Raw genomic sequence first — 72089 nt, 5'->3', positions numbered from 1 at the left:
AGTGGCTTAGTGAGCATGGGACCCACGTCTGGGCATACCCTTCCTACACAGGGTGAACAGCATCTTCAGCCAGGATAGCTTGACTCCAGTGGCTTAGTGAGCATAGGACCCACGTCTGGGCATACCCTTCCTACACAGGGTGAACAGCAAAACACACAAGATGATAGACAGAATGTTGCACAATGGCAAAACATTCACCCCCAGTCACAGATCTGGGTTTAATCCATTGTTATTTTGCTCACCAAGCCACCCCAGTTCAGAAATGGCCATATGCAAATCAGTCTGACCCTGTGCCTCATGGGAACAGTCCAGCCTGAACTGCCAAGCCATGTCTTCCCTGGACCAGAATCAAGCATCCTAGGACCGGTTTCTGGCTATCAGCCGTCTTCAGCCAGGATAGCTTGACTCTAGTGGCTTAGTGAGCACGGGACCCACGTCTGGGCATACCCTTTCCACATAGGGTGAACAGCAAAACACACAACATCATGGGCGGAATGTTGCACAATGGCAAACCATTCACCCCCAGTCACAGATCTGGGTTTAATCCATCGTTATTTTGCTCACCAAGCCACCCCAGTTCAAACATGGCCATATGCAAATCAGTCTTGACCCTGTGCCTCATGTGAACAGTCCAGCCCGAACTGCCAAGCCATGTCTTCCCTGGACCGGAATCAAGCATCCTAATCTACGCTGGTGGCGTAGATTAGGCATGGTAGTTAGTCCTGGTAGATAGACATGATAGATTAGATATATTATCTATGATAAGTGAGAAATGGTAGATATGGTAGTAGGTCTGGTTGGCATGATGAGTAGATATAATAGTTTAGGTATGTTAGGCCATATATCATAGGTATATATAGGAAAACAATGGTTCCAGTGGTTAATAGAGCAATGATTTAAGAAATATATGCGCACATTCGCGATAAACATGAGAAGGACCTAATAATATTAGAGGGAAAAATAAACCTCCTACACAGGTTAGTCATTCAATGTTTTTATAAGTACACAGTAAATAGTATAAACACTTTCTTTAAATTCAAAAAGCGCAACATTTTGTTTCCCCATGTGAAAAAATGGAACCAAAAATTCTCAAAATGCTTTCCCTAAATAGCAAGAAGCCACCATTCAATTATACAATATCAACAGCCTCGGTAGACAGTGACACTAGCTGTATAATGGTCTGTTCAGTGAGTTTGCCGAGGGTGTTTTGACCCTCCTGCGAATGTGGGGTCTCCTCAGGAGTAACAATGTAGGTAGGTAGGTACGACAGATAGTTATGGTAGGTTATATATGATAGCTATAGAATTTTTGTGTGTATGCATGTACGTATGCTAGGGTAGCAATGGTAGGTATGGGTTGTACATATTGTAAGTTAGATTTGGTAGATTAAGTAATGTAGGTAGATAGGTACATGAGGTAGGTGTGTTAGATATGATATGCAAATAAAATAGGAAGGCATGGTAGTTAAGGTAAGTTGGTACAGCAGATAGATATGTAAGCAGTTATGATAGTTTATATAATTTCACTTAATTATGATAGGTAGGTTAGGTGTGGAAGGTGTGATAATTTATGTATATTGGTTAGGTCTGGTAAGTAATTGCAATTAGGTATGATAAGATAGTTATACATGTATAGGTACAGTAGGCATGTACAGTAGGCATGTGTGGTGGTTAGTGTAAGAAGTTATGGTAAATTATATAGACATAGTAAGTAGGTTTGGTATATAGGTATGGTAGATTAGGTATAGTTTGTATAGCAGATAGTTATATTCTAGGCAGGTAGGTATGGTGTGCTGTTACAGTAGGTTAAAAATGATTGATAGCTTTGGTAAGTGGGTATGGTGGGTATGGTAGGTAGGTATGGTAGGTAGATAGTGTAGGAAGATTTGCAGATATGATAGATTGTGTATGTAGGTTAGGTATATAAGCATGTTAGATACACTAGATTAGGGATCATTACTTGGTAGGTTTGATGTGGTTCATTGGTTATGTGTCACAAATTGTCAAATACACTATGCTCTCAGCAGGTGCAAAAGTGCAGTTCAGCAAACTACATCTGCTTAATTCATTACAAGGACTGAAAGACTTGTGAGGCATTCAGAACCTTGGCAGAGGTTGGCAAAGTTATTTGAGTCTTTTCGAAGATGTATTACACAAAGCACCTCATTGCAAGGAAACAATGGGCCTCATTCGCAAGCTTTTGGCATAAGGCAATGCCGCAAGCCTTCTTGCTGCACTGCCCTACTTCAAAGGAAAAGGGCAGGAATGCACCATACCTATTAGATACAGCGCATACCTGTCCTCTTCCCCAGTGCTGGTGCACAATTGACTGCCATGCCCCAATACATCCACCCTTGAACCGTGGTGCAAGGTTGTCTGTATTGTGGTAATTATTACATTTGTGCAGGAAGATACACCTTCCTGCATGAAAACAATCAGTGAAGGCAATTTCCTCCTTCTATGTGTGAAGCTGAATCCAACACACAAAGAAAGAGGAAAAAACAAGGAGAAATAAAGTTATTTTTCCTCGTTGCACCTCCCCTATGCCTCCACTAGGGAGGCATAGGCTTTTGATGCTTTCCCAGGTTTACAGAACATTGTTAATCTTGGAATGTGTCAAATGCCATGGTTCTTATGTGGGGGGCACCCACCGTAATGCCCATGGCACACCTCCCCATCGCATTGTGAGGCAACGCAGCAACTTACGCTGTATTACCTCACACCATATCTACAAGGCATGAAAGGCCACGCAAGGTGGCTTTAAGTGGCCTTGTAGATATGGCGCTGCACTGTGTGCTGCCGGAACATCAATAAAAGGGACATTACGGCAGCAAGCAGGGGCATGTAAATGAGGTATTATAGTTCTGGTGAAACTACAGAACTCTCATGAATATCCAAATGGCACTAGGCATTATGAAGCTTTTGAGACAGATTCACTAAGGTAAGTTACACTTTTGAGTAAGTTTACACTTTGCAGTAAGTTTACTACTTTCATTATTCACAAGTTCCACGCATAAACTCACTTCAAAAGTGCAAGGTACATGTCTCCATCCTCAGTATAATGCAGTTGTATTATTCTTGTGTGGGTTTGTGATGCCACTCCCTAAACCCCTTATTGATCATCCCAAAAACCCTCTTGCTGCTCCCTAGTCCTGTCCCCTTTAGTAGTAAGTCTGCCCATCCCTAAAACCCTCTTGCTGCTCCCTAGTCCTGTCCCCTTTAGTAGTAAGTCTGCCCCTTTTATTTTTCGCTTCCTGTTGTTCTTATTACATTTACTACTGAAATCTATATTGACATGTGCTGAGACTCTGCCGTCAGGTGGGTCTAATACTACAAAGCGAACTACAAAGTACAGTTTAAGAAACAGGCCACCTCTGTATACCTTTCCTTATGGTCTAGACTGTCCTTACAAGGCAATTGAGGTACGTTGTTGTTGACGCCACAACCTTCTTACCAGAGCTTAAAAAAACTTTGGAGATTTTTTGTTTTAATTTTGGAAGCATTTTCGAAGTTGAATACAAAATTTCCAAATACAGAAAATTATTCCAAAGAATATAATCATACATTAATAGTAAAAGTACTGTTTCCGTGATAATCTATATGAAAGGCAGTCCGTATATTTTACAAAGTTAATATTATATTGAAGCTAGTGATATGTTCTAAGGAATTGATTCCTTTGGAATCAACACAAATTGTATAATTCTGGTTGAGGTGATGGATTCTTTATAGTACAGTTTAGGAAAAACTTGGAGATGAGACTAGCATTGACAAGTTGAAATACCGTTTAATACTGTGACAATTAATGTATTAGAATTGTTAATTAGGTAGCGTGTTTTTTAAAAGAAAGTCGTTTTTATTTCTGCTGCTTCCACTGGTTTTTAAAAAGAAAATCACGTTTTAAAGGTGGCTGCTTTTACCTGAGAACAAAGGGAGAGTGGGGAAAACTGCCATGGAGCATGAGAGCACTTTCAATAGGATACTCCTACCACAGAGACACCAGTCAGGTCGGCGCTCCAGTGGTTGAATTGCCATCACCCTTAAATGAAAACTGGGGCATGGGCGCACAGGTGAGACTAGCACTGCACTGATGAATGGAAAGACTTGTTAAAACTGTGACAATCAATGTGCTAGAAGTGTTTTAGGTAGTGTGTTTTTTAAAAGGAAGTTTTTTTTAATCTGCTGCTTTGCACTGGTTTTTAAACAGAAGATCACATTTTGAAGTTGGCTGTTGTGCACTAAGGGGAAAATACTTTTTGAAACTGTGACAATCAATGCGTTAGAATTATTTTTTAGGTATTATGTTTATTAAAAGGAAGACATGTTTAAATCTCCTGCTTTGAACTGGATTTTAAAAAGAAAATCACTTTTAAACGTTGGCTGCTTTGCATTGACAACGAAGGAATGGTGAGGAAAACTGCCATATAGTACGGGAGCATAGTTTATGATAGGGGCGGCAGTCAGGTCAGCTCTCTAGCAGTTGAATTGCCCTTAGCCTTAAATTACATCAGGGGTGCAGGTGTGCCAAAGGGGTGCTAAAGGCAAGACCGTCTGTGTCTGTCCGTGCCCGAACAGGGCCACGGGCCAAGAACCCTGCCTTATGTTCCACAAGTAAGATAAACACAACACCCAACAGCTACACAGACTCAGACCACCACCCCTCTTACACCGCTGCCCTCTTCTAAAGCAACAAAGCGGGGAATTGTTTTGCTTGAAGTGCAACTTTCCCCAGGTTACAGCAAAGGAAGTCAGTCCAGAACTTCCTTTGAAAAACAGTTGCTGGAATATGTTCCTAAATTATTGCAGGTCCATCCCTTTTCCAAAAATAGAGCTGTCCATGTTGATAGATGACGAACTTCCCAACACCATTTTCCTTACGTAGGCTTGGCTTCATGAGAGTGCCATACCTGAAATTAGCCAACACTCCCCACAAGGGTATTACAAGTGGAGGAAAGATACTGTAAATAAAGTGGGTGGCAGAATTGCAATCATCTTAAATGATTCCTACTGATACATGTCCAACTCCCTTCCCATTCCTGAGTGTGGGAATGTCACATTGACAACCGTCCCCTTCTCAGGAGTTTTGATATGCAGACCCCCGGGACTGATTTCCAAGTTCGCTGAGGCTCTCCCAGACATTTTGGCTAGCTTGGCACTCGAATAAACGAATATTACCCTTCTGGGTGACCTCAATATACATTTTGATGAGTTTAATAATCCACTTTCAGCAGGCATAATACATGACATGGAAGCTATTTAACTCATGCAAAGAGTTGAAGGCCCTAAACACATTAAAGGAGACCTCCTTGATTTGTTTTTTAGCAATGACCACAACATTATTGTAAAAAATCCCAATCCTCTGCCCTGGACAGACCATGTTTTAATCCCTTTCACGCTTGATAAGTTTGTTCCCTTAACTGGGAATAAATACACACCAAGAATTGACCATAGATAGTCTATGCTGAATACAGTGGCACAGACTTCATCCCATTGACTTGCCCAAACCTACACGAGGAGGAAACCCTGATTCCGCCAACACGAAATTTGTGTATCACAAAGACTCTTAAAGAATATATCCCAGTAACACAGATCAAAGAAGGTCAAAAAGGAAAAGCCACACCCTGGTGTACCTTCCATCTTGTTTCCTTGAAAAAAGAATGTAAACATTTTGAAAGGAAACAGAGAAAAAACAATGAGGATCACCTTAAAACGGCCCATTGAACTGCAATTAGGAACTCTCACATAGAAACTATAGAAACTAAAAAGGACTAAGCGCCCTACTACCAAACCAAAATTAGCCAGACAACGAATGCCCCTATGGAACTTTTTAAAATAGCGCAATCCCTGACCACCGCAAAAACAGGAAACACTCTCCCTACCCCCAAATAGCACACTACAATGAATTCAGCAGCGTTCTTTCAGACCAACATAGCCGATATTTATCTCTCTCTACAAAGGATCCGAATTTTAAATGCCCTCACATCAAAGAAGTGTATACCCAACACATCCCACATCGGCCTGCCTCTTTTCCGCTCCATCACTGAGGAAGAACTTCACGTTGTTCTCAGCAAGTTCAAATCAGAGTCCCTGCTTCACCCCGCCCCACACACACACAAACACTGTCATAAGGAGCTCCAGTCACCTTCTCCATTACATTGGAAATCCTTAACTTGTCCCTATCCACTGGAATAGTGTCATCTAATTGGAAACATGAAGTGGTCAAACACTTTCTAAAAAAAACTATCTCAACCATACTTGTCCAAGGAACTATAGGACAATCTCCTTGGTCACAGTCATAGGTAACTTGCTAGAGAAACATGTCAACCAAACACTCTCTACAATCATTGAAAAAACTATTTAGATGGGATTTTATAGACAACATAGTATGAAAACTGCCCTCCTCACAGTAAAAGAGAAATTAAAAATGCTACCTGACAGCCTCTATCATCCTCCTGGACCTAAGTGCAGAGTTCATCAAAGTTGACCATGAGACACTTAACGTACAGAATGGGTGAAGCTGGAATAAAAGATCTCTGCTCTTAATTTGCTCACCTCCGTTTTGTAGCACAGATCAATTCAAATTGGGAGAAATCATACTACTCTGACCTCCTTCCATTGAATTGTGGGGTCATATAGGGTTTGGCCAGGGCTGGCTTTAGCACTGGTGATGCCCTGTGTGACAATCACTTTTGGCGCCCTCGCACCCCATGACTACCTCCTCGGATTCTCTCACTACCATCAGGCAGAGGTGCCCCTCATCTCTCCCATTATAAGTTATTACTAAAAACAATGCCCCCCTCCACAGGTCAGTACCCAGTGCAGCTGTACCAGTCACACTGCCCTAAAGCCGGCCCTAGGTTCATCCCTCAGTCCCACTCTTTTTAACCTGTGCATGCGCCTATTTTCAAATATTGTTCAGGAGTTTGGGCTGTCAATAGTATCATATGCTGACAACCACACACAATTGGTTGTCTCCCTCGCCCCTGGAAAAGGCTCAAAGTCCCATGAGCTATCTCCCTGACTGGACAAAGAATTAAAGTGAATGGCGAACTGCTGCTTGAAACTGAATGGGTAAAACACTGAGCTGATGATTCTGGGTAACACACCTGATCCCCAACCACCTATAGCCTGCCAGAATGTTTGGGAAATCCACTCACCTCACCCTACCCTATCAAAAGCGTAAGGATGTGGATGGACAAGTCTCCTTCCATTGACACACAGGCCAAAAAATGTGTATAGACTTGTTTCAACACCCTCAGATCACTCCATAAAACCTTAGACATCAGGGCCGGACTGGCTACCGGGCAGTTGTGTGTGCTGCCGAACAGGGGGGTCATTAAGTTGATGGGGACCTGAGTGTGCAAAACGAAATTCGTTTTGCTTTTTTTATTTCAAAGCGCACGCAGGTCCCCATCAACAAAATGAGCTCACACCACCGAGAAATCTTCCCCCAGCTCGGCAGCACACACAACTGCCCGGTAGCCAGTCCGGCCCTGTTAGACATTATCCCAAGTGTGCCCAGAATCCTGTGTTCTCTCTCGGACTGCGGAAACTCTCTGAACATAGGCTATCCCAAATATATTATGAACAGGCTCCAGGTTGTCCAAATGTGGCAGTAAGGACCCTATACTATGTCCCAAAATGTGCCTCAGCAAACAGTGCTCTAGCTTTTCTGCACTGGCTCCCCATTGAGGCAAGTGTTTAAAACACTCTGTCTGGCACATGGAGGGGTTAACATCAAGGGACCCACCAGATAAGGGCACTCTTGACCCCCTACTTCCCCACTAGGGCTTTAAGATCCTCTAAGCGTCGATAATTGAAGGTACCTGGAATTCACAAGGTCAGATGTGGTGGTAGGTCCTTTTCATATCTCATTCCCAAACTTTGGAACATAATTCCCATGAAGTTAGGATGCCTAAACAACGTATCACAGTTCAGAAAAAAAGTAAAAGCACAGGCATATCCGCATTAATAATCCCCCATGTTCTTCCCTTGTCCAGAAGCAATGCTATATCTTAGCCAGCACTTGGAAGCCTATGGGGGTAGTCATGCACTTTTGAAATGCACGTAGTACAGCATAACTTATCAGAACCAGTGTGTGATCACAAAAAGTTGCTACTTTTGTCAAAGAAAGAAATGAAGTTATGTTAAAAAACACTTAGTACCAGTTGCATAGATATTACTTATTAATTATGTTTCATCAAACAGGAATGTCATAGATTCACCAGTATTACAAGGATCGTGAGATATTGTGGAGACAAATTATTTGTTATTTGAGGTTTTAATGATTTTTTATAGTGAAAATCTATTAAAGATATTACTCTTGTTATTAGATATCTACTACGACCTTGTAGGCACCCAGCAAAGTAGATGTTAGCACTCAGCAGAGTGATGATTTGTAGTGGTGATATCCAGGATCCAGTGTTTCCGTTTGATATCTTATACTTTTCCCCCCTCTAAGCATGTATTGTTGTGTATAGCTGGCTCTAGTTACAGAGAAAGGCAAAACGTTTCTTTGTTTCGGTTGGATTTCAAATTCATTTTAGTATAACATAATAAGTCATACAATACCCAGTTTGTCTGATATTTAGAGTTTACACTATTAAACCATCTACTAGTCGTCCTGAATTCAAGTCCTAGCATCCTAAAGGAGCAACACAAAGGTACTGTTATTAGTGAATCAAACTTCTTTACTTAAATATTAGGTTTTTTATACATTTGATGTTGTAAATTGTTTATGACTTTTCATTACAATTCACAGCAAATACTAACAAAATTCAGTCATGTAGGCGAAGAACAAGAATGCTTTATTAATACAATTGTATGTGTGTGGTTCTCCAAATAATAGTAAGCAAGCGTAGGCAAAGCCAGTAGCTATGGCCTCATTGTGCTAGACCATACAAAGAACATCACAAGAATGGGTACAGTTTGATACCAGACTTGAATGCACCAGCAACATTTTACATAAGTCATATGTTGACCATTATCGCAGTGGAATAGACGTGCAAATTGCTTTATGTTGGTAGCTAACACATTTTACATCTGTCAAGCAGCATCAGCTGTGGGGTGGATAGAATGAAAGATAATTGAAAGTATGTTTCCCACAACGAAATGAACAAAACAATGAATACCATTCAACCAGCTGTTATGGTATGGTATGGTATGTTGTGTCATGTAATGTTATTTGATGTTGATTTATATAGAGCACTAATCACTCGAGAGGGTATCCAGGTGCTAGGGCAATGTATTTAGGGGTGTCGTCTGAAGGTGCTTATATAAAGAGCAAGGTCTTCAGCTTCTTGCAAAACTCGAGAAGTGAGGAGGAGGCTCTGATGTGTTGAGAGAGGTTGTTCCATGTCTTGAGTGTGAAGTAGGAGAATGAGTGACCTCCAGTTTTGCTTTCGCAGATGCAGGGAATGTGTGCGAGTGATTGTGAAGCAGAATGGTTGGTTTGTGAAAGTATATGCAGCTGTTCAGGTACTCTGGTCTTGTGTTGTGTAGGGCTGTGTATGTGTGTGTGAGAAGATTGAATTGACTTTGCTTGTGAATGGGGAGCCAGTGAAGCTTCCTGAGGTGTGGTGTACTGTGGGAGCATCATAGGCGGTTGATTATGAGTCATGCAACTATATTCCGGAATGTCTATAGTCTGTGTAGGAGTTGTTTGGAGATTCCGGCATAGAGATGATGAGTACTTGCGGAACATTCCAGCTTGTGTTCTGAGGCAACCATTTGAAGATCTTTCGCAGCATGCATAGGATGTTAAAGCAGGAGAGGCACACTGAAGCAGGTCTGAGCTGTTATGCTGAACCTGTCATCTAGGATGATCCCTAGATTTCTTGTGTGGTCTGTGGGTGTGGGTGTTGGTCCTAGCTCTAACGCCCACCTGATGGAATCCCATTGTGAGGTCTTGTTGCCAAAGAACAGTACATATGTCAGAGTTGAGCTTCAAGCACTTGGTTTGTATCCAGTGTGCTACCATGGTCATGCAGTTAGTGAAGTTGATTCTGCTGTTGGTTCTGTCTTGTGTGTCAGGAAGAGGATGAGTTGGGTGTTATCTGCATAGGAGATGATAGTGATGTCTTGTGGTCGGATGATGTTGGTGAGAAGTTTCATATAAATGCTGAAAAGAGTGGCGCTTAAGGTCAATCCCTGTGGGACACTGCATATCAGTTTCTTGGACTCTAATGTGAAGGGTGGCAGAATGACCCATTGGATTCTTCCTGTGAGAAAGAAACAGATCCATTTGAGAGTGGATCCATCCATGCCAATCTCGTGGAGTCTTCTGATAAGGGTGTTGTGGGAGACAGTGTCAATGGCCGTGGAGAGATCGAACAGGATGAGGGCCACTGTTTCTTCTCAGTCCCGGATATTTTGAATGTTGTCAATAGAGGCAATGAGTACTGCTTCCATGCTGTGGTTCCTTCTGAATCCTCTGGCTCAGTGTTACTGAGACAGGGCTTACTGAACTGGATGTAAGAAAGTCAGAGAATAATCAGTAAGAAAACAATACTAGCCAGTTTGAAAATGTAAAATATACTAGGGGGCGTGGCTAAGATGGCGGCAAGATAGGACGTGTTTCCGTATCCCTCCGGCGCCGCCAGCCATAAGAATTGTCATATCGCCCTTTCTGGAGCCCATCCAAGCTTACCGTCGAGTGTGGCGGTGTGAGCTGCTGTCCTGAGACCGATGGCGGGCTTCTTTATTTCCTCCTCGGTGTCTTTCTTGCTTTGTTCGGACTGCCCGGGCCCGGTTTTGCCGCAGCTCGGTGGTCTTGGCAAGGGCCTACCGCCATCGTGGAGCCTCGAAGCTGCAACACTCAAGATCGCATGGTGGAGGGAGCTGGTGCCTGGCCCTCCCTGGTGAGCTGCCCCGCGGAGAGGGAGTCGGGGTGAGGTAGCCATTGGCGAGCAAAAGTAGAGGCGCGCCTCGAGCTAGCTGCCATTTTGTACGCCCGGAGGAGGACTGACTGTGATCTTCCGGGAGACTGGAGGCGGTAAGGTGCAGCACTGGTGGTGTCGTGGGGTCATCTCTGCAGGCCCAACTGTTAGAGGAGACCCTGTGATTTGAGGGGTAATCCTATGCCCCTGCCTACAGAAACGGATGGCTCCCTGGCGCTGTGGAGGTGAGGAGTGGAGGGACGGTAATGGGGCACCCAGGCTCCAGGTGCGGGCCTTGGTCCGTGGGTCAGCAGATGGTGCTGGCGCCACTTGGGGGAGGACGATGCTCCCCGACGAGTGGTGAGGTCTGCCTTCTCCTGCGAGTCCCCCCTGCTGAGTGTGCAAGGCTGTGCTCTACTGCGGTCACTGGCTGGCACCTGGTGGGAGACAAAAGAGGAGAGTGGGACCTGGTGGTGGTCAGGCCCAGTGGGTCAGAGAAGAGGACTTTAATTGCACGCATCGCGGATCTCACACAGCGGCAGTGAGTGTGGGGGCTGGTCTCTGTGGGGTCCATACTGAGAATCCTACCCCTGCTTCAGAGGCCTATTGGATGTGGTCTGCTGCGCTCAGGTGCCAGGGGGACCTGCCCTCGGTCCGCGACTCAGCTGGTGGTGATCTACACACCGGGACTTGCGACCATAATCACTGAGCTGCAAAGTTATCTGATCCCCTCTGAAAAGACCCAAGAGGAGCCCGCTTCTCTGCTAGTGAGCATAATGTGGGCACTGCGGGGGTGATTGGCGACTGAGACGCTCTCCCCACCGCCTTTTTGACAGCCCCTTGAATCTGGCAAGGGCCTGAACTGAGCGCCTACTGTGCCTACCCCGGCTTGTCAATGGCGGGCTGCAGTCCACTTAGGGCCCAAGAGTCTTGCCCTGGCTATCTGCACCCCCCAACCTGTGCTATTGGAGCCGGCTGCTCTGGGCAAGCCAAGAATCTCGAGGCTGGCCCTGATCCGCACTACAATGCAGATTTGCCGTCGTTCCCCCTCCCGGTTGGACTGCTTACCGGCTTGCCCTGGGGGAGTCAGACTTTTGTGGGACTGGAGCGACACCTACTCTTTCATCGTTTTGGGGAGTGTATAGCAGCGGGTTGAGACCATATTGCTGCAGCATGTCGTCGGCCAGGGGTGGGAAAGAAAATCCCCTGAAAGTCTTGCTACAAAAAGCATAGGGTCAATCCACCTCCCAGCACCAACACCAAGACACCACAAGTAGATGACGACGATGCACTAGCAACCAAGTCTTTTATGGTCGAATTGTTCACGGCCATCAAAGAGGATATCCTAGAACTGTGCTCCCAGCTCTCGTCTGATCTAAGGGAGGTTCGGCTTGATGTCGATGCCATAGGAGAAAGGGTGGAGATGCTGGAGGAACACAACCTGGGAATAGAAGGCGAGTTGCACCAGATTCAGCAGGAGATGATTCGCCTCAGGGAGCAGAATATAGATCTTCAGGCCCATGCGGAGGACTTGGAGAACTGCTCCAGACATAATAACATTCAGATTCGGGTGGTCCCTTGGAAGGAAGGAGACGACCTCCGTGCTTAAGTTAGCGAGCTATTCCACCAGATTTTCGGAGATGACAGGGGTCAGGAAATCCAAATGGACCAAGTCCACTGGGTGGGGCTCCCATGCGGTGCTAAAGCTCCCAACTAGATATCCTTGTCTGTGTGCATGATTTCAACTCAAAGGGCGAATCCTCCGCAAGGCAAGACACCTTAACCTGGTACAGTTCCAGGGACACCAGCCCACCCTCTACCAGGACTTGGCGGCCTCCACATTGGTTAAGCGCAGAGAATTCAAACACATCACCAACCATCTCCGAGAACAAGCCATCCCCTACTCCTGGGGACATCCATTTAGCCTCATCTTCAAACACCACGGCAAACTCCTGCAGATACGCTCCCTGGAAGACGCTCGTAATATCTTGGGCCTGGAACAGCCTCCTGCCATGACTGGGGATGACAAACCTCTTCCTCGGCGGCAGCGCCGTTCCTCGGAATGGCAGAGAGTTGGGAGATCGTTGCCCAGGTTTAAACCGGATACGGCTGCTAGAAGGCTTGAGAGAGAGGCGGCCCTTTCATCGGTGTCACAAATGACGGACAGCACTGACGTTCCTTGATCTTCATGTGGCTTGGCATCCATCTGGGTTCACTTGTTGGCGCCGGAGGAAGGGAGCAGTCTTGAGGTGAGCAGTAACACTGCTCCCCGGCATACAGAGTGGTTGCTCTGTACTACATGGCCCAGACTGGGAGTGCGCCTCGTCCCATGAACATTTGACCATGGAGATGAACTTTTGTCATATCTCTACATTTTCAGGTTTTTTTCCCTTGCTTTGTTGTTCTCTACTACTTGGGGTTTGGGTTTTTTGGGGTTTAGGTGTTATTTTTGGGCTCTGCATCAGTTCACGGGCAGGGTTTGCAGGTACCTAGGTTATGTGAGATGACCTTTACTGTTTTTGACTCTACCGGCTTGGGGAGACGTATGACCTTTCTTCCCCTCTCAGTTGCGATGGGGAAGGATCTGAAAATTGTGAGCTTGAATGTACGGGCGTTAAATAATCCTGTTAAGCAGTCTGCAATACTCTCCCTTTTATAAAATGCTGATGGTGATGTTTGTTTACTCCAAGAAACCCATCTTTTAGCTAAAGATACCAGACGGATGAGAGATAGGCGTTTCCCACTGCAGTTATGGTCTTCGGGGTCGTCCAAGAAAAATGGGGTGACAATCATCTTTAGCGCACGCTCGCAATGCAAAGTAGTTTCCACTGTGGCAGACATCAAGGGCAGGTTCTTAGCAGTCCGGGTACAATGGGGTGATACGCAAATGACTATAGGGTCCTTATAAGCCCTTTTTACACCTAGCTCTATCTGAGGTTCTTGCCTCTCCTGATGCGGCGCTTTTGGTTGGGGGAGACTTAAATGTGGTGATGGACCCAGGCCTGGATAGGTTGGAGCAGAGGTCTAATCAGTCAGGGGCACTGTCACAGGGAGGGAAATAATGGTTGGCTGACTGTGGACTGGCGGATGTGTGGTGTCTTCAGCACCCTAACGAGCGCGACTATTCTTACTTTTCAGAGGCACACAAATCATGCGGGTCTGGATCATTTTTTAGCCTCCTCATCTCTCCTCCCTAACTTGCATGATGCGGATATCACCCCAGCTCCATCTCAGATCATGCCCTCATTTCAGTCCTACTCACAACGCAATGCTCGCATTCAAAGCCACCGGATTGGCGTCTCTGCGACTCCCTTCTTCATTCTGGAGAGGTCACCAACCGAATTCGAGATAGTATAGTACACTACCTCTCAGATAACGACCAAGTGGTCACTTCCCTCGCCGCGGTCTGGGAGGCTCTGAAACTAGTGGTGCGGGGTGAGTTTATTGCAGTTGTGGCATCCTTTGTGCGTCTGCGCAAAGAAAAGCACGCAGAATTGGAAAAGGAGGTGGGAGAACTAGAGGCGGTCCACAAGTGAACTGGGGTACCGAGAGTTTGGAGGGAGTTGGAGAAACGGCGACGCATGCTGAAGCATTTGGACCTAGATAGAGCTGAGCATGCTCTCCTGAGTCTGCGGCACAAATTCTATCTCAGTGGGGATACGTGTGGGAGGATGTTTGCACATAGACTCCGAGCGCAAACACAGAGGTCTGCGATCCAATCCATCCGGGACCTGACTGTGGTGGAACATAACACATATGCCCTTATTGTTGACGCCTTCCGTCAGTTTTATCAATGCCTTTACGCGAAGGGAGACACCCACTTGCATGACCCAGGGGAATACTTGAATTCCTGTGATATTACTCCCTTGCTCATATCATCGGCTGACAATTTGAACTCAGCCATTCGCAGAGAGAAGGTCATATTGGCGATAGTGCGGCTAATGGTGGCTAAGTCACCGGGGTCGGATGGCTTTCCAGCGCTTTTCTATAAAACATTCTGCATGGAGCTGGCTCCCCTTTTAACAAGGCTTTTTAATGCCTTCCTCAACACTGGGGAAGTGATGCCTTCAATGTCTGAAGTGGCAATTTCTGTTATCTCTAAGCCTGGGAAGGAACCTAAAGATTGTGGGTCGTACCGGCCAATTTCGCTTCTTAACATGGACGTGAAGTTGTTTGCAAGCGTTTTGGCATCAATACTTAGCCCCCTTATGGATTGTCTTATAGATTCGGATCAGTTCTGTTTTATTCCGACGCGCCAAGGAGGGGACAACACTTAGCGGCTCCTACACCTCATTGATCTTGTACACTGATCGCGAACTCAGGCCTTCTTGCTCTCGATTGACGCGGAAAAGGCCTTTGACTGCATCGATTGGGAGTACATATTCACAGTGCTGCATCCATTCAGGTTCGATGATAACTTCGTCCGGTGGATTCGTTGCTTGTACGCCTCCCCCAGGCAGCGGTGCGGGTAAATGGTTGTAAATTGACCCTTTTCCCCATTGCCCGGGGCACGTGGCAAGGCTGTCCCCGTCCCTCCTTTTTTTGCGCTCTATATGGAGCCCTTCGCCCAATGCATTCGGTCCAACCCTGACATTGTAGGTATTAAATTTGGATCTGACATACATAAAATTAGTATGTATGCCGATGATGTAATTCTCTCACTCACTCAACCTCGGTCAATGCTGCGGTACCTGTCTAGGGAGCTTACTGCCTTTGGGGACGTCGCAGGGTTCAAAGTCAACTTTGCTAAGTCGCAAATTCTTAATATCTCTATCCCCAGGACTGAGGTCCAGGCCCTACAACAAGACTTTGCCTTTCAATGGGTGTGCACAGATATTACGTATCTGGGCAGTTGGCTGACCTTGTCCATGGGTAAGACAACCGCCCTCCATTATGCATTATTGATGGAATAAATGACCAAGGCACTGTCTGCCTGGTCGCGTCTCAATCTAGCATAGTACGGGAGGTTAGCGGCAGTAAAGATGACGGTGCTCCCGCGCATCCCATACATCTTCCAAATGCTCTCTGTGAGTCCACCACCAGGCGTCCTTCAGAAATTGCAAGGACTCCTTAACAAGTTCTTGTGGGATAACAAGAAACCGTGACTCGTGTTGGTGCTTGTAATCTCCTCGAAGGCAGGGGGAGGGCTTGGCTTCCCACTAGTGGGTGCTTACTATCAAGCGGCTTGCCTCCGCTACATCACGGAATGGAACAGGCTCCTATCCAGTAAACACTGGCTGGAACTTTATGGACCAAACAGTTGCCGGACGAAACGTATGGCGTGAACTGTGGTTTCCACACAGACACAGAGCATTAGGGCTATACTCCTCTCCAGTCACCTCCCCGACCCTCAAAGTGTGGGACCGGCTAGCGCGTCAGAAAGGGTGGACCACGTTTCCTTCTCCTATGTCCCCCATCGTGGACGATCCCGACTTTCAACCAGGTTATGCGTCCCCGATCTTTCATCGCTGGAGGGAGGAGGGTTGCAAAAGGATAGGTTCCCTTTTTGATCTTGAAGGCTTGATCCCCTTTCCTCAATTACATAAGGACTATGATCTACCAGCGTCAGATGCCTTTCACAATTCACAGTTTGCACATAGGGTAACACGGTCTGAGAATTTCGCTCTCATGTCCCGCCCCCTGATAACATTTGAAATTTGGCGGGTGTGCAAGGAGGATGACCGTAAATTCATATCTAAACTCTACTCTATGATCACTACACATCCTAGGAGGCACCGCACTAAGGTCCAAATCAGGTGGGAGACTGAGTTGGGGAGGCCCTTAACACACAAAAAATGGGAACACATTTTTTACTGTGTGCATCACACTGCTTCCAATACAGTCGATGTGGAGCCTGCATATAAAGAGGTCACTTGCTGGTATTATACTCCAGAGCGCATTAAGTCTTGGGACAGATCCAAGTCAGACCTCTGCTGGTGGGGGTGTGGCCTTACCGGTACTCTGGTGCACTTGCTGTGGCACTGCCAAAGCTTGTGCGCTACTGGACAGCAATCCTCGATGATGTTGATGCAGCATTTCTGATTTCTTTTTTTGTGTTGTATTTTGTATAAAAGTTGTATCTTAGCTAGGTGCCTTGCGATTTCATTGAGGTTTGCACTCATCGCGAGGTCGTCCCCCAGGATGTTGACCTGAATGCTGTGAAATGCTCTTCAGTATTCGCTCTGCCGGCGCCCTGATGTAGGCAGCTAAGCTGTGTGTTTGTTACCTTGCTGCCACACAATAAAAATGATTGATTCTAAAATATACTAATGTCTGTGAGACTAGGCAGTGGGTGTTATTATAATGAGCCTTAAGTAGAGCAGAACAGCATTCCAGCTGTGAGCCCAGGACATCACTTCACACTCACTAGTGATACGCTAGGAGACAAGCAAGAGAGGTAGCACATAAAACAGCAACAAGCAGCAAGGGTGACATAATGGGACATATGCTCAAGAGAACCGAGAGACAGCAAAATAACAAATGTGAGGGAGGGATATAGAGTGCAAACTGGTTAGAAAGTTAAAAGTTTCAATCACTTATGATATGTTGGCAGGCAAAGGCTATGTGCCAAAAAGAGTTGTGCCATCTGTAACCCAGGACTAAGCCAAAGCCAGTAAGTGAGGAAATGACTACATGGCAGTTAGGGGTCTAGTGTTCCCAACCTTCTAAGTTTCACCCATCTTCCACAGTCTCCAACATGAGTGTTACTTATGACCGATTGTGTGCATCTGCTTAGCATGAATCCTGACACCTATTCCTGGTTTTATTTAAATATTCTGTGCACACATTTCACTTTTTTTTAACTGTAATTAACTTATTCCCAAAAACGTCACAAAGCTTTTTTTTTAAAAGGCTGGAACCGGGAGTGAATTTGACAAAGAATTCTAAGGTGTAAAAATTACCTGTATAATTTCTGAATATTGCATTGCAAACATATGCCTTGATGTGTTCCTAAATGACATGTAACATACATGTTAGTTTGTGAAGAATTTGAAGGTTTTCTATTTTTTGCATTTTCCACATTGTTTCTTAGAAAGAATGTGATATAGCGCACCATAAATAGGGGAAAAATAGAACAAGTACAATACCTGTCCAAAAAATACATTACATATATAATAAATTGGACAAGTGGGACAAGTACAAGGATATACACACGTTTTACTATAGTTTTTTGTATGAAGATATAAAAAATTCCTTGACTAACATGCATGGTTGCCAAAAGAGGGACAGAAAAACAGGCTAAGCCTCAAGGTTTCCAGAAAAAGTATGGGGGGGGTCACAATTCTCCACAGGAAGAACAGCAAAAAAGTTTCAGCATTTTAATGTACTTCAAAGTGGCAATGGTGAGGACTGCCCATTAACAGTTATATATAAGGGAAGACCTGAAGAAGGCAAGACTTTTATTTTCGAGGTACACTACAGTCAGCGTGGGCCTAGAACTGGGTGAAACTAAAATTTTGCTTGCATATTTGACATAATTTTCTGAGTTTCTCATTAAGCTTGCTAGGAAAAGGTCTTCAAATTAAGCCATTATGCCACTTTGAGAAATGTTGTTCCTTTCGCTGTAACAATTTATTGCAACCATGCAAGTTACAGTAAACTTTTAATGTTAATGCACTGGAACAACAAAACACTAGTGGCCATTGTGGTGCTTTTTTTTTTAAATACATCATCAAGCCAAAAAAATTGCTGTTAGGACACATTTTTCACTGAAATATACTGCAAAATTATGGATGTGCATTTTGCAAAGACCTTGCACACTTTGGCAAGAATTTTTCATGTAAGAAGTTGCGTTATTGGTTAGGGGACTGAAAGGTCCACTTAAGCAACAATCGCAATCCTTGTCAGGGTGAACCACAAACATCCCTAAATCAAACCATGCTTAACCCTCTGCTGCTTCATAGCAGTCAGATTTAACATAGAGGCAAAATGTTAATTATTTGTGCAGCACACCCACAGTAATAAACCAAAAACACAACAGGGCAAGCTGGTTTTTATGCCTGAATATGGTTGTCATTCCAATGTAAGGTGGAACCTTCTTTATTATCGCCATCCTCACCTTTGGTAAAGTGGTGTATATCAGACAAACCCGGTATCTTATCCTCTGTGCCTCCCATGGTTGTGGACTCTAAGGTTAGCTTTCTTGCTTAGAAATACTAACTGTATTATAAGGCTTTCTTTATTTCCTTTTATATTTATACAAATTTTAATGTTTTAGTAAATTATTTGAAATTCTTAATCTTTGGAACCACCAGAATGATTGTATATTAATTGTACTGACCCACATACCAATAATAAGATTTTGTACTTTTTATTTTTATTTTTAAAATGCGAGGATGAGTGCCTTTTATTGTAAATTGTCTTTTATGATCTTAAATTGATCGAAATAAAGATTGATGATGATGCTGAAAACACACCTCGGGAGAATTCTGAAAAAAATGAATAAATATACCACCAAAACAAATGAAATCCAATTAATAGAGGATCGAGAAGATGAGAGCCGGTTAGGGAGTCAGGTCGGGAGCTCAGAGCTCTCCTAGCAGAAAGAACATGAGAGCCACACAATCAAGTGAAGTACAGAATTAAGCACTCCCCATACAGTGCGCAACAAAAGCAGGAATTAAATGAGCCAGAAATCGTTACCGGGGGCATGACACGGTGAGCAAGGAATTGGACTCAAGCAAGCGGGAGGAGGAGTCAACAAGATGCCGTGCAGCTCGGACTTACTTCCTGACGTGTGGGTGAAAGCAGCAAAGGCGTGCCGCAGCAAACAGAGGACCACCCTCAGGATCTCCTTCCAAGGGGGAATCGCAGGTGCAGGTGTGCTAGGCGGATTGTCACTGTCGCTCCCAAAAACTAGGAGAAACAGCATGGAGCCTGTCCTCACACCAGGGGGACACCAGAGCGAGTGCATAAAGAGGGTAAGTGGGCTGAGGGGGTCTTAGTTTGGACATAACCTCCCCAGGACATAAGTATAATAGTGACTAGGAAAGAAAAAGAAAAGGGAGAAAGGGGAGAAAAAACTATTTCTACCAGCCCTTTTAATGCAAGTGGGTTAGTCCGTATACCAAACAAGGGTATTGGTTACTGTCTCAGAAATAGGCAACTGCTAGTCAATACCTCACACAATACCTCCAAGGACGAAGAAGTATAGCCCCTGAGAGTATCAGGAAGAAATGGAAGACCTATGCCTCAGAACAACCATTGGCTCCTTTGTCTAGGATGAGACAAAATAAGTCAGGAAGACCAGGACCCAAAGTAAAAATGATTGCGTCCCTGAGGACATTTTTTAAAATACAGTCGAAAAAGATGTCCCTGTCCCTGAACGCCTAGAACAAAAAGCTAGCTGAAGAAGTAAGGTAAAGGGGAGAGTGCTGCAGCTAAAATGGAGAGTAACAGGTATCAGGTCCTCATGATGAGAGCGACCACGGAGGGAGAGGTAAGTAAAGAGAGCCTAACACTGACCATAATTAGCCCACAGCAAGCAGAGCAAAATCTCCAAGCCCTGCAGAACACCACAGAAAAATAAATGGAAGTTATGTTACTAGAGATGAGGCCGAACTTTGCTACCTCTGAAAAATCTCAAACAAAAATACAAGAGACCTGCAAAGCTCTGGACACTAAAATAAATGCATTAATGGAGAGAGTAACCACAGTAGAGGCCACAGTAGAAGTCCTAAGCAAGGAAGTAAAATCACACCAAAAGGGAATCAAACTTATAAAGACAAGTGAAGGAGACCTCAGGGACTAAAAAGCATCCCTAGAAAATCAAGCTAGGAGAAATAACTTAAGAGTCCTAAACGTTCCAGAAGGGCTGGATGGTGATGACATCAAAACATTTGTGATTACATTACTGTAAGACAGCTTCCCCTGGATAAAATTAGTCACCCTATCCGAGGATACTCAGAGGATACACCATGACCCATTTGGAAAGGGAAAAGTGAGGAAGAGCCCGAGGAAAATATTGATACATTTTAAAACCTATACCCTCAAAGAAAAAATCCTGAGTGAAGCTATTAAGGTAGGTACTTATACCAAGGATGACTGGACATTCAGAGTCAGGACCGACATCTCTAAGGCAACGCAAGATAGGCAGTGGGAGCTAGGCCAGCAGATGCAGCAATTGAGGTCCCTAGGAGTAACCGTTCAGATGCACTTCCTTGCCTTGCGGAGAATAATATGGAAGAACAAAATGTACAACATTAGATAGCCTAAAGGGGTTAAAGTGCTTTATTGAGCAAATTAAATCACAATAAGTAGACCAAAGCTAAAGCTTGGAAAGCAAAGAGCTCAAAAGGGCAGTGTTATATTTCATATAGGGACTATGATATAGGCCTCTGTAAACTCGTTACCCTTCACCTATATTCTCTCCCTACATTACACTTGTCTCGATTTACAGGGACTAACCTTTTACCTAGGTATCCACTAGTTCGAAACCTCATATATTATGCTTGGAAGCCCAGCAGGGCTGCCATCTCCTGTATAAAATCTATGTATAAAGTTTATGCCCAACGTCATCCTTAGGCCGAAACAGTAATCCGGCAAGGTAGGTCCCCTGGGGAGACCTACATCACATCTTGCTAAGATAGATAGAGGAGACCGAGACTTCCCGGCCGACAAATTGACCAGAGACGCTGAGGTTCCTGCATGCAGACACTCCAGCTCGCAGTGATCTAACATCCCTCGTGGGGTGTCCAGCTCCAGACCATGACGGGGTCCCATAGTCTCACTTCAGGTAATGGGGTTGACTGAATCCTAGAGGAATTCTTAGCTTAACACCTACATCCATGCTAGGTACACTCAGGTACATCTAGTTAGAGAGGTATCGTAGGAGTACGCATGTTTTTATCATGTTTTTATGTACTTGAATGTATTCATGATTTTAGTAAGATTGTAGAACTATACCATCCTTCTACCTTCATAGTACTGTTAATCATTTATATCTTAAACTGTCTAACGGTTGTTGCAGCACATCTATTGTACACCAGAATAACAACTGTTCAATAAATGATTATTGAAAACGCCCAGCTTCTTTAATTTGTTGTATCTCTCTGAGACAGACTAAATAATCACAAGTGATTGAGCGAAAGGTAGTATATTGTTTCCACGGTCCTGAGGGATCAGGGTTGTCATGTTCGATGGTTGCCAAAAACTATTCCCTCCTTGGTAAGAGGAGATTCTAGTGCCACTGTGAGCTAGTTGGTATAAGAAGGCCAACATACACCAATCCTACAATGTATGTTGTCTAAACGTACAGATCCCGTATATTATCTATAGGAACTTCACAACAGCAGAAAACCCTGCCCAGTGAAGATAAGAGCAAGGTTTTCCTCACTGGAGGGGGGATGATCAGAAGAGGAGGACACAGCTTGTAAAGAAAATCATGAAAATAAATGTGTGCACTGGGGTGGGTAGCATAATATGGAAAGAAAACCAAAGTAAAAGTCCTGGCAGTGCAAAATTGAGGAGGAGGGGACCATGGGAGTTGCAAGGAATGCTCAGGCCCATGTTTTAAGGTGCAAATGAAAATAGACTCAACAGTAGTTAATATTCTCTCATGGAATATTAATGGCCTCAGAATCAAGAGCCGTAGACAAAATATTTTAGAATATTTTAAAACAGTAGACTGCAAAATTATAATATTAAAGGAAACCCACCTCCTAAAGGATGAATGGGTAGACATACTCAAGAACCAAAAATGGATGGAAACATATGTGTTCATGAATCAAAATTGTTGCATCAAGTAAGTCGCTCCTGTTTAAAAAGTCGCTTAAAGCAAGGATTGAAGCAATAGACACTGACATGGAGGGGAGATGGGCAATAGCTAAAGTCAGAATATGTAATAGGCTGTACACAATAGTGGGACACTATGGCCCTAATTCAGATGACCCCGTACCGCTACTAAAGGTCTACTCACAGTTACTGGCTGCCTCGTCCCCCAAGATCATGGGGGGGAGATTTTTCTTTTTAAACTTCTTTTTTTTAGAACATTGCAATCCATCAGTACAGACAATCAATAAAAAGCAAGACCATTTTGGACAATTACAATAGTGGCATAGATATTTTGCACCAGGTCGCTTCATATCCTGGGTACATTACCTAAATACTCCCTCCATACGTTCAGGCCCGATATGTCTCCCACAAGCTCCAATTCTTTCCCATTTCTTGGGACAACCCCTACTTTTGTATATTGTTTTCTCTACTAGACAGCACCAGTCCAGGTCATTTTCCTAGTCTGCAAGCCTTGGTGCATTGGACGCTCCCAAAGTCTTGCAATGTTTTGTTTGGCTATCACTGCTGCCAGTAGGAGCCAGGTCATGGTGTGTGTGGCCCACCTGTCCTCCATCTTGACCCCTAGTAAGTGCCACCTTGCGTCAAGTTGCACCTGCCCAGACACCTCTGGGCAGGTGCAACTTGACGCAAGGTGTTACCGTTACCGTTACCTCAGACATCACTCCCATAATTCCAGCCCAGAATTGTTGAATTTTCGGGCATGCCCAGATAATGTGGAAGAAAGTGCCCACATGCGGAGAGATTTTAACGTAATTTTGGACCCAAAAGTGGACCGATTCCCAGCTAGAAAGACCTAAAATCTCCTAAGAATGAGGGAGTGGATTGGGCTATACATTAAGGATTAGGGCCTAATTGATATCTGGAAAGAGATGTGAGTTAAGGCCCAAAGCTATACCATTCAAAATAAAAATTTTGGTTCACTCCTCCAGAATAGGCTTCTTTTAGAGAGGCAGGACCTTGATCAGCAACACACAAAAGTTGGAGCATTTATCAGCACACTTATCTGATCATTCAGCAGTCCAATTACAAGTCCAAATGAGGACTGCCATATCTCTTGCAAGGTGGACAGTAGATCTCACCATATTCACTGACCCCCAGAACATAGAGGCACTCACAAAAGAGACGGAACAGTTCTTTTTATTAAATAAAGAGGGAACTTCAAGACAATCAGCATGGGATGCCTATAAGGCAATCATCAGAGGGAAACAATTAAGTCTTGCGGCATAGAACAAAGAGCATATTTCGCCGACTGGAAGAAGAAATAAAACCTTAGAAATAGAATTGGTGAAAGAGGTAATCCCACAGGAAGTAGTTAGAATGGAAGCAGAAAATAAAGCAAAGAAAGAAACTCTTTCAAATACCCTAGAGGGCATAGTAAGGGACAAAAGGGAGGCAAGCAAACTGTCTCACTATGAATATTGGGAGGGGTGATGGCAAGAAGCTTGCCTGGAAGACAAAAACAGATCAAACTCGGAACAAAATACCGGGCATTCAGACCGAGAACCAATCTAGGCTTAGTTCTGAAGACCCTGTGATAGAGAAGGCCTTTTCCAACTTCTTTGAAAATCTTTATACTGAAGACACTACCCATCAATAGATCAAGTTAATAGGTATTTAGAGAAGAATGCCCTCTCAACCCTGTCACAAGAACAGAGAGAGGATCTCAATGGAGAAATAACCGCAGAGGAAGTAGCTGAAGCAGTCAGGGGTTTAAAAAAATGGAAAGCTGCTGGCCCTTACGCACTTTCTAATGAACTATACATTAAACTAGGAGAAGTACTAATTCACCCTCTGACGGAGCTTTTCAATTATATCTTTCAAGCAAATGGTGATCTCCCAGATTCATGGAACGAAGCAATAATTAGCATATTGCTGTAAACTGGAAAAAATCCTGGAAAATGTGAATCATACAGGCCCATAGGTTGTCTCCTTTCCTCCCAGCTCTTCAATTTATATATCAAACCGGTGGCGAGCAAGTTCAGGAGTGACCTGGAGAGAGCCCCCTTTAATTATCAAGGATGGGAGAAAAAAGTGGCCCTATATGTGGACGACCTAATGATATTTACTAGCAATCTGACAGGGTCACTCCCGGTTATAGAGGACATTCTAGACCAATCTCGGATGGTTTCAGGTTATTTGATTAATCAATCGAAGTCTGAAATAATGGAATGGAATAACCACAGTAATACCCCTCTTATAAAGAAAAAAATACAGTATCCCGGTGTGGAACTAGTAATTGACATTCATAAAATAGCCCACACAAATTTTAGTAGGGTACTCGGAGAGGTCAAGAAACGTATTAAGGGCTGGGGAGGTTCTACCTTTGACCTTCATGCAATGATCAAATATAGTAAAAATGACAATTCTACCCAAATTCTCATATATTTTTAATATTTTAAAAAGGTAAAACTAAAGATTCTGTTGTTAGCAGTAAAATTATGGTATCAGATGAGAAGATTGCTGAAAATACCTTACTACAGCGAATTTGCCTCAAAATGGGAATCACCTGGAACCCCAGAAGTGCTTGAGGATAGGCTTGCCATCCCATTGAGGAAAGAAGGAATAACTAAATGAGGTCAACTGATAGATGAAAACACCATCATTGATTGGGACCAACTTATAACCAAAAACAACGGTACACTATCAAAGTTTAAATACTACTAACATTTGAGTTGGGCCAAGAGCCTTGGAGAAACCAAAAAAGGAATTGGAGAAATAGCGAAGAAATTAGAGGGAGGTGGGACATTAAAAAACAGAAGTTTCATCTTGATTCTGGGCCTTTATATTGACTGGAGAAGAGGAGTTCACAGCACCCATTGCTATCTGGGGGAATGAGCTGCCTACACTGGATGTGCAAAACAGATGGCTAGTATCTACGGCTACATGTTGGTATACTATAAAATCTGGTGCCTTAAGAAAAAACATATGTTTACCATACATAAACTAAGCAAACAAAAGGTGAAAAGTTGCTCAAAATGTGGAGAACAAAGGGCGGACGATGTGCACATGTTCCGGCAGTGCCCCCTGCTCTGGAGATAAGCATAGATCTTGTTATTGTTTAGGTATATCACTGTATTAAAGTCTATCCCTAACTGAGTAAAAAACAGGAAATCCCCCTTTTTCTTTTAATACTGTTTACCAGAAGAGAAATTTGTATTAAATGGATAATGCCTATCCCCTCAAACACATAGGAATGGTTGACTTCAGTCAAGAGGGTAAACAGGCTGTATAGAAGTGGGAGGCAAAGTAAGAGAAATATTTTTGGGTATATCTGGGAGCAGCACAAACAGGTATTATGAAAAATACTGCTGGCTTGTTGGATGTCCAATGATTATGCAATAGCAATAACCGACAAGCAAAGAGCTTGTACGAGTAGACATGATGGCTAACTCCCCCCATCGAAAAGGAACATTGTTAGTAGAAATAAAGGGACCGTAACAACTGAAAAGGAATATCTCCCCTTCCCCAGGTATCCCAACAAGGGGCAGGCTCAGGTTGGAACAGAAAAGTTAGGGGCCCCTGACAACTCCTACTACAATGTATTGCACAATGAGGTGTAAAAAAAAAAATCCAATCAATAGAACTGGAGTCATGATTTAAAAAAATCGTTAGTGAAAATTAGTGCCTAAAAGATCAAAGTGCCAATCACGGGTTGTGGTCATGAGAGACCGGGCAAAGTCAAAAGATAAGTCTGACAACTTTGGATCGCTGTAATTTTTGAAGAAAAGTTCCTGAGAAGGTAAAGTTCAGCAGGGCATGGCAGCCGGCAGTGTCTTAGTAGGAGGTGTCATAGTTGGGGAGCTACTGGACGGAGTGGGATGAAGATTTCTACCTTTGAGCTTTGTCACCTTTTTGAAAGTTGAAAACCTCAGCAATATAAAACTCACAAATTCATTTTTCAGTACTGCAAAGCCTATCTTTCCCATAGGATAAAATTGGGATTACCTTATTACACATTTTAAGTATAACCCACAATTGTGATGAGATAGACTTTCAAAGTTTGGTGTCTCTGGAATCCCCGTTTAACATTACAACTTATGGTGAAGTCAGATTTTGTATTGCAATTCTGAAAATGTTACTTATAGAATGTTGGCATTTTAGTAGTTTAGCCGTTTGGTGCCTGCTGCTTGCCTCTGATATACATCTGAGGAGAGTGACACCTGGGCTTTGTGTTTTCCCCCTAAACAGCCACACACAATGGGAGCTTAGGCATGACTTGATGGGCCATACTGGGTTGATGAGAGGGAGGAACTGGAACCAACCTTCCTTACACCTGAATTGACGGGGTCCTATCCCCAAACAAAGGGCTGTATATCCCCTGTAGTGTATCTGTAGCCAGGGCAGGAAGGGAGGACCTCTGTGCATCTCAAAGTCCTGTTGTTGAAGCCTCTCCCACTTCAAAGGCACAACTGGGTAGAAGTATTGAACCTTCGACGCTACCACTGCAGTATACTTCTGGACCTGTTTAGACTCTGCCAGGAAGAGGGACTGCTGTGCTGCCCTGCTGTTCCCCTGCCTGAATGAGAAGGACTGGACCTGCATCACTTGACCGAAGAATGACTCCAAGGGCTAACTGATATTGTACTGACGCCAAGACAGTGACAACAACAGTCTTAATGCTCCCATGTAGACTAAACCATCCCATCCCTTTAGAAAGTGAGGGGACATTTGATTCTTTTGGGAGTTGTTTTGACATATGCATCAGGAGAGTGTGACTAACTCTCAATATTATTCTATTCGCAATGGTGAATTACTGCACTTTTTGGGATTGGGTAGTCTGCAACCTGGGCTAACCTACCAGACGCAGCAGTTCTGAAAACTAGACACCCCGGGAAGTCCATGGTGGTGTGCTCCACATGAATCCCACATCATCCTACCCTCAATGCCCTGCAAACCTCAAACTTTGACTAAAAACTCATATTTTCCTCACATTTCTGTGAGGAAAACTTCAGGTATCTGTTGTAATCCACATATTTCCTGCCTCGCAGCACGCCACCAAGTCTCCCAATAAAAATGGTACCTCACTTGTGTGGGTGGGCCAAGAAACCTTGACAGAAAAGGCCCTAACGTGCTACCAGGAGAGATTAGCAGTTGGGGTAGCTATGGGTATTTGGGGCCCTGCTTGGCTGCCATCCAATGAAACCTACCAAGCACAGACATTTTTGAAAACTAGACAATCAGGAGATTTCAGGGTGATGTGCCTTGTGTAAATCCAGTGAGGTTTACTGACACACAATGCCCTGAAAACATCAAACTTTGTCTGAAATCATGCATATTAACTACATTTTTGTGATGGAAACTTCCCACATCTGCAGGAATCCACACACTTCCTACTAGCCAGCATTGTCCCATTTGTATTGAATGTTCCGAGTATCTTCCAGTGCAAAAGACCATGCCTAGACCACTCTGAAAGAAAGATTTCTCAGTTTTACTCCTGCTTTCACATGGCATTAATTTTAGCTGCAAAACCCTGTCTACTATTGTTAGTAGGTATGGTTTTGTGTCAGAAAGCATGGGTGGTAGCAGTGGACCGACCATGTACCAACCATGGAATGTTCCCTTGACACAAAGTAATGCAAAGCAGTGCTTTGGACTGATTTGTGTTACTTTTTCTTACAAACCAATTTGCAAAGTCTTTGCGCCGGGTATAGGTTAAAAAGGTAATGCAAACCTGGTACAAAATCTGACTCCTAATGTTTAACTATGGTTAAATGTTTCTATTGGAAAGCTATTTATCATGCAAGGTTATAGAATGACAGTCAACCCAAAGTGTTTTTCATTAGGAGATATAAGTAAGATGTCACTGTATGACTGGAGAGTGTGGCCAGCTTCCTTCCATGGTTAATAAAGTACAAGCAGTTAAGTCACATTGAGGTTGTGCCACAGTCAGTGGTCCTCTTGATATCGTGGTGCATTTAAACCGAGGGTGTGAGAAATTGGGTGGTTGGTTGACTAGGCTATGAGTCTTGGTCATGTAACAGCCACACTCCCTGCCAGGGTAAACCACCAAAAGGCACTATATTAATCTATGTTTAACCTTAGGTAGCTTGACTCAAAAAGCAGACAGGTTTAATTTAGAGGCACTGTGTAAAGTATTTATTAAGCAATATAAACAGTAATGAAGTGGAAACACAACACAAGTAAATTCCCAGACTAATAAAACAGAAATAAAAAAAATGTCAGTAAGGTACTTGACCCCAAAACAACAAAAATCCAATCAATGGAACTGGAGGGATGGATTTTTATAGTTTTTAGTAGAAACTAGATCCTAAAACATCAAAGTTCCAACCGCGGACATCTAGCTTTGTGAGGCAGAGTTAGAGTTGAAAAATATGGCAGAGCGCGATGGAGCATGGATCGAATCCAAGAAGTGGATGAGGCCAGGTCGGTGCTTACCTTCAGGCTTAGAAGCAATTTTTAAGAAAATATTCTGAAAAGGTAAAGTTTAGCCTGGCAAGACTACAGGTAGTGTCTGAGAAGGGACCATCTTCATCAAATAGCCTCTGAACAAAGTTGCGGGGACGATATTTATGCTTGGACTTAGTCTCTATTTTTAAAGTTTAAAATCTCCATCAGGGCAAGGAAGGAGGCTGTAGCTGCAAACAATTTGAAGAGGTCGAATACCCCTTTTGCGAAGTACTACTGAACAGGATTTGCTGCTGTGGACAAGAATGCAATGGGAGGATCCACAAAGTCAGGCCAACCGGTAATTCTCCTTGGACGGATTGACAAGCAGATTGGTCCCAGTATTATTCCCTTGGTTCTGCGAGCACTTTTTAGGCAAACGTTTCCCAAGTTTTGAGTTTTGTCTATCTGGGCACCTCAGCACCACAAGCAAGGGTCTAGGACTAGTGGGACACAACCTCAGGATTTAGAGCTTACTCAGGCTGGCTCCAGGTGCAGGTTCAAGATGGTGGATGTCTTTAATGTCACTGTGGCTTTGAACAGGAAGCCAGCCAGCTAGCCCTTTGAGTCACTCTGGTAGTCCTGGGTAGAGGTGAAGATGCAGGCTTCAACAGCAGGGGTGGCCTCTGAGTGTTCAAGGCAGGCTCCAGGTGCAGAAAAGCAGTCTTGTGGAGTACACAGCAGCCCACAACACCAGGACATCCTCTGAGAATCTTTCTGCAGGCCCGGGAAGTGAACTGACGAGTGGGTCTAAGGGACATAATGTTATACCTGGTTCCTTCCTTGAAGTTGGAAGACATTTCTAGAGGTTTCTTTTTGGAGTGCTTGGAATTTCCTGACTACCCTGCCTTGGCTCCAAGCTAACAGCAGAGACAATGTGGAGGTGAGAGGTCCTTTGTCTGAAAACAGAGATCAGTCTAATCAGTTGCAAGTGGGACTATGCCCATCTTCCCCCCTTTCCTGTCAGCAGACGGTTCTTTCAGGCACAGCTAATCCCTCATTTGTGTGACTGTCTGGAAGGAATTCAGTTACATCCAGTTATATGACGCAAGGGAGACTCAAGGCACTAAATGGCTCCGAGTAGGAAAATGGCAAATTTCTAAAAGATGCATTTTCAAAATGTTAATTTTAAATAGGACCTTACTAGTTAATAGGATTTGTCATTACAATTTCATAGATAGTTATTAAATGTAATAAGGCAGCCTCATGCAACACTAAGGCCAGGTAGGTCTCACATTAGTGAAAAACAAATTTATGAGTGTTTCACTACCAGGAAATATAAAACTTTTGTTCACAATGCACCCTAACCCATGGCCTGCCTAGGGTCTACCTTAGAGGTGACTTATATGCAAAGGGATTTTAAGGCTTAGCAAAGTGGATGCATTGCCAAGTCAATTTGGCTGTCTAAAACTGCATTCAGGCTGTAATGGCAGACCTGGGACATGTTTAAGGAGCTACTTAGTGGGTGGTGCATTATGTGCTGCAGGCCCACAAGTGACATTTCATTTACAGGCCCTGGGTACATGGTATACCACTCTACAAGGTGTTATATTTTAAGTGAATATGTCTATCAGGTGTAAACTAATTTACCATGTTTAGGGAAGTGAGCACCAGCACTTTAGCACTGGTTAGTGGTGGTAAAGTTCACGGATTGCTCAGGCCAACAAAAAGTAATTCAGCAAAAAAAGTGGTGGGCAAACACAAAAAGGATTGGGGCGAACCTGCAGAGGGCCAGGTCCAACAAAAGGACAATCAATACTTTAGTTGTCCGAAAGCCAACAAACAGGAACAGCATGCTGATATTCCATCCTGTGTCCCTTCAAAATCATTTTCCATTATCACAGTTTACACAATTTAAGGAGATGGCATCTAAACCAAAAAGACAAGTTTCTGTTACAGAGGTATTAGACCTTACATCCCTAGCATGGTTTTCCCTCAAATGTTTTGTCTCACTCCTCCCGATATGCTGAATTAATTTTAGTAGGCCTTAGGACTTGGTACATTTTACCACTGCTAACCAGTGCTAAAGTGTTTGTGCTCACTCCTGTAAACATGGTTAAATTGGCTTACAACCAGTTGGCACATTTAATTTACTTACAAGTCTAGAGTAAATTGGTACTACCTGTACTCAGGGTTGTACATTAAATGATACTATAGCGCCTGCCGCACTTATTGTGCCATTGACTTAAGTAGCCTTTTAGACATGGCCCATGTCTGACATTGTAGCCTGTGTGCAGTTTTAAACTCTAATTTTGACCTGACAAAATGCAGCTTTTTGCCAGGCCTAAACTACCCTTTCCAATACACCTAGGTAGGCCCTAAACAGTCTACAGGACAGGGTGCACTGTATAAAAGCTGTCCATGAACTTTTAACTTTCACATATCCTGCTAGTGAAATTTTCTTAAATTCATTTTCCACTACTGCAAGACCCAACGCTCCCATAGGATAACATTGGGTTACCTCACAACATTTAATAAATGATAACTTTTATTTGGGGAAAGGTAGAAATATCATGTTTGATGTCTAAGGAACTGATATTCAAATCCCTCTTTAATGTTAAAGTCGTATTTTAAATCACAATTCTGAAAATGCCGTTTTTAGAAAATTGGCATTTTCTCTTCTAACCATTTGGTGCCTACAGACTGTATCCGGATCACATGACTGAGTGTAGTTGGCCTTTGTGTATTCCTCCCAGACAGTATCACAAAAGGGGGGGCCGCATTTTGAAAGTCTGGACCATCATGACCTGATTGGAGAGGTGGAGCTGTCCCCCACCACATTTGTCCTTTAAAGTAGTGATCGGCTACACGCGCAGACTTTCACTCCATAAAAGTCCACAGAGTTACAAAAAACTCTGTGAGAATCTATGGAGTTCAGCTAATGGGTGGAAAATATGCAGTTTGTACTGATCATGCTGCTCATTCTGCAATTTAGTGCTGGTAGTACGAGCAGCGTTTAAAAATCAGCGCAAATGGCACCATGCATTTCACTGGGTGCATGGCCATTCTGGTTGGTTTGCAGCTGCTCGGGCAGAAAATCGATTTGAGCAGCAGACAATCTGTTCTAGCCGTGTAGCCCTCTGACCGTAGCCGCTTGCAAAAGGGAGTGGACTTGGCAGTAGGATGTAAGGCTGAAACTGACACAGTCAACGCAGAGGAATTTTCCACATCCTTTCTGCTGAAAATAAAATATAACTACCCTGTTTTTTAGTGAATTTTGTTGCTTATTTTTAGACTCTGTCCACTGGAGTACTTCCATTTAGTGTCCAATGTATGTTAACTGAATCCTAAAACATGTAAACATTTGCTAATCCCTGATTGCCATATTCCTCTGAATATGGTGCATAACCTATACCAATGGCGGGTGCGTATCGTACTTTAGGACTCTGAATGCTTGAACACACTGACAAAAGCCTAGATTTCTGCAGATTGGTATCACCCAACATTTGCGCGCAGCCTGTTACGCTGGGCAGAAAAAAAGGACATGGGTTTCATTTTCCAGGTGGTAATTGCAAGCTGGGCAGTCCGTACTCCTGTTACTGTCCCATTTGCAAGTGAACACCCTAAGTGGAAGAGTACCCAGCCTAAATTGCACATACAGTTTTCTTGCAAGTGCAGCAGTTCTGAAAACTAGACACCCCGGGAAGTCCATGGTGGTGTGCTCCACATGAATCCCACATCATCCTACCCACAATGCCCTGCAAACCTCAAACTTTGACTAAAAACTCATATTTTCCTCACATTTCTGTGAGGAAAACTTCAGGTATCTGTTGTAATCCACATATTTCCTGCCTCACAGTACGCCACCAAGTCTCCCAATAAAAATGGTACCTCACTTGTGTGGCTGGGCCAAGAAACCTTGACAGAAAAGGCCCTAACGTGCTACCAGGAGAGATTAGCAGTTGGGGTAGCTATGGGTATTTGGGGCCCTGCTTGGCTGCCATCCAATGAAGCCTACCAAGCACAGACATTTTTGAAAACTAGACAATCAGGAGATTTCAGGGTGATGTGCCTTGTGTAAATCCAGTGAGGTTTACTGACACACAATGCCCTGAAAACATCAAACTTTGTCTGAAATCCTGCATATTAACTACATTTTTGTGATGGAAACTTCCCACATCTGCAGGAATCCACACACTTCCTACCAGCCAGCATTGTCCCATTTGTATTGAATGTTCCGAGTATCTTCCAGTGCAAAAGACCATGCCTAGACCACTCTGAAAGAAAGATTTCTCAGTTTTACTCCTGCTTTCACATGGCATTAATTTTAGCTGCAAAACCCTGTCTACTATTGTTAGTAGGTATGGTTTTGTGTCAGAAAGCATGGGTGGTAGCAGTGGACCGACCATGTACCAACCATGGAATGTTCCCTTGACACAAAGTAATGCAAAGCAGTGCTTTGGACTGATTTGTGTTACTTTTTCTTACAAACCAATACAAATACCAATTTGCAAAGTCTTTGCGCCGGGTATAGGTTAAAAAGGTAATGCAAACCTGGTACAAAATCGGACTCCTAATGTTTAACTATGGTTAAATGTTTCTATTGGAAAGCTATTTATCATGCAAGGTTATAGAATGACAGTCAACCCAAAGTGTTTTTCATTAGGAGATATAAGTAAGATGTCACTGTATGACTGGAGAGTGTGGCCAGCTTCCTTCCATGGTTAATAAAGTACAAGCAGTTAAGACACATTGAGGTTGTGCCACAGTCAGTGGTCCTCTTGATATCGTGGTGCATTTAAACTGAGGGTGTGAGAAATTGGGTGGTTGGTTGACTAGGCTATGAGTCTTGGTCATGTAACAGCCACACTCCCTGCCAGGGTAAACCACCAAAAGGCACTATATTAATCTATGTTTAACCTTAGGTAGCTTGACTCAAAAAGCAGACAGGTTTAATTTAGAGGCACTGTGTAAAGTATTTATTAAGCAATATAAACAGTAATGAAGTGGAAACACAACACAAGTAAATTCCCAGACTAATAATACAGAAATAAAGTAAATGTTAGTAAGGTACTTGACCCCAAAACAACAAAAATCCAATCAATGGAACTGGAGGGATGGATTTTTATAGTTTTTAGTAGAAACTAGATCCTAAAACATCAAAGTTCCAACTGCGGACATCTAGCTTTGTGAGGCAGAGTTAGAGTTGAAAAATATGGCAGAGCGCGATGGAGCATGGATCGAATCCAAGAAGTGGATGAGGCCAGGTCGGTGCTTACCTTCAGGCTTAGAAGCAATTTTTAAGAAAATATTCTGAAAAGGTAAAGTTTAGCCTGGCAAGACTACAGGTAGTGTCTGAGAAGGGACCATCTTCATCAAATAGCCTCTGAACAAAGTTGCGGGGACGATATTTATGCTTGTACTTAGTCTCTATTTTTAAAGTTTAAAATCTCCATCAGGGCAAGGAAGGAGGCTGTAGCTGCAAACAATTTGAAGAGGTCGAATACCCCTTTTGCGAAGTACTACTGAACAGGATTTGCTGCTGTGGACAAGAATGCAATGGGAGCATCCACAAAGTCAGGCCAACCGGTAATTCTCCTTGGACAGATTGACAAGCAGATTAGTCCCAGTATTCCCTTGGTTCTGCGAGCACTTTTTAGGCAAACGTTTCCCAAGTTTTGAGTTTTGTCTATCTGGGCACCTCAGCACCACAAGCAAGGGTCTAGGACTAGTGGGACACAACCTCATGATTTAGAGCTTACTCAGGCTGGCTCCAGGTGCAGGTTCAAGATGGTGGATGTCTTTAATGTCACTGTGGCTTTGAACAGGAAGCCAGCCAGCTAGCCCTTGGAGTCACTCTGGTAGTCCTGGGTAGAGGTGAAGATGCAGGCTTCAACAGCAGGGGTGGCCTCTGAGGGTTCAAGGCAGGCTCCAGGTGCAGAAAAGCAGTCTTGTGGAGTACACAGCAGCCCACAACACCAGGCCATCCTCTGAGAATCTTTCTGCAGGCCCGGGAAGTGAACTGACGAGTGGGTCTAAGGGACATAATGTTATACCTGGTTCCTTCCTTGAAGTTGGAAGACATTTCTAGAGGTTTCTTTTTGGAGAGCTTGGAATTTCCTGACTACCCTGCCTTGGCTCCAAGCTAACAGCAGAGACAATGTGGAGGTGAGAGGTCCTTTGTCTGAAAACAGAGATCAGTCTAATCAGTTGCAAGTGGGACTATGCCCATCTTCCCCCCTTTCCTGTCAGCAGACGGTTCTTTCAGGCACAGCTAATCCCTCATTTGTGTGACTGTCTGGAAGGAATTCAGTTACATCCAGTTATATGACGCAAGGGAGACACAAGGCACTAAATGGCTCCGAGTAGGAAAATGGCAAATTTCTAAAAGATGCATTTTCAAAATGTTAATTTTAAATAGGACCTTACTAGTTAATAGGATTTGTCATTACAATTTCATAGATAGTTATTAAATGTAATAAGGCAGCCTCATGCAACACTAAGGCCAGGTAGGTCTCACATTAGTGAAAAACAAATTTATGAGTGTTTCACTACCAGGAAATATAAAACTTTTGTTCACAATGCACCCTAACCCATGGCCTGCCTAGGGTCTACCTTAGAGGTGACTTATATGCAAAGGGATTTTAAGGCTTAGCAAAGTGGATGCATTGCCAAGTCAATTTGGCTGTCTAAAACTGCATTCAGGCTGTAATGGCAGACCTGGGACATGTTTAAGGAGCTACTTAGTGGGTGGTGCATTATGTGCTGCAGGCCCACAAGTGACATTTCATTTACAGGCCCTGGGTACATGGTATACCACTCTACAAGGTGTTATATTTTAAGTGAATATGTCTATCAGGTGTAAACTAATTTACCATGTTTAGGGAAGTGAGCACCAGCACTTTAGCACTGGTTAGTGGTGGTAAAGTTCACGGATTGCTCAGGCCAACAAAAAGTAATTCAGCAAAAAAAGTGGTGGGCAAACACAAAAAGGATTGGGGCGAACCTGCAGAGGGCCAGGTCCAACAAAAGGACAATCAATACTTTAGTTGTCCGAAAGCCAACAAACAGGAACAGCATGCTGATATTCCATCCTGTGTCCCTTCAAAATCATTTTCCATTATCACAGTTTACACAATTTAAGGAGATGGCATCTAAACCAAAAAGACAAGTTTCTGTTACAGAGGTATTAGACCTTACATCCCTAGCATGGTTTTCCCTCAAATGTTTTGTCTCACTCCTCCCGATATGCTGAATTAATTTTAGTAGGCCTTAGGACTTGGTACATTTTACCACTGCTAACCAGTGCTAAAGTGTTTGTGCTCACTCCTGTAAACATGGTTAAATTGGCTTACAACCAGTTGGCACATTTAATTTACTTACAAGTCTAGAGTAAATTGGTACTACCTGTACTCAGGGTTGTACATTAAATGATACTATAGCGCCTGCCGCACTTATTGTGCCATTGACTTAAGTAGCCTTTTAGACATGGCCCATGTCTGACATTGTAGCCTGTGTGCAGTTTTAAACTCTAATTTTGACCTGACAAAATGCAGCTTTTTGCCAGGCCTAAACTACCCTTTCCAATACACCTAGGTAGGCCCTAAACAGTCTACAGGACAGGGTGCACTGTATAAAAGCTGTCCATGAACTTTTAACTTTCACATATCCTGCTAGTGAAATTTTCTTAAATTCATTTTCCACTACTGCAAGACCCAACGCTCCCATAGGATAACATTGGGTTACCTCACAACATTTAATAAATGATAACTTTTATTTGGGGAAAGGTAGAAATATCATGTTTGATGTCTAAGGAACTGATATTCAAATCCCTCTTTAATGTTAAAGTCGTATTTTAAATCACAATTCTGAAAATGCCGTTTTTAGAAAATTGGCATTTTCTCTTCTAACCATTTGGTGCCTACAGACTGTATCCGGATCACATGACTGAGTGTAGTTGGCCTTTGTGTATTCCTCCCAGACAGTATCACAAAAGGGGGGGCCGCATTTTGAAAGTCTGGACCATCATGACCTGATTGGAGAGGTGGAGCTGTCCCCCACCACATTTGTCCTTTAAAGTAGTGATCGGCTACACGCGCAGACTTTCACTCCATAAAAGTCCACAGAGTTACAAAAAACTCTGTGAGAATCTATGGAGTTCAGCTAATGGGTGGAAAATATGCAGTTTGTACTGATCATGCTGCTCATTCTGCAATTTAGTGCTGGTAGTACGAGCAGCGTTTAAAAATCAGCGCAAATGGCACCATGCATTTCACTGGGTGCATGGCCATTCTGGTTGGTTTGCAGCTGCTCGGGCAGAAAATCGATTTGAGCAGCAGACAATCTGTTCTAGCCGTGTAGCCCTCTGACCGTAGCCGCTTGCAAAAGGGAGTGGACTTGGCAGTAGGATGTAAGGCTGAAACTGACACAGTCAACGCAGAGGAATTTTCCACATCCTTTCTGCTGAAAATAAAATATAACTACCCTGTTTTTTAGTGAATTTTGTTGCTTATTTTTAGACTCTGTCCACTGGAGTACTTCCATTTAGTGTCCAATGTATGTTAACTGAATCCTAAAACATGTAAACATTTGCTAATCCCTGATTGCCATATTCCTCTGAATATGGTGCATAACCTATACCAATGGCACTGAAAGTTACATTTCACCTGTGTACTGCAACACTTATTGGGTCATCCACTAATATGACAAAAAGCTTTATTTTAGGTCTGGCATAATAACCCATTTGATAGTGGAAAACACCTTATTTTTAAACACTAATAAGGCACACTGTACTATGCCTTGCAGACCAGAAGTTAGGGGCCCAGTATTTAAAAGTGGGACTTTTACTAAATTAATTGTGACATGTCCCTACAGTGACAAGACCCCTACGTTATTTTCAGTGGGAAAATCTCTGCCAGTCCTATGAGGGAAACTAGAGTGTAGATTAATATATTATTTTTTCTATCTTGGGTTTGAGACAAACTAGAAAAATGGTCAAACACTATTCGTAATATATATCAAAATCCAATTCAGTTGGTAATATTGTATATAAATATTTTAAAAAAAATAACTTTTAGAAAATTATTTTGCCTCTGCCTGAAGCTCTTAGTGGCTAATCTGCCTTAGCCTGTCAGCAGTTTCCCTTGCCAGTGCTTAATGAGGTGTGAAAACCCATTCTGAATCAGGACCATATTTTAGACCAGTTGACCAGGATACACTGTTAAGGTCTGTGACACTTCTTAGCCCAGCAAGAGCAGATCGGAGGGTTCAGGAGTTTACTTTTTTTCAAAGTACGCCCTGCTCATTCAAAGTTAAGTATATGGTTGATCTGAGGAAACAAATGCCATTATTGTAGTCAGCCTGGAACCATGTCTGTGGGAGAGAGAGCTGGTCCCAAACCAGTTTAGGTAACTTTGGAGATGGGGACCGATCATTTCCCTAGACAATTCCTGGGTGGACTCTTTCTCTCCTGCCCTAAGGGAAAGTGTCTGACATCTTGGATTTGCCTTAGAATAATGCACTCTGGGGTTGTTTGCAGCAAAACAAAAAGGATGTGCAGTAAATGTGGGTAGGGTTGCGCACAAGGCCTTTTATCCCATTGGTTAGGGAGTATCCTGGAGTCACCGCCACCCACTGGCTCCTGGACTATACCAAAGTAGACCTGACAACCAGATTCTCAAAACACTCTCTGAACCTACAGAGGAGGGCTGGGCTTTTTGTTTGAGACCTGTGTGGAGACTGATTCCACTTTCATGAATATTTACTACCTGCTTTTGACTGAAGGTTATTTCAGGATGTCTTTCCCATTAATTTTTAATTACTTTTCATACTTGTACATGAGTGTTATTTACCATTTGGTTTTTTCATGTGGTAAATAGCGTTCAATAACTTTATTTCCGTCACAACGGACCATAAAAGTGCGTGATAAATACATACATAGCAAAAATTAAAATAATAAATACAAATGGAGAAAACAAATTCAGATTCATCTTTGAAACACAAATTTGGAAAGTTGCAACTATAGCTCTATCCATTACCATAAAACTATTTAAACATTAAATTCGTAATCGAAGTAGTTCATTACATTTTAAAACATGATATAGTTCCTAGCAGGCCATTACATCATTGATAAAATTCCTACGTCTATGCCACATTCCGTACAAGAAACACGAGACAGCGAAGATAATTGGAGGGTGCGTATCGTACTTTAGGACTCTGAATGCTTGAACACACTGACAAAAGCCTAGATTTCTGCAGATTGGTATCACCCAACATTTGCGTGCAGCCTGTTACGCTGGGCAGAAAAAAAGGACATGGGTTTCATTTTCCAGGTGGTAATTGCAAGCTGGGCAGTCCGTACTCCTGTTACTGTCCCATTTGCAAGTGAACACCCTAAGTGGAAGAGTACCCAGCCTAAATTGCACATACAGTTTTCTTGCAAGTGCAGCAGTTCTGAAAACTAGACACCCCAGGAAGTCCATGGTGGTGTGCTCCACATGAATCCCACATCATCCTACCCACAATGCCCTGCAAACCTCAAACTTTGACTAAAAACTCATATTTTCCTCACATTTCTGTGAGGAAAACTTCAGGTATCTGTTGTAATCCACATATTTCCTGCCTCACAGCACGCCACCAAGTCTCCCAATAAAAATGGTACCTCACTTGTGTGGGTGGGCCTAGAAACCTTGACAGAAAAGGCCCTAACGTGCTACCAGGAGAGATTAGCAGTTGGGGTAGCTATGGGTATTTGGGGCCCTGCTTGGCTGCCATCCAATGAAACCTACCAAGCACAGACATTTTTGAATACTAGACAATCAGGAGATTTCAGGGTGATGTGCCTTGTGTAAATCCAGTGAGGTTTACTGACACACAATGCCCTGAAAACATCAAACTTTGTCTGAAATCCTGCATATTAACTACATTTTTGTGATGGAAACTTCCCACATCTGCAGGAATCCACACACTTCCTAGTGCAGGGTAAATCAGATCTAAGAATTCTTCCCTTTTATAACCCACTTTAACTTGCAGAAACTCGTTGGTCAGTCTACCACCTTCTGAACTCGCATGTAGGGATGCTAGATTGTGGTGCCTAAAATGGTGGACCAAATCAAGCTTATTTATTGCTGGGCATGCTAGATCAGGAGTTTCCCAGAGCTCCGGTAAACCAATCCTGGTACTAGTTGCCTTAATGTGGGTTAGCCACAAGATCTTCTTGCTTTTCAGTACATCCCAGATTTCACAGAATTCATTTATGTAGCAAACCAGGTTGGGCACGGACCATATTCTTCACCAATACATTAAGGGGCGCAATGCCATTACCTCCTCAACAGGGAGTAGCCCTAGGTCCATGCAAAGGGGTACAAATGAAGTGCTCATTGGGAGACCCAATAAATTCCTCAAAAATGCCTGTTCTACCTTCGCAAGGTTGGAGGGTTTTTGATGACCCCAGAGTTCAGCCCCATACAAAGCGGCCGATCTGGCCTGTACATTATAAATTTCGATGACAGGAGCAGCAGGCTTGAACTCAGACTCTCTATGCAATTTCTGGATCCCCCCCACCACTTTAGATAACTTAAGTGCAGCCTTCGATATCTGACTGTCCCATTCCAAGTGTTCTCCCAGGGTAATGCCCAAGTACTCGAAGGTCTTAACTCGCTCCAGTGGGATTCCACCCAGAAGGGGATTCAAGCGTGTCTGCCTAGGAGGATTAAAAATTATAAACTTAGTTTTGTCTAAATTTATCTCCAGGCCCCTAGTTGCACAAAAGTAGGCAAAGCTGTCCAAGGTTCGTTGGATGCCCGTTGATGTCTTGGACAACAACAACATGTCGTCCGCAAACATCAAGGTGGGCACCCGACCTGTAACTAGCCTTGGAGCATCAATGTCCTTTGTTCCAAGGAGATGGTTAATAAGCCCATTAATATAAAGGGAGCACAAGGTGGGGGCCAGTACGCACCCCTGGCGCACCCCCTGGTTCGTCGGAAAGCGTGCTGACAGTTCGCCATGCTTCCCGCACCTAACATGCACGTGGGTACCGGTATGGAGCCTTATTAACACATTCAGGGGATAAGGTGGTAAACCGAGATCCAGCAATACGCCCCATAATTTGCCATCGGGGACAAGGTCGAACGCTGACCGCAGGTCAACGAAGATCATGTAAATAGCAAATGCATTATATAGTGCCTGTGGACCACTGACTTACGGAATTTAGCACATGTGCTAAATATAATATGTGGTTTTTAACTGGTGATCAAATGATATATTAAAGTCATGCCCTATTTACCCTGGCATGCAGTGATCACAACTAAGCATAACTCATGATCAGGGCCTTAGTCAGAAAGTAGAAATCTTGATAGGGCGAAGGTTCTAGCATCTGCTCAATGCCAGGACATTGTTGGCAGTGAAATTTGAATTTCTTCCCCTCTGAGCATTACCAGCCAAAACCAGTGGTTTAAGCGGTACATCATCCAGTGGCTATCTGGCCTCGAGTGGACTATGGGAGATATAGCCTGCTGTGCTGCCCTGGTAAAGGATTTTGATTTCCATTTCAGTGACTCAAGGAAAAATCATGGACTGGAATGAGTTCATTTCATGTGTCTGACCTATGCTCCATCACAATTAGGCCTGAAATCATGATTAAGTTCTGGCCAAGTGCAAGAAACATGTTGACCTGTATAATTACGAGTAGAGCATAAATATCCTGATCCATCACAATCACATATGCGCCACTCTATTTTTTTTTTTTTTTTTTCAATTTATTTTATTAGTTTCAGTATAAATTACAGGCATTACAAGGCAATATGAAGGTCTACCGAAGAAAGAAAGTGCAATCCAGACAATCGTATCAAACATGGTAGCCAAACAGCTTTCGGGGTGCGTGGACCTTTGTATGACATGGAAGAAGAAAAAGACCGCATATAGCCTGTTAAACAAGAACATCCATAAGAGGAAGAACCAAACAAACCCCCACCCCCACCACCCCCCTCCCCAACCAGTGTGCCGGGCTCTCTGAGTGTGGATTCTAGTGCACTCCGCTCTCTTATCGTGTCCCATCCTCAGTCCCAGGAGGGTCAGGTTTAGCTTTTGTCAAGCGGAGCAAGTGGAGATATCTGGGGCATGTGATTTTGTTGAATTCTTTGGAGAGAAGGGTAAGCATTGGTAGCCAAACTTTCTGGTATGTTACTGTCGATTGTGTGCGTGTAGCCTGGATACGTTCCATTCCCAGTGTGAACCATATCTTATGCAACCACCCCGTGTGGATAGGCATAGTGTCGGTCCCCCAGAGTGATAGGATATGTTGGAGGCAGCTTGCATGGCAATACCCATCTGGCGCCCTCTTATCGATGTCAAGGGGAAGGTAAGCGCGTTCGGAAGACCAAGAATGGTGTAGGCTGGAAATCGTGGGATCTCAGTGTCAAAAGTGCTGTCTATGTCATTAAGCATGATTGTCCAATATTCCTTAACTTCCCTGCAGTCCCAGAGCAAGTGAGTTAGGGTACCCTTCTCCCCACAACCCCTCCAACAGAATGTACTACGTGTCGGGTTGCACCTGTTAATTCTCACTGGCGTGAGGTACCAATATGTGGCCAGCTTCACCGCTGTCTCTCTGCCTGTTGCATTGCGCGCCGTGTGATTGGCCCTAAGGTAGATCGAGCGCCACTCCCGAGATGACAATGTTCTCCCCAGCTCCGCCTACCAGCGTTTTTGCCCTGCTGCATGACGTGTCTCGGGGGGGGGGGTGTGAGCATCCTGTATATGTCTGAGATAAGCCCTTCATCTGACTCTTTCATGACCACCCACTTCTCAAAGTCGGTCAGGCGTTGGCTAACGAGTGGGGCTTTGTCCGGTTGTGTGAGCCAATGTCTGAGCTGAAAGTATTGGAACAGCTGTGGTGAGGTGATGTCGTACCTCCACGAGTGCTCTGTGAGAGGGAGAATGCATTGCAAATCAAAGAGGTGCCCAGCCGATCTACAGGCGGAATTGCGCCATTGTGAGAAAGTGTGGGGGTCGGTGCCAGGCGGGAAGTCCGGGTTATCCCAGAGGGGAGTGAGCGGGGAAGGGAAGGTCGTGAGGCCCCGTGGGACAGCGACTCTATCCCACACCCTTAGGGTGGTGCGGGTGATAGGTGAGTTCTGGATGTAGCGTGGCCTGTGAGTGCGTCGAAGGAACGGTATCTTCCATAGTGACGTCTGGGCCATGGCCCTATCTTGGAAGAGCAACCTCTTCTCAGATTCCAGTCTGTGCCATTCGACCAAGTAGCGCAATTGTGTAGCTTGAAAGTATTGTGTGAGATTGGCCTCCCTCGTCCATCCCTTGATACGCTAATTGTTTATGTAGGCGTGGTCGCTTCCCCCCCATATAAAGTGCTGGAGGGCTGTCTGTAGGTTCGAGATAGTCCCGGTCGGCGGGAGCACTGGGACAGTCTGAAAAACTTATAAAATCTTGGGAAGGGCCGACATTTTTACCGCTGCAATACGCCCTAGCAAGGAGAGCGGTTACTTGGACCAGCGCGCCAAGTCCTTACAAATCTGGGACGTGAGGTTGGAGTAGTTGAGGGCAACCGCGTGCTCTGTGGACGGGGTGAGGGTGATACCCAGGTACGGAAGCTGTGTACGTGTCTGTAGCCCCTGCCATACGCGGGTGCGCCAGTCGTTAGGCGAGCATTCCTGCCTAGTGGTAGAAGCAATGATTTCCCTCTGTTCATCCGGAAGTGGGACACCTCTCCAAAGGCCTCCACTTCTGCCAGAAACGCGGGTACAGAGCTCTCCGGTCGGTCGAGAGCAGCCAGAATGTCATCGGCGTATAAGCCGATAGTATGGGATTCCTCACGGAACGTAACCCCATGTATGTTTGGGTTGTCACTCACTTTTTGCGCCAGCGGTTCGACATATAGCACAAACAGGAGCGGCCAGAGGGGGCACCCCTTCTGTGTGCTGCGTTGGATCTCAAAGGGACTAGAGCGCAGGCCACCCAAGCGAACCCGCACCAGGGGGCGGTGATAGCAGCTCGCAATCCATGCCTGGAAGCGCTCACCCACCCCAAAATGCGCCAGGACCTTCTGCAGGAAATACCCGTCGGCACGGTTGAATGCTTTTTCAGCATCGATCGCTAATAGAGCCGAATCCGACTGCTGGAAGTGGGTTTTGTCAATCAGATGGAGAATTCTTTTAGTGTTGTCACTGCATTGCCGACCCAGGACAAAGCCCGATTGATCCGGCTCGATAATTCCGGGTAAGCACGGCCCAAGTCTCACAGCCAAAATGCCAGTGAAAAGCTTCAGGTCCACGTTAAGCAGAGAAATGGGCCGAAATGCCGAGCATTGTGTAGCCTCCTTACCCGGCTTTGGCAAAACTACGATCTCCGCTTCTAGCATGTCCGATGGGATGGGAAAAGAATTAAAAAGTTTATTGATGACAGGGGCGAGCAACGAGCAGAATGTCCCCAGCGGAGTAGCCGTCCGGTCCTGGCGATTTTAGAGGTCTGAGTCTGGAAATGGCTGCCGTCACTTCATCCAGGCGGATGGGAGCGTCAAGGGAGTCCACGTTCACGGAGGATTGCGCAGTAGTGGCAACTCCTTCCAAGTAAGCATCGGTGTCTGCCCCCGGGGTGTTTTCGGCTTGGTATAGTGAGGCATAGTAGTCGCGGAAGGCCTCCGCAATCTGCGTCTCCTCCCGGAGTTCCAAACCGTTCCCATCACGCAGGGTCTGAACTTTCGATCATTGGACCTTCGCTTTCCGCGCGCTGGCGAGGAGTCGACCTGTCTTATTCTCCCCTACGTAAAAAGGATGGCAGAGGCGAAGGGCGGCATATTCTGCTCTATCTGTATCTAGTCCTGCCAACTGAGCCCTGGCCGTCTTAAGTTGCTTCCAGACCCTGGGAGCCCCAGTGCGACTATGAACCCTCTCCAGCTCTACGACCTGGGCAGTCAGGTCCTCGCGTTTTACTTTGCGGTCCTTGGACTCCGCCGCTGCAATCGCAATGAGTTCCCCACGCACCACTGCCTTCAGGGCCCCCCACAGCGCCATTACGGGCATCTCAAGGGTATAGTTGGTAGTTAAATAATTGGTGGTACACTGGCGGATCTGCTGGGTTACCTCTGCGCGCTGCAGGAGGGATTCCCTTAATCTCCACCCACCCGGGGTCTTCTAATCTTGGGTACTGTGAGTGTGAGTTCGACCGCAGCATGATCTGAGAAAGCCGCTGGGACGATGTATACGCCTGCTACCCGAGCCTCTAGCTCTGAAGACCCAAGGAAGTGATCCAGCCTGGCATAAGTGTGGTGCACATGTGAGTAGAAGGTGTATTGTGATGCTCGGGATGTTTAGCCCTCCATAGGTCCACTAGCCCCCTTTGCTGTAGCCAGTCCTTACCTGCCTCCGAGATAGCGCCCGCGCTACCTTATCTGTGCCCAGACCTGTCCATGTTAGTGTCCATCACTACGTTAAGTTCCCCCCCGAGAAGCAGAAGGTCGTCGGAAGAGCGCAGCGACTCAGAAATCGCGTTCCGTAGAAATGGCTCTTGCCTCATGTTTGGTGGATATAAAGACACCACTGTCAGCTGCTGGTCCCCTAACTGTATGCTATAGGCTAACAATATGCCCTTGTCTCACCCACTCTGCCTTTGAGCTGCCCTTGAAAGTGTTTAGACACTAAAATCGCAACCCCTGCTTTCTTCTCCGGCGTGGAGGAGAAGAATTGATGCGGAAATATGCGGGACCTCATTCTATGCCAATCCTTCGTGAGGAGGTGAGTTTCCTGAAGTAGACAGATTTCAGCCCCCGCGTTTTCTAGGTAAGAGAGCACTGCCCTACGCTTAACGGGATTGTTCAAGCCTTTCACATTTAGTGTCAAAATCTTCAAGATAGCATCAGTCATCGCTCAATCAGAGGGCCTGCAGTGGTACGTGAGGCTGGTCGTAAACATTCTCTGTGCGCATGTAGGCACTGACCCCTGTGCCCCACTGGTCCCCCGCCGCACACTGGTTCCCACCCTCGTCCCTCCCTTCCCCCTCAACCAACCCCCAAACCCCCCAAACTTCCCCCTTCCCCCTGTCCCCACCAAACTCCATCCCCCCACCTCCCCCTCTCCCTAAACGCAACTAGGAATCCCCAAATGCAAACCATAGTCCCAGGCCTCTCAGTACACAGTCCAGGCCCGTAGAAACATAGTGTGGAGGAGCATGTGGCAGAGGCAACCTCGTTGGCCCCCCGCCCGTCCCCCCCCGCCCGTGTGGACGCAGTTCTAGGAAAGAAAATTCCCTGGTGATGCTGCCTCAGTGCAGGGCCGTCGTGTCCTTGACCTCCTCCTGTATGGCCGCTGCCTGTTCCTGAGCCATTGTCGCCGGATCCGGTTTAAGTTCCACCCTGGGGAAGCGTTGTCGCCCCACTCATTGCCAGCCGCCTTGTGAATGCTGTGTAGATCCCTCCTGCGACTGTCGCGGCGATGCCTTTTCCTTTTGCACTTCCTCCTCAAGGTCGATTCCTAGCAGGGCGCAAGTGTCCCGGAGCGAGCGGAGCTGGTGCAGGGCTCCCTTCCATTTGAAGACTAACCTAAAGGGGTGGTCCAAGTATAGGGAACACCATTATCGCACAAGAACGCCGTGGCCACCCGGAAGTCTTTCCTCTTTTGCAGGGTGATGGCCAAAAGATCTTGGAACAAGGCCACAAGATAGCCTTGAAATTGGAGAGGCTGTTTCTGGCGGGCTTCCTTCAGGATCCATTCTTTCAAGGGAAAGTCATGTAGAAAGGCCAAGATGTCCGGCGGGGGGGCAGGCGCACGACGCGCCAGACCAACTCTGTGCGCCCTGTCTATGCGAATTTCAAAGTCAGTGGGTTCGCCTAGGATCTCCCTGAACAATCCGTGCAGGTAGCAAGTGACACTGTTCCCCTCCGCCTTAGAGGGCACTCCCCGGACCCGTATGTTGTTCCTACGAGAACGATTCTCGAGGTCCTCCGCGTGCGCTTGGAGGTCTACTTGTTGCTCACGGAGGCGGAGGACCTCTTGCTGCAGATGTTCTACTTCTTCGCTCCGAGAGTGGTCCGCCTCCTCAACGGTTGCCACTCTTTCCCCCAAATTGTCCACATCCCGGCGAAGTTCACGCTGCTCCCCGGCCAGGTCTTGTTTTAGTGTCTGAAAGTCCTCCCGCAGGGAATTAAAGGGTGACTCCAGGAAGGCGTTAGTGATAGGGGCCCCTCCATCCTCTTGCCCCAGGGTGCTGGTCGGCGCCGTCGGGGTAATTGACCCTTCTCCCCTTTAGGGGTGCTTTTGACCAGCATGTCAGTGTTGGTGCTGCCACAACTATGTCCCGTATTGGCCATATTGCGCTGGTCACTCTATTCCCGGAGGACCGGGTAGGCCCGCCCTCCCAGACGAGGTCTGCTGTGATAAATGTGCACCCCTGGGGCATCCAGGTAACTCAGAGTGCAATCCGGCCTCTCCCGAATAATCGGTGTCATGCTGAATAGGGCCCCAGCAGCCACCGCCCCCAACTCCAATGGGGGTCACTTTGCAAGGGGGCTGCCCCCCCCGCTCACGTCTGGATCGCCTCCTGCCGAATCTGACCGAACCAGGCTGTGGCCTGCTGTCGGACACCTCCGCTCCCTCCCTGCCCCTCCTCACCTCCTGGGCACCAACCCATCTCCCGGATCAGTGCGATCTGCCGGTCTGTCTGCGCCCCTGGCGTGGGCTGGCGAAGCTCCTCAGGAGCGCTGGGCGAGCTGCTTCTCCCTCACAGTTGGCGCCGGGCCGGCAGTCCGGCCCGCGTAGGCCCCAAAGCCTGGGCCTCAATTTTCGCGGCTGCCAACTCCGCCTGCGCTGACCTTGGCCCCTCCGTACGAGGCACGCAGCTCCCGCAGATCTTCTGGCTGACAGCCACTGGAGGTCAGCTCCACAGCGCCAAGACGGAGCTGCACTGTCCGGCCCCCTGCTCAGGGCCCTCAAATACCTCAGGGCGACGGCGGAACCTCGCTCCTCAGCTCCGTGTAGGCCGCGGTACCAGGGCCTCAATTTTCACGCCTCCCCACTGGGTGCACCACGGGCCGCAGCCGCCTCCGCCGCCGGTTCTCGCCCTCACTGCGCCGGGACCCACCTTCCTGCACCGGGTCCCGGCCTCCAGTCGCTCTGTGCTCCGCCGCCGACCCGCGGCAGCGCACCCGCAGCCAGAGAGCAACGTCTGCCTCCTCAGCTTATGGCTGCCATTTCGCCACAGCTCTCGCCTGGGTCTCGTGCTCCGGGGGGAATGCGGCTCCCGGGGCCGCCACTGCGATCGTCCCCCGGCAAGAGGTGTAGCGCCAGGAACCTCAACCCAGCGGGTGAGTTGCTTGCTTTTCCAGGGGTTTATGGGCAGATAAAGGGGCTAAATAGGGTTCAGAGGCAGGGAGCCAAACGAGTCAGCGTCCTCTCAGGCCGCCATCATAGCCATGCCCCCTCTATTTTTATTTTAATCAGGTAGCGAACCTACCAGAATAAAGGTGTCTTATTGGATTCCCTTACCTGTTTTAATCACTTTACGCACTTATTCACCACATCTACTCATATTAGGCCCCTCACCTCACGACACCATACGGCATGGAACAAAAGATCTCTGCCAAAGAGCCCCACATTGGGTGCCCGTTGGGTATTGCAGCGCCGACCCGACGAGGAGCAGGCCCAATGATGAAGCATGACACCTAGCTGGCTGGGTGTGTTAGGGCCCTAGTTCCAAAGGGAGGAATTCCCCTCCCTCTTGACATATCAGTTGGACTACCCTTGTAGTAATACCTATGCTGGCTCTCTCGCCTACTCAAGACCCTCACAAGGAACTACGTACCCTCTTTTGTATAACTGTCTCGGGCATGTCCGTTGGACTTTCAAAAAGCCAACTTGTTCCCTCTTTTTGTTAAATTACATGCACGGGTAACCCCCGCACAAATTTATCAGGTTACCAGAGATGCAAATTGCCTCTTCTGGCCCATTGTTTTCATCCAATATATATAAAATGTATATTTTTTATTCCTTTCAAACTTTTTCCATCCTTATTGATGTAGCCTTCATTTTGGACTGCTTACACAGTGGATAGGGGCTTTCTCTTGGACTTGGTTTTAGTGGTTTTTGGATTCTGAATTCCTAGTATAGCACATAGTGCCTTTACCACTTTGCACACTAAACACTTTTAGCGAACAGCAGTACATACCTACTATAATGTACTCACCTTATGATTGTTTTAGTAGGCCGTTATTTGTTACTATGCTCACGGGGCACCTACGCAATTGTTACAACTTTTAGCTGCCCTTCAATCAGTCAATTAGATGGGCTGGTATTTACTTTGTTAGACTGGACGCTAGACCTCTGTGATTTACATGTGATATTTGAGGTGCCACTCTTTCATTAATTTTTATTTTGGTCCGATATGGCAGAAATGTACTAATCCTATGTAGATACAACCCAGCATAGTCCATGCTTTAATTGTTTCCATCAAGTTACTCTGTAAAAAACAATCAGGTTTAAACAACTAGTTATTTTGGCACAGTTTAAAGATATAGCACCAAATCGTACCTTCTGCAGAATGAGGAGTTTTGCTTCCCCTTAACGGGTTTCCTTATACCGTTCCAAGATGGTCGACAAAGTATGTCCCAATTTTGACCCTATGGTGTATTAAGCCGCAGGTGAGACTGCGCACAGCACCCAATTGAAAACTGGCGCCTCCCTCATCCTGGAACCAGTGGATATACCTGCACACAGTGTAGCCGTGTGTCACATCCGGTTCCGTCGGCGGAGAGGTAGGTCCTACGGTTGGATTCCTTGCTAACCAGGTGAGCTCTAGGTAATCGATGAGCGGCACCGGCCCGTATCGTAATGACACTGAGGGTTTGCCAATTGGTGAGAGGCGGCTGAGTAAGGAAGCAGGCAAGTGCTTTTCCCATGAGTTGGCCATCTACAGAGCGAGCCGCTAACACATGGAGATGTTCCACCTGCACCCTCTAGGCTGGAACTCAACACAGTGATGTTTCCCAGCGAACTGCGGTGGCTCTTCGGGGTTCCGGCTCAGGTGGAGGCCTCTGTTCAACTCTCTGAATGTTCATGTGCACTGCTCCCATAGGCTGCCCTCACTACCGCCTACCTACAGCTGGTCATTTACTGCAGGGTTCTACCGGACTCTGTGTGTGTTTGTAACTAATTGGTGATTTCTTCAACTATTCTGTCCCTATAGGACACTCACTACATGATAGGTGTCTTAAGACTCACCGACAACTGCTGAGGCATGACTTTTGCAATAGTAGGTGAGTCCGTTTGCCACTATCTTCAAGAATAGTTTGAGTCCAGTTTTTAGACTTCTTTATCATGAGCTCACCGTAAGCCTTCAGTCAACTTGGCACTTTAGTGATGTGAAAATGTGAAGCATGATCGCTCATACCAAGGGTCATTATTATTAATATCAAATAATTGTAGTGTTGAGAGTCATCATTGTTATGATGTCTACACAGCTATAGACAATTGAGTGTTTAAGTATGAATTATCTCTCTTTCACAGGTCGTCCTCCACCTCTGTGGGCACTTTTCCCGCAGTTTCATTACTTGGGAGGTAGGTGTTCCCGCCTCGCCACGATATGTAGATGCATGTTACTTGGTCCTAAAGAATTGCCATTCGATCCTCCTGACGAGCAAGGCAAGAAACATGTTGACCTGTATAATTACGAGTAGAGCATAAATATCCTGATCCATCACAATCACATATGCGCCACTCTATTTTTATTTTAATCAGGCAGGGAACCTACCAGAATAAAGGTCTCTTATTGGATTCAAGGAACTACGTACCCTCTTTTGTATAACAAGTGCGAACATTGACTACTGATTGGTGCTTTACATTTTCTTGGCACTTTTTTCCTTACATTTTTAAAAATTCTAATGTCAGGTTCCCCATATTGGATTTTGGTATCATTTTGTTTATTACATTTTCCTCTAGTTTTATAAATTAGAGTAGGTTTTAGTGTGCTGTGTTTTTGACTTTTCACTATTTTGTTACTTCAAAATTCTATGCACCTTTTTTAAGTTAATCCTACATGCTCTGTGCCATAGCTACCAGAGGGGTGAATACAGGTTTAAAATATTAAAACCTTTGACTAAACCTAACAGGTTTGTGATTGTATTACTTTTGGTGGACTACCATCTTACCCGATTAATGTCACTTTCTTTCACCATCACCTCACCTTTGCGTAGTAATTGAATGAAGGAGGTCAGCACAATCTCGTGCTGCACCGTGGGCGTTTCTGCGTCGCCTCCAAGACAAAGACAAAGACAAAGACAAAGAAAGGCAGAAAGCACTTTCCATAACATATATACCATAAAAGCACAATAATTAATATTTGTTTAATCAAAAATAAACCTCGTGGATTTATAATGAATTTATTTAAAATGATTATTAATGTGATTTGTATTCAGATCAATGAAAAGGACAAATACAGTAAAGTTCCTTGAAACTGAAAAAAGTAATTAGAATATGGGAACTGCCTCAGGCCTTGGGCAATCACTTCATAAATGAGCAAGACAGAGTGGCACATCATTATTCGGTAGTGTTTTTACTTCACACTCTAAAAGCTCCTGAGCGAGTTTCTCAGCTGCTCCAGAAAAAAAGTAAATAGGGATTGCAAATTATGAACAGCAGCACATACATTTCATAGCAGTGTTTTTGGGGAGTTCACTCGAAAGATTTTACGTTCCTCAACCATATTCCAGAAATTCTAAAGGAATTAGATCCCCTTCATGTCACCATTAACTATAGTGGCAGGAGAAACTGTAAATATGTGCTGTCCATGGGTAGACCACAACGTTGCATTTTCTTCCGCTTTAGAAATGTGTCAAAAGTACTTGTCTGGCTCGAAAGAACCGGCAGGGTCATGAAAGATTTCTCTAATGGAAAGAAACTATGACAAACTGTGACTGTTTTTCCATCCTTCAGCCTCAGGGCACAAGTCAAGGTTTCAGAGAATCAAGCTTGCCACTGCACATCACCGTGCACAACCTGGGCAGCAAGGCTTCAATGTGACTTTTGAAGTCATTCATTAAAAAGATGACTATTTTTCAGAGACACTTCAAAGTCAAAATGATTTATGGTCATGGCAGTCGGTCATTACCTACCGTAGAGAGAAAATAGTCTAGCTTCTAGGAAGTGTACGGTTTCTTATTTTCAGAACAGGCAACAGTTATATGATCTTAAGTACCTGACGCATAGCAAGTGCATAATGCGTCCTCGGGTGGCAATTAGGAATGTTAACTTAATTTTATAAAAATAAATGCGCAAACCTAACATGAATAACTAATGGTGATTATATGGCAGCCAGGCGAGTTAATGTGATCAGGAGACACGGAAGTTGTTTTCATAAAAGTGGTTTGCGGATTTCCTTCGCTGAAACTTAAAAGACTAAAGTATAAAAGAATTTCATGGAAGAATACATGGCAACCCTGTAAGGTTACAGCTTGAAATAATGCCAGTATAACTGCTAATACAATCTTCATTAAATGTGATTCTATTTTGAAGAAGGGTGGAAATGATACGATAGACACGTCACGCTGTAAAAGCTCTCCTACAAGGGCTGGATATTGAGAGGCAGGATACACCTACAGCAAGACTATGGGGCCCTTTTTTACGGGGATGTGCCGTAGGGCAGCGCAGCAAGTCATTTTACATTGCTGTCCTATGCCCAAGGGAAAGGGCAAGAATGCACTGCATTTATGCAATACGGTGCATTCCTGTCCTTTTGCTGGAGCTGTTTCGACTGCCTGGCGCCACTGCAGTCACAACGTGGTACAAGGGCGCTTGTGTTGCCGGCAGGAGCACCTTCCTGCACAAAAACAATCCTGAGAGGTGTTTTCTGCTTCCTATGTGTGCTGCAGAATAAATCAGACATAGAAAGAGGAAACAATATATTTCTTCTTGTTACTCCTCACTTTGGGAGTCCTAAGGATTTGGTCTTCCCCAGGTTTACATGGTCTTGTAAATCTGGGGTGGTGTCAACATCCATGGGTGTTGTGTGAGAAAACCCACTGCAATGCTGATAGAACACCTCCTGAGTGCAGAGTAAGACAACACAGTGATGTGTGATGCCTTGTTTTCCTCCATATCTATGAGGCCATCCAAAGTCACACATAATGGCTTTGCATGGCCTCATAGATATGATTCTGTAATCTGCGCTGCTGGGGCGTTACAAAAAGTGACACTGTGGCAGGACAGGAGGCTAGTAAATAAGGCCCGTGGTGTCTTTGGGCACACCACTTTGAGGCCGCTGGTGAGGTGATATCTGAAATCTTAAATTTTTTGTATGGTCTTAATCTGTTTATCTTTCCATAACTAGTCATGTTACCTTTTTTTTTTTTTTTTTTTAAATATTTTTATTGATAAGTTTTTTTCCCCCACATTTCCCCCCCCCCCTCCCCCCAAGATTGACATGGACAAGGCACAATAAGATTCATAAGGCAACCGTATAGAAAAAAAGGAAAAAAGGGAAAACATATTACAATATACATAATACATACAGATCCTATCTTGAGATCGCCTTTCCATAATACATATATTCTTCAGATTGCCTTATTCAGTTCCAAACTTCCACTGAATCAAGAGACCCCAAATTTGCATACCCAGCTTTTTACCCTTCCTTCCTTTCCTAGCATAAATAGCTGTTTCCAATTTTTGTAATGATAGGGTTTTACCAAGCCATTGATGGTACGTAGGAGGATTTGGGTCTAACCAGGTTGAAGCCACTAATAATCTAAAGATCGCCATTGTTACAAATACAAAATATTTACAGTTTATTTGCTCATTGGGGGAAACTCCCAGCAAGATGGTTGCTGAATCTAACTCTATTGTTGTGTCTAAGGCACTTCGGAAAAAATTCCCAACATCGTGTTTTATCTTATCTAAGTGTGGACAAGTGGAAAAAATGTGTGACAGATTAGCCTCCATACTGCCACATCTAAAACACGTAGTGCCAGAAAGGCCCCCCCATTGGGCGATTTTCCGTGGGGTGTAATACAAATGGAACAGAGTCTTATAATGCTGGGCCTGAAGAGACGATGAACACAATATTTTACTCCCCATCTCAAGCGATTCAAAGAAAACATCTCTTTCTCTATCTATATCTAAATCTAAAGACCATTTAGCTTTCCATTTTTCGAGATCATCTTTTTTTAACTTTGTCATTTCTAAATAAAATCTCTTTATAGTACAATCATGGCCTTTTTGTATGAGATCCATCATTGTACTCCTCCCAAAACCTAATACTCACCCTCTCTTATTTAGTATGCAGCTCCTTATTTGAAGATATTTAAAAAAATGACTTGTATTTAACATATACTTATTTTTCAACTCTATAAATTGTAACATTCCATTATCGTCCAACATATCTCCAATCATACCTATCCCTCGGCTTTCCCATTCTTGATATACCGTTCCTGAAAACACTGCCCTAGGTAATGAAGGATTATTTTTGAATCTCGTGTATGCATTGTATTTCCCTATTCCAGCCTTTTTAGAAAATCCTTTCCAAATATTATAGGCCGCCATAATTATCTTAAACGTGTTCTTTTAAAATAGCTTCCATCAGTGAATCTCAAAAAAATATTTTCAGCATTTGTGCCCAAAACTAAACCATATATAGCAAGTGAACCTGTCTTATCCCATCCATCCTTTTCTGCCCCTCCAATTAATCCAACCATTCCTTGTAATGCTGCAGCCCAATAATATACCTTTAGGTCTGGCAATAGCCATCCCCCTTTCTCCCTAGGAAGCGACATATATCTCAATGCGCTCCGAGTTTTCCCTCTTGCCCAGATAAATCGATTGATCATGAGTTCACAAGTCTTAAACCATTTATTTTCAATTAAGAGTGGTATTGCCCTGAAGAGATAAAGTAGTTTGGGTAAAATCAACATTTTTATAATATTGACTCGTCCAACTAAAGACAAATGTAAATTCTCATAGCGGTCCAAATCTTTTCTTGCTTTATCAATTACCGGAGCAATATTATTCTCCACCAAACTATCTAAATTAGACATAATGTTGATTCCCAAGTACTTCCCTGCCGATACTACTCGCCTATCATCACAGAGTGTCATCGAATTTCTGATAATCTGAGTTTTTGACGCATTCAGTGAATACCCTGAAACTTGACCAAATCTTAAGGCCTCAGCTTCTACATATATATTTGCTTCCGTAGGGCAAGGTGTTATCACCGCAACATCATCAGCATAAGCTAATATCTTACATGGCCCAAGAGCTGAAACATATGGGGTAATCTCTGGTGCCGATTCTATTTTACGAATTAATGGATCCATATACATGGCAAATAACAGGGGAGAGCATGGGCAGCCCTGCCGAGTTCCTCTCTTAATTTTAAATTGTCCTGTACTACCCCCATTTATCCTCAATGCCGCAACCGGTTCCTTATAAAGAGTCTGGAGTGCTTTCAAATACCCTCTCCTAATCCCAACTCTAACTAAAATCTGCCACAGATAGCACCAGGAGACCCGATCGAATGCCTTTTCCGCATCCAAAAGCATTACTGCCATCGGGTCTCCTGTTACCTCCGCCGCATCAAATAGAGTTATCACTTTTCTGATATGATGAGTTGTCCCTCTGCCAGGAATAAAACCATGTTGATTATCACTAACCAGGGTACCTATTATTCTAGCAAATCTTACAGCCAGTGCCTTTGAGTAAATTTTAGTGTCGTTATTCATCAATGTTATTGGACGATACGACCCTGGTTCGGTCGGAGATTTCTCTTTTTTTAAAATTAGCACTATATCCGCCCCACTCCAGGACTTGGGAACGGACACCCCACTCTGCGCAGCTTGGAACGTTAAGATTAAATCACATCCTAAACATCCCCAAAAAGTTTTATAAAACTCAATCGGTAGCTGATCAGGACCAGCAGCCTTGCCCGAGGGTAGAGCAGACATAGCTTCTTTGATCTCTATACCATCCAACACAGTCTCTAATTCAGCTGCGTCTTCAGGAGGGATAGCTTTAACCTCAATATTCTGGAGATATTCGTTTATTCCATCAATACTGCTGGGATTTTTCTCATCATATAAAGACTGGTAAAATGTCCTAAATACTTCCCGAATTTTCTCTGGGTCCGAATGTAATTGTCCCTTTTCATCCTTTATTTCCTTAATCCTCCCTGCAGCCGCTATCTGCCTAGTACGTATAGCGAGTACCCGACCTACTTTCTCACTGAACTCGTAACATCTCTCCCTTCTAGCTGTATATTGCTTTGCTGCTTTATTAGCCAATTCTTCCTCTGCTTCGCTTTTCACTTTCATCAATTCTATTACAAATTGTTCAGTCGGTTCTCCCCTTATTACACATTTGATAAGCTGTTCTTCTGCCTCCAGTACTTTTCCCTCTCTCTCCCTGTGTCGCAGTCGTTCTGTTTTCCTCTTATAAGCACTATAACTGCATGTTTCACCGTGAACTCCTGCCTTAAAGGCATCCCATACTATACCAACCGCTGCGCTTCCTCTATTATATTCAAAAAATTCGTTAATCCATTTAGACATATGTTTTATGTAATCGTCATCTAAAAGCAATCCCCTTTCAAATGTCCACTCCCTCCTTATTATTGTTCTCCCGCCCTGCTTTATCGTTAGGATTATGGGGTTGTGATCGCTAAGTATCCGAGGGAGTCTATCAATTTCTACTATGTTAATTAAATCATTAGATATCAAAAAATAATCCAGCCTAACACATATCTGGTGTGGTGCAGAATAATATGTATAACCCAATTGCTCTGGTCTAATTGACCCCCAGACATCTCGCAGTGTGTTGTTCTCTAGAAGATCAATAAGGGCCTTATGAACCTTTTTCTTCCTACCATTATACTTTTTTATTGTGCCCGACCCCAAACCTTCCGCTCCATTAATATTTAGGTCTCCTCCTATGATGACCCGAGGGGCCCAATCTGCCAACTCAGAGTCTAGAAATTGTAAAACTTCTGGATCGTCCTGGGTAGAGCCATACACTGCAACCAATGTTGTCCACACTCCTTCTAATAGAACCTCGGCCATAGCCCATCTCCCCCAATTATCTCCTAACTTTCTTCTTATTACTACATTTTTACCCCTCGATAGGATAGCTACCCCTCTTTGTTTTACCCCTTGTTTAGAACTAACTATTAAGTGAAACCCCAGCTGATTGAGAAAGACCTCCTGAGTGCTCATTATGTGTGTCTCTTGAAGAAACACAAAATCTACATTCATTTGTCGTAACCGAATTCCTATCCTCTGTCTTTTCTGAGCATCATTTAAGCCGCATACATTCCATGTCACTAATCTAACAGACATTTTTCATTTTTCATTTTTCTTTTTCTTTTCGCTTCCTCCACTATCTGCTTGCTGTTACTTAACACTCTAATAAAATTATACATCACTGATTCTAGCACAGTAACTAAGTAGGCTTCCCTATTAATTTCCATATTATCTTTAATATCTACAAAATCAGCAGCCATGTCATACAAATGGTTCAAATTATATTGATCAGATCCAAGTAAATTTCTTGTCCCTTTGTGCCCTGTCCATTTCCCTACCCTCCCCCACCCCAGACTGCCCACCCTCAGATTCCCTCCCCCCCTACAGGCAAATAGGTCCAAAGGACCTATATCTGGCCGACTTTGCCACCCGGTTGCCTAGCCCGTCAACCCCCCGACTATCCCTCTCAACTTTTTGTGCTCAGTATATCCCCCTCCACATTCCACCATATTCCACCCTTATTTTGTGCTCATCCTCTACTACTACTCTTATTACGCTAATACCAATCATTTCTAATGTAGCAACACATCTACAAATCAGAACCCAAAAATATTAGAATAGGAGAAAGTGAGAGAGAAAGAGAGAGAAAAAAAAAAAAAAAAAAAAAAGGGCGGATTTTTCCTTTTCCCCTTCTCTCCCCTCTTCCCCTCCCCTTTCCTGAACATTGAATAAACATTAGAGAGGAACTTTCAGCTCTTATTCTAAATAAGCCCTCAAATACAGCTTTTCACCCCCAAGTACAGATATATACAGTCTCTCACTTCCAGTTTATGTTTTATATTTATCTTTGCTTCTTCCGAAGCAAATCCCTAAGGGCTACAGTACGATCGTCGTTTCCAGCGTTCTCCTTATGGTGTACTTTTCGCTGATCCCTGTTTTCCTGCAAATGATTAAGATATTCTTGTGCCAGTATCTCAGAGTAGAAAATTTTAAAGTTCCCATTTAGTCCAATCTTCAAACGCGCAGGGAACAAAAGGTACGCCTCACAACCTATATTCTGAAAAGGAGTGATGAGCTGCCTCATTCTCCATCTTCTTTCCACAGTAGTGTGGCAAAAGTCGGGGCGTGCAAAAAACTCTACCTCATTATACTTACACTTAGATTGGGGCTTTGCCTTGTTAATTATCTCTTCCCGCAATAGGAAATTCCCAACATACAAAAGTATTGCACGAGGTTTACCCTGTATTCCTTTCCGAGTCAGAGGAAAGCGGTGTGCCCTTTGCACCTCATGATCCAAATCCCATGTAGACAACTCTGGAAGGGCACCCTTTAATAATTCAATAACATACCCCCGGACATCGCTCCCCTCTTTCTCTTCCTGTATTCCAATCAAACGTACATTGTTGCGTCTTTGTCTATTCTCGAATTCCTCCAATTTCCATAGCATGTCAGCTGTTGTCTTATCTTGCTCTTTCCTGGAATCCTGTACTTTGACCATATCATCTTCCAGTTTCCCCGTTCTGGTCTCCACTTCGGAGACTCTCCCAACCATCTCTTCATACAGTTTGCTGACCTTATGCAAGGAAGATTGCAATTTCTTATTCGCACGTTTAGCCCTCTGCTTTGCCCTTTGGCTCTCAATACGAGCCTCACTCTGTATTTGTTTTAACGTTGTAAGTAAGACTTCAAAGTTAGTTGCACCTCCATCTGACCCCCGAGATGTAGAGTCAAGAGGGCCTGTCTCACCATTTACCAGCTCATCCGCAGGCAGTACAGAGCTCTCCGCCACGTTATCCCAGTTTAGCCTCTTTGCCACTGTTTTCGTGTTGCCTCTTCGACCTTTTGACAGTCTCTTTTGTCTGAATTCGCTATTCCGTTTGCTTGATTTCTTTTTGTTGCTCTTAGCTTTAACATTTTCCACGGTTTTAATACTGCCCTCAGTGTTTATCTTAGCCCTTATGGAGACACCCTTTTGAACCGTTTCTTGAGCTAACTCCAAAGGTTCTATATCACTATTGAGAGAAATTGAGGTGGTCTCAGAGTCAGAGCCTAACTCAGTCTCTTTACCTTCATCAACTGAACTTTCCGTTTCCGACTCTGTATCTGTCGCTGTCCCCAAACTGCCGTTCTCACTCTCCTCATCATCTGCCTCATCATTACCAGTAAAGAAAACATCATCCGTGGGAGAGGCAGGATGTACAGGGTGGGCATCAAGTAGTAAGCATGTGCTCACTTCCATTTTATCAGCTAAATTTGGATCAATACCTTCTTTAATCCATAACTCTGTTTCAATTAAATTAATTGCACCCTCGAAATCTCTTTCTTCCAGCACGTTATCCACCACCAGACTCTGGCATGCACCTGTCCCTTTAATTCCAGACACTCCGGGAGCTGAGTGAATTGAAGCCTTCTCCTTTAAGAAATTAGAGCCGCCCTCTTCTGCCGCTGTAGAAAGGCCTTCCACTCCTACTGATTCTGTAACTTCATTCTGTGGCTGTGCCTCCAGTGTGCCGGTAACATTTCCATCGGCTCCTGCTCCCGCCTGCTTAAATGACTCCCTTTCCGAGCCAGATTGCATCACTCTACACAAGCTCGCCAGTGTGGGGATTTCAGCTCCCCGTAGTGGGACCAATTGCAGAGCTGTCTGCATAACTGGCGCTGCTGCTACTGCGGACAAAAACGTTTCCACTATGGTCGTTTGGCGGAGTGCAGTCTCCTTTCCTGAGGTTTCTCCGGCGGTGAGTTTCGCCTCCTCTTTCTTCCTCGCTGAAGCTGACGCCGACGATAAAGCAGTCGGGTTCTTCTTTTTCTCTCCTTCCTCCCTTTGCCGTATATTTTTAAATTTTATTTCCTTTGCCGCCTCACGTCTTTGTTGTGCTTTGGAACGCGTTTTCCCTCGCAAATTCGACGCTGGAGCACCCAGATTATCCATGTCCTCTTCTACCTCAGTATCATTGTCCCAGCCGTCTCGCGCTCGAGTTTTCTTCAAATAATGCGCAAGCTTTGGAGCCATAGATCTTATAGTGATTTTCCAATACTGATTTCCAAATAAGGGCGGTCGAGCTACCAGGAATATAAAATGTTTATGCCAATATTTATGGGATCCCCTCTTCTTCTCCTTTTTCTCCTGGGGAAAGTCACTTGTCAAGCCAGTAAGCTCTCTCAGCATCACCCTTTGCTCACAAGTCGCACTTCTTGCTAAATTGCTGATGCCGTCTCCGTCTCTTGTCGGCTCTCCACCTATATTGCTAATCACCAAATCGATTGCAAAATCTCTTTCCACAGAGAGCTAGACTCCACGCTTAGTTCCACGGCAAACTAGTTCAGCATATGCGCCAAATAGCAAGAGAAACTGCTGTCAAAGCGATACAGCGAGCACATAATTCACCACATTATCGTCCTTGGTCAGGAGGTTGTCTGGACACGACCTTCCGCTACGGCGTCTCGGCGGCCATCTTGCCTTTCCCTTCCGCTACGGCGTCTCGGCGGCCATCTTGCCTTTCCACTAGTCATGTTACCATTGTAAAAAAAAACGGAAAAAAACAAAAATACCCATATGAAGCTTAATGCCTCCAAATGAGATCCTTATTTGGTCTGGGTGAAGCTTTGTTTTTTTAAGCTTGAGATGTGCATTTCTCAGTCACATTAAAGTCCATGTAGTCAGCTGCATGCAACGCGTACCTCCCATGCAAACGGCAGGTGAAATATTGTTACTGCTCCAATGCAATGAAATTTTAGGAGGGTCAATTCGCAGAAAAGGGAGAATACACCAACAACTGTCTCAACCTATGAGTAAGTACTTTACCAAAATGATTTAAGAAACATATGCTCGGCCAGGCATCTCTAGTTCTATTCATATCAAAATATCAATGTTATCATTGTAGAGAGCAAAATGTAGTTAGTATCAGCCAATTAATAAAATGTGTAAAATGCCAAGTGCCATTAAGTAATTAATTAGCCTCAGCACATTAGAAAAACAATCAATTATTTATATTAATCTATTAATACAAAAGAACAACGCGTGCGAGAGAAATCAAATAAAATGCCTAATGCCAAACCATGACCAATGCTTCTGTAAAATAACAAGCAGCACATTTAAATGTGCAATGATGCAATGGAAGATGGCTAATATGTTCAGAGTAAAGATCAAAACTACCTAAAGTAAAAATCAACAGTCAATTGTTACAAAATGTTTGCCGATCCTTTATATAAGCTGTAGACATAGAAAACACACAATCTTAAATCGGTCTTTGGAAACGGGCATCGTGCCTTTGGCTTGGAAACAGGCGATGGTTCTCCCCCTTCTAAAAAAGCCGTCCCTGGACCCCAGAATCCATGCCAATTATCGGCCAATCTCGTTGCTTCCTGTCCTTGCCAAGGTGGCTGAGAAACATGTGCACTCTGTCCTGTCCAACTTTGTTGAGTCCCATGAGATCCTGCACTACACCCAGTCCGGTTTCAGGGCTAATCTGAGCACCGAATCGGCACTGTTGGAGGTGTCAGAGGCCATTTAGGAAGTTCTTGATAATGGAGGGAAAGCCCTGTTGGTGTTATTAGATCTTTCGGCGGCGTTTGACACCGTTCCCCATGACCGCCTCCTATCAAGACTCTGGGAGATCGGTGTTCGGGGAACGGTGTTCAGATGGTTTGAGTTGTTTCTATCCAACCGACAACAGACAGTCTGGGCCCGCCGTATTCTGCAGCAGTGCCGCCTTTGGAGGTGGGAGTTCCTCAGGGGTCGATCCTGAGCCCCACTCTCTTTAATATCTATATGTCCCCGCTCGCGGCACTGGCGGAGTCTTTCGGTGCCCAGATTGTCTCGTACGCCGATGACACTCAGCTTCTTTTCACATGCTGTAGAAACTCTGACTTTGATGGCGAGAGCATTGAGAACTGCCTGGAAGCTGTATTTGCCTGGTTTCAACTTAATCAGTTGAAATGCAATTCCGACAAGTCTGAGCTTCTATTCTTTGGGTGCCCCCCTGACCCTGGCTGGAAGGCCTGGTGGCCTGTTGGGATGTATCCCCCTCCACTGACTCTACGGTAGCTAAGAATCTTGGAATTAAGTTGGACAATTCTCTCTCACTGAAACCACAAATTCTTGGTCTGGTTGGGCAGTGCTTCGGGTTACTAAAAATGTTAAGGAAATTCCTCCCTCTCCTTCCCATCGCCCATAGGAAAACAACGGTGCAAGCTCTGGTCGGATCAAGGTTGGATTATGCAAATGTACTCTACCTTGGCCTGCCGGAACAGCTTCTGTCTCGCCTACAGGTAGTGCAGAACTCGGCAGCATGTGCAATCTTCGGCCTCGGCCGCAGGTCTCATGTCACTGCTCTTTTGAAATCCTTGCACTGGCTGCCGATCCGGCAACACATTTGGTTCAAGGCTCTCACCACTGCGTTTAAAGCCCTTCATGGCATTGGGGCTATTTATTTGCGGAAGAGAGTTGGCTTTCACCATCCATCTAGAGCCTTAAGATCGGCTGCCCTGTCATTGGCCACAGTCCCGGCAATTAGGCGTGCACGGACCGGGGGCCGGTCCTTTAGATATCTTGCGCCGCGGGCCTTGAATGCTCTGCCACTCGCTCTGAGAAAGAACGAGGACTTAGCCTCTTTCAGGAAAGAGCTAAAAACGTGGCTGTTCTGTCTCTAATCTCTCTTCCGATGTCGGAGTTATGCTATGTTTGGTCTGTCAGCGCCGGGACACTCTGCTTGAGTAGCTGAGCGCTTAATAAAACTCCCGATAACATAACATAACATAACAATTTCATTGGCATGACATTACACATAAAGGTGATTTTAATTGTTACTTGCACAGTAAACCAAACCAACTGTTACTTTTTTACCCACTTACTGGCATACAATCTTCATTGGGTAGAACCATAAAAAATGCAACTTAATACAATGGAGTTGTCTGCACAAGCATAACTATGAACATTGCAATGGAGGTTTAGTGTATTCACTTTCAAACTGTTTCTAATGCATCCCCTCATCTAAGGGAGCTAGAGAAATTATGTTTTCGCACATACAGAGATAGACCATGACTGCAGCTTAATTTCAAAGATTTTCTGAAAAGCAACTAAAAAGAAATGTTAATGCACAGCATTCAAACATGCTGTTTCATAAATACAGCTTAGTGTGGCATGAAAATGTAAACTATACCAAACCCATATTAAGTGTTATTTCTCTAATGGAATTTATTTTCTCCATAATATCAGCTAAAAGAGTGTCCTTATAGTTTCAAATATCACACTGGGACATTACTAAACCAACATGTGTGGTTGTAGTTCCTGTGAGACAATTTCCAACAGCTCTCCTCAGAGCAAAAATTAAAATTACGCAAGCGATGAAAGTGCAAGAAAAACAGAATGTTAGCAAAATAAGCACAATTTAGTAATTGGGACTGACTTTAGAATACCCTTAAGCTGAATACCTATCCTCTATAAAAGTCGGGGTGCAACAGATATGATCTTTAGGGTGCTAAGATATTACATATTGGGAGTGGGACCATTTTGAGAGCTTTATTCAAAAATACTTGCGGGGCATCTTTTCACTGTTCTGGGCTAATGTGTTAGAAGAGGGCTCATTTATCCAGACAATATGTGATGGATTGTGTATTTTAACCCCATGCGTGCGGCGGTTATTTTTGCGCTGCGCGTCTTTTTTCAAAAAGCCGCCTTACATGACGAGCTGAGCTCGTCATGAGCGTGCGAGCGGCACAACTCATGACGAGCTCAGCTCGTCATGAGCGCGGAAGGGGTTAAAACACTGGTCCAGTAAGAATGATCTCAGTATTACAGGATTGAATCACATTTAGCGGGCATGTTGAGCTCTCCTTTATGGGAATTCAGCAAATGAATGGAAATGGGAATGCCATTTTAATATACATTGGGCCTGTAGACTTGACAGTATATAAAATTTCTGTTTCTAGTGTCTGCATTGTAAGTGGGAATTGGTGTATATTAAACCATACTAGGCTAGCTGCATTGGTCTTAGCTTGAAAGGAAACTTAAAATGCTTACAGAATATTTGAGCATTCTACCCTGTAAGGGGTTTTGCAAGATGTGTCAAAGGAACAGTTTAAGCACATTTTGTACTTATTCATTTCATACTGTATTTCCTAGCATATTATACCATTATTTATCTGCAGGATGGGATGCAAGTACAAAAGAAAACTCTCTTGCTGTCACGGGAAAGCATGCCTCACGTGCATGCACTTGAACAGATAAAATATGTAATGTGCACGCATTGCTAACCCTGAGTTCCAGCTTCCATCAAATGCTTTTTTGATAAGATTTTTCTCTCCATCCTGAAATGTAACCCACATCTGAAAATGTGTCAGCTTCAGAAACTCACATGAAGCAGCACAACCAAGAACGAATTCTGAGCATGCATCGTGCTCCTCTATCACAGATTCTATACCCGAACTTTTATCATATTCACGAACACTGCTAAATATATAACCTTATCTACAATATTCTTTATAACAATACGTAGAAGTAGAGCACTAGGAGTCCTTTGGCTACCAGCTGCCACTGTTGTGGAGTTTTAGCATAAGTCTTTACTGGTGGCATCATGAGTTTTTTCCTGTAGAATTCTCTTGTGAACTGAAGGTAGCATGAACCAGGACTACTTGTGGAAGTTTTCAGAGGTAATGTAATAAAGGCCTTGCAGAAGGAGTGGTTGTAGAGGTTAGGAACAGAACGGAAAAAGGTTTTAGACAAACTGGAGTAGTCACAGTGAGTTATAGAGTGAGTTGTAGCGATTGCAGGGTCTACTCTGTTGCAGCAGGATAGACAGGAAATGTAATCCTAGTCCCACTCCTATTTGGTTTAAATTTCTGCTGTAAGAGTATGTACTCCAAGACAGTAAACAGATATATTTGATATTATGCTTTTCAAGCACTTCCCTCCTGCAAATCTAATTCTTTCTCTCTGACCTCTGTAAATCCTGATTAAATATTTGACTTTCATTACCCTCATGGTATCACTTCTTCCTGAAATCAACTTTTCTCTGTCAAATAAATGCATCTAGTAGGAAAAGGCTATGTGCAACTGCTTCTGAGTGACTTGCTCGAGCTTGCACTAGTGTATCTCGAAAGCTCACGAAGGTGTCTAACTATCTGGGAACATCTGGTTGCTCTTACAGTTCCTAAAGATGTCTATCTTCATCCCTCTGTAGTGTCCACCTGCTCCCCATTATCTCCTTTTATTTACCTTATTGCCTGTTAGTCAGGCACTTGAGGGTGGTTCTTCATAAAACATAAGTCATATGCCTGGTGTCTTTAGGGTGATAACCCTATTCATAAGGTTCTTTCTCTTAGAAAATATCCTAATGTTGGTATGGAACCCTTCCTGATATGTGCATGTCATACCAACATTGAGATATTTTCTTAAAATGTTAATCATAATGATTTGAATTTAAAATTCACTGTGAATTATAGCTATTCTTCCTTAGCTTTCCTTAATATTTAGCTACATATCAAAGAACATAGAATTGAAGCCTCTCTTTTCATTCAATTTACTAAAGGTAGTTCTATTCTACATGCATCCAGCTCCCTCCACCTGGCCCTAAGGTCATCTATTCCATATGGTAAGTTTGGGAGGACCAAGAGAAATTGCAGTACTACATCTTCTTTCCCAGAGACTCAGGGAGAAAATGATTAGGAGATTCAGAAGAAGGGGATATTCGAATAAAGTCTTGACTGCAGCCATCAGCAAAATTGACTAAAAAACAAGACCAAATTATTAGTGGATAAGAACCCCAATGTCCTCAAACTGAGTACTACTGTACTTTCCATTACCAAATACAGTACACACCTATTTCAAGTAGTCAAGGTGCATAAAAAACACTGGGGAGTCTTTAAACTTGAACCAACATAACACGATGTACAAGGAGCTAAACTCCAGATTGCATACCACAAATGTCCACCCATTAAGGATAGACCGATATATTGTCAAATGCAAACCCCAATTTCCCAAAATTAGTTATCGCCCTGTCATAGCTTCTGCCATGGGGTGTGTTAGTTTGGGGTTTCTGGTTGGTTAGGTCAGGCACATAAACCAGGCACACCCCGCACTTTAGTCAGGGCAAGTCAGTTACACACCAAATATAACCCTTGCTCATCCTCTGGTAGCTTGGTGCAGAGCAGGAAGGCTTATCGCCAGAGGCAATGTGTAAAGCTTTTGTGCAACACACTCATACAGAAACACACTGACTACACCACAACGGAAACTCCACACTGGATTATATAAAAATATGTAGTACATATTTTACATAGGGTTAGAAATGGGATTTCTGGTTGGCTGGGGCTTGGGCCTAAGCCAGGCAGAAACCACCACTCTAGTCAGGGCAAGGGAGTTACACACTAAAGACAACCCCTGCTGGTGAACAGTCTAAATATTGAGTGCTTAATTTCGACATGCAATAATATCAAGTTGGAAATATCGTAGGGACAGAATATCGAAATCAAGAATATCCTCTACCAGAATATCGACTTGAAGGTATGAAATATCGTTTTTGTTAATATCGAAGTTAGTGATATCGATAGCAAAAATATTGATGTTACTAATATCGATATTTATATTAGTGTTATGTATGTTTTTATATGTTTTCTATGTTTGTGTTTATATTTTTTGTTAATTATTGTATACGTTTTAGAATATATGTATAACATTTTTAGAAGTAAGTACATTTTTTTAAAGTAAATTATGTGTTTTAGTACCATAGTCGATTGTGGGTTTATAGGGGAATAGGTTGGGAAGTAATTTAGTTATAGTAAATTAATTTAAAACAAATAGAAATGAGTAATTATTTTTGAGTGAATTTTGCGTTTTAATTCTGTGGCGGGTTGTGGGTTTATGGGGGAATAGTGTGGTAAGTAATTTAATTGTAATTAAGTACTTATTTATTGTTATTTATTGGTATTGATAATTCATTTTATACTAAATATTAAATGTATTAATTGGTAATACATTTTTATGAATTGGCAATTCATTTTTATTAATTGTTAATTATGTTTTATTAATTGATTAATTGGTAATTATATTAAGTGTATTAATTTATTATTGAAGTGTGTTGTGAGTTTATAGGGCAATAGGGTGGGAAGTAATTTAAATGTAATTAAGAACTTATTTATTTTATTGTTGAGTATAGATAATTCATTTATTGTTAATTAATTAATAATTGGTAATAACTTTTGAATAATTAATATTTGTTTGTTTCAGAAATTGACTTATTAGACATACATTAATAATTGGTAATTCATTTTGATTAATTACTGTGTATTGGTATTTATCAATAATTTCTTGTTAATTAATTATTACTTTTTAAATATTTTAAATACATCATTGTTTTTGGGTATTGAAAATTAATTATTTGTTATTTAATTATTATTTGGTAATTCATTTTTAATAATTATTATTTAATTATATTCATCATAAATTTTATTGTTCATTAATTATTGATTGGTAATTATTTGTAAGTAATTTTTTACTGGTATTGGTAATTAATTTATTGTTATTTAATAATTAAATTATTATTTATTTAAAAATATATATTTTAATTCTTAGTAAGTTATTTTTACGCCTACGCTATCCAACACTTTCCCTGCTGTTGAACTCTGGAGTTGGAATAGGAATTTTTACCCCTACGCTATCCAACACTTTCCCTACTGTTGCACTCTCTAGAATGGGAATAGTAATTTTTACCCCTACGCTATCCAATATTTACTGTTTTAGTTAATGTAGTGTATAATTTAAAAAAAATCTTTTTTTTAATTTGTTACATATATTTTTTATGTTATTTATATTATTGTTGTAAGTGTAAGCATGTATTTATAATTTATAAAATGTTTTTTAACAATATTATTAAGTAAGTATACATTATATTGTATATGTATATGTAACACTTTTTTTTTACATTATATGTATTACTTATACTTTTAAACATATTTGTAACTATGTTTATTTTAAATATATGTATTATTTGCTTTATTTTACATTATTTTTAAACAGTAAAAAAACTATATTTTTAACAATGATATTTTTGACAATATGTTTTCCAATATTTTTGGGCCCGATTCACAGAATGAACTTAAGACTAAATCCTAAACTTACTACTATTTGGTATTCACAGAATGCACTTACTACTTTCGGGCTTCACAGAGTGAACTTTCTACTTTCGAGATTCACAGAATGAACTTACTACTTTCGGTATTCACAGAATAGATTTAAGACTACTAACTTTACGTCTGCTCTCGGGCCGGAAATTCCGGCCCGGAGGCGGAGCTTCCGGCTTGGGGGCAGAGCTTCCTGCCCAGAGGCCGAGCTTGCAGCCCAGAGGTGGAGATTTCAGCCATGGCTAAATCCCCACTTCCGAGCCGGAAGCTCCGCCTCCAAGCCACAAGCTTCGCCTCCGGGCGGGAAGCTCTGCCCCTAAGCCGGAAGCTCCGCCTCCGGGCCAGAATTTCCAGCCCGAGTGCGGACGTAAAGTTCGTAGTCTTAAATCTATTCTGTGAATACCGAAAGTAGTAAGTTCATTCTGTGAATCCTGAAAGTAGTAAGTTCACTCTGTGAATCCCGAAAGTAGTAAGTGCATTCTGTGAATACCAAATAGTAGTAAGTTTAGGATTTGGTCTTAAATTCATTCTGTGAACAGGGCCCGTAGTACTTACCATAATGTAGATAGGACTTCGATATTCTTGATGTTGAAATTTCGACTCCGATATTTTTTACCTTGATATTTTTTCCCCCTGCTCACCCCCTTGGTAGCTTGGCACAAACTGTTAGGATTATCCTGTGGGCAATGAGTAAAGCGTTTGCACAACACACACACACACAGCAGCAACACACTAGGCACACCACAAAAAAACAACTCAAGGTTATATCTAATAATAACCTATATATTGTTCACAACACATTAGAATAGTAATTACACAATCTACACTGTGCCAACTGGCACTAGGCAATATTTACAGGGGATTATGTACACATGACAGGGCCAATTAGGCCACAGTCAGAACCATCACAAAGCACATATAGTAAATGTAGAACACAACCAGTAACTATTTGCAAACCACTGAACTCAGCATTATATCCAGCAACATAAATTAATGTTATGCAATCAGCATCACATAAGGGATAAAACACATTATGCGCCAACCTCATGAGCTTAAACAGATTAGGTAATAATATCCTGACCAGCATAAACACATTAGGCAATCACCTCATAAGCCTAAACCTCAGATCAGGGAATAGCCTCCTAAACATAAATATCAGAGGCATAAATCATGGTGCATAAATCACATTTATCCTAGGCACCACATAAATCACATTAGGGCCTGGCGCCCTATCAACTTAAAATATCCCCCTGGGCCAACTGGCCTTCTCAGAGGGCTCAAATGCCCTATATCCCAAATGTCAGGGCTGGCTGCCAATGCAGCAGAATCAAAATGTGTGCAATTGTGCTGGCACCACTGTGCCTCCTGGGTCCCCACTGGGACTCCTCAATATACTCTGGCCTAAATGTTGCAGCTGCCAATAATTGTGGTGCAGCTGGGAGGAAAAATCTGGGCACTGGCACTGACAGTGCCCTCTGGGTCCCCACTGGGACTTTACTAACAAATATGCCCATTTGTTTCAGGTACCCGCTACAGCTGCGCAACTGAGGTAAATAAATCAGGCACTGGCACTTTGGGGCCCTAAAAACAAATATGGCCAATGTTGCTGCTGCCTGCTATGGCAGTGCAGCTGTGAGGAAAAATGGTGCTGGGCTCTGGGGCCCGCTCTTGGGCTTTCTCAATAAAATTGCCCCCAACGTTGGAGCAGCCCGCTCTCCTGCGATTCCGCTGAGGAACTAGACACTGGAAATGTGCCTCGAAAGGCACAATTAATTTCACCCAAGCCCCTCTCACCTGGGCTCTCACAGGGCTGCTGGAGCACTCCACACGGCTCTGCTCTCGGCACCCTTGCGCTGGGACTCCTCTAGTGGTGCTGGCGGCATGCATCAGGAGAGTCCCCCACTCCTCTGGGACTCTCTCTTCTACTCAGGCGATGTACGCAGGGCTTCCCTCAGCTCACGGGAGCCCTGCCCGCTCACAGGCTCTCACTGGGACGTTCCTCCTGCTGGCCGTGCTTCGATTGGTGGCCCCGGCGGCCTCTTCCTCTTTTGAGCCGCCGGCTTGCTTACTGGTCGGGTCGGCGGCTCTGTTCTTGGCTGCAATGCGGGGTGGGCACCCGCTCAAAAATAAAAGCATAAAGCGCGTTGGGCATCCACTCGGAAAGCACCATAATGCGGGGTGGGCACAAGCTGCTTTACATATTCATAAAGCGGGGTATGCTCCTGCTCGGCACCACAATGAAGGGTGGGCTCCCACTAGAGAGTGGCAAATGCGGGGGAATAACCTCATCGGGATTCCCTCTAACAAGGATGCAGCTCCATGCTGCGAAGCCCATGCGCTCCTCTTCTGGGGCAAATTAGAAGATAGCGCTAACAAGGCGCTAGGAGTCTGGACTGTAAAAGGAAAAAGGTCCAAAGCAAAGTCGGTAGGGGCACAGCTTGGCCCAGTGAGGGCAGCACACAGGGTCCTCCAGCAGGGAGGCAAGCCCTCATGGGGGTTCTTCCTGGGCCCTAAGCAGCAGCAAACCCCAGCAAATCCAGGAACAGCACAACATCATGGGGTCACAGCCCCTATATATGTCATATTTGCTTTGTCTGCCCTGGCACAGGGCTTGGGGGAACCATCAAAAACTGGTTTGGGGGAATTGAAGCACTCTGTATACGTGGCTCCTCTTCAGGGCAGGCACAATCTTATTCAGGGTCAGGGGACTACTCTTCCCACTACTCCAAATGCAGATGTCCCATTCAGCCCAGTGCTGACTCACCCTGCCCCTCCTGGAACTACACACATCTCACCAGCCCCTGTCACTCAAAAGCCAGACATTCAATTCACATCCGGCTGGCAGACACATAGCACACAGAAATGCCAACATCTATAAGTTCTTATTTCTAAAATTGCTATATTAAATCTGCGCACACCCTTGCGCAGCATTTATTATTACCATTCCAAATATACTAAACTTAACCACGCTTCTCCTCTCATATCAGGAATTACCACTGAAACACTTATCAGGGAATCCCCAATGCATTCCTATGGGAACACAGCCCCACAGTAGTGAGAAACCAAAATGGCTGTTTTTCACTACCAGGACATGTCGCACACTTAAGGTACATGTCTTATCTTTTACCTTCAATGTACCCTGCCCATAGGGCTAGTTAGGGCCTACCTTAGGGGTGACTGACGTAGTAAAAGTGGGGTCACAGACATGGCACACACTTTAGGTGCCACCTCACAGTCGCAGAAACACTGCACGGACAGGCTCTGCAATGGCAGAGGCCTGAGATAGGTTTGAAATGCTACTTTGGTGGCTGCCGCAATCAGCGCTGCAAGCCCACCAGTAGCATTTTATTTACCAACCCTGGGTATATGAGATACCACTTTACAAGGGACTGATAAGTAAATTTAATGGTGTAGACCAATCTTACCATATGTAACACAGAGAGCACACGCACTTAACACTGGACAGCAGTGCTAAAGTGCCCAGAGGCCTAAAACCATCAACATCATGTCAGAGAAAAGGCTAGGAGAAAGGCAAAATGTTTAGGGATGACTATACAAAAAAGGGTCAGGTCCAACACGTAGCATAGACCAAAACAAAATGTATCATAAATTCTGTGCATATTATTCAAAACCTGAAATAGTATTTGTTACCCTGAAAATGCAAGAATCAAAATGACATATATCATGAATAGCATGCATATTATGGAAATACTAAAGTAGTACTCGTTATCACGTACA

This window comes from Lissotriton helveticus, chromosome 6, assembly GCF_964261635.1.
Source record: "Lissotriton helveticus chromosome 6, aLisHel1.1, whole genome shotgun sequence".
NCBI lineage: Eukaryota > Metazoa > Chordata > Amphibia > Caudata > Salamandridae > Lissotriton > Lissotriton helveticus.
The sequence above is the reverse complement of the archived record's forward strand: the minus strand, read 5'-3'. Positions refer to the sequence as shown.